Source organism: Panthera uncia (assembly GCF_023721935.1).
Source record: "Panthera uncia isolate 11264 chromosome D3 unlocalized genomic scaffold, Puncia_PCG_1.0 HiC_scaffold_8, whole genome shotgun sequence".
NCBI lineage: Eukaryota > Metazoa > Chordata > Mammalia > Carnivora > Felidae > Panthera > Panthera uncia.
The window spans coordinates 82,862,481-82,933,941 of NW_026057586.1; the positions used below are offsets into that span (position 1 = coordinate 82,862,481).

The following is a 71,461-nucleotide window of genomic DNA, read 5'->3' on the forward strand; positions in this document are numbered from 1 at the left end:
TACAGCGACAGATCACAAAGCCATTCATGGGGACTCACCTCATTGTCAAGTGTGGTCAGAGGAGACTTTGAAAAGTTTGCTGGCATCGGGTAAAGGGCAAAAGCCCCAGGAGAAATGCAAGCCCATCTCATAAACAGCCTTTTAAAGAGGGATTTTGTGTCATGAATTTGGGAGCCAGAGGAGAAACCAACCAGACCACACCCCTTTCTCTGCTCTACCCATTGCAAGGCCCAGCCCCAGCTTTAAATTAATCTGGGGCATATATTGGAAGAGTAGTGGTTTGATTTATTAACCAGTTTGGGGCACCTCACCAACAGACTTGGTGAGCCCCTCTTTAGAAAGTTTTCCCCAAGGGGCACTTGGGTGGCTCAGTCAATTAAGCATCTGACTCTTGATTTCCACTCAGGTCATGATCTCACAGCCCATGAGCTCGAGCCTCGCATTGGGCTCTGGACTGACAGTGTGGGGCCTGCTTGGGATTTTCTCTCTCTGTCTTTCCCCTGCTTGCGTGTGCTCTCTCTCTCTCTCTCTCTCTCTCTCTCTCTCTGTCTCTCAAAATAAATAAATAAACTTAAAAAAAAAAGTTTTCCCCAATGTTGTGCTCCCTTCTTCCTTTAGTAATAAAACCACACAAGGCCAACCAGAATAGAGATTACACTTCATCATAGCCTCATTGCAGCAAGATGTAACCATATGATTACCTGCCAGCCAATAGGATGCAAATAGAAGTTGTATGTATAAGTTCTAGGAAGTATGCTTAAAAGTATGAGACATTTCCCCTTTACAAGGTCTCCATGGTTAGAATGCAGATGTTATGGCAGGTGCTATAGCAGCCATACTGTATCACGAAAAGGGAGGTACGTGCTGGAAATAGAAGAAAAACAAGATGGAAGGAGCCTGGGTACCTAATGATTATAGAGCTGCCACTTAGCCCAAGGCTGCCTATTTGTACATTTATATAAAAGAGAAATACATTTCTATATTATTTCAGTAACTACTAGTTGGTATCTCGTTATGAAAGCAACTAAACTTGTAGACCAGTGGGACTGTTGGGAGAGCTTGGTGGGAGTGTTAGGCTGCCTCAGATGGCACTAAAGGCATCAGAAGTGAGATGGCACCTATAGAAATTGAAGGGTTAATATCTCAGGACCATAAACCACCATATAGAATAAGCAATGAGAGGAGTTATCTCAATGGTTAAGCAAGTGGTTCTATAAACTGGGGTCAAGCTCTCCAAGCCTTGGCCTTCTTATCTGTAAAATGAGTTGATAATGAGAATGAATGGGATCAAATCATAAAAAGGTATTGCTGTGGGGATATAATGAAACACCGTCCTTAACATGCTGCCCGGCCCATAGGAAGTGCACAATATATGTTTGTTGCTGTTGTTATTTCTTGCTATGACCGGCCTGGCTGGTCTTCTAGCTCTCCCGCTACTGAAATGCCTTTCCCCAGGTTGTCCGACAGGAGGCTGAAACAGTGACAGCCTATTCATCCCTCCCAGGTGGTACAAGGCCCTGCAGAAGAGGTTTTCAAAGAAAACATTCTCTTAACACATGAAGCAGAGACCATCACGTCCTATGCTCCAAGCCTTCCGTCATGGCTGTATGTGACTTTTTGAGGTGTCTTTCTTGAGGGGGTTGGATGGTATTTTAAGTGATGGGAGAGAAGTTAATATTGGTGACCAAAAAGGCAGGAGATTGTATTATTGTTCTCCACTTTTCACCGCTTCCCACTTTCCCTATAAAAGGATTGTCCGTCACTGCCCCCACTGACTTGGCCAATTGGATTTGAGGGGCACTGCTGCACATCACCTCCAAGAGAGAGTTTTAAAGGGCATTGCTAGAGTTTTCTCCTTCTTTTGTTGTACTTCCCTTCCGCCCCAGGAACGGACATGTCCTTTAGGGCACAGAACAAGAAGGCCCATGGGGCAGAGCCCAGCAGAAGCACAAACGTTAATGAGAACAAGAAATGTGTGTGTGTTGCAAGCCGCCGAAATCTTGGGGGCTATTTGTTATGCAGCAGTGCTGACTCACACATTCTCCCTCAGCTGCTAAGAAGCGTTGAGAGCTTGGGAGGAAGGTAGACCTTGCCTCAAATCCCAGCTCTGCCACATATCTAAGGCTGGACGTCGTTGAACAAATAAGTCACTTGGCTTCTTAGGGCCCCATTTTCCTCATCCGTAATAGGAAAATAATAAGAGTGCTTATACTTCATAGGGCTGTGGTGAGGATAAGATGACATGAGGTACACTAAGGACTTGGTGTTGAGAAAGGGCTCTGTTCAGAGGAGAGAGAAAGGTCTGAGGCGTGGTCTTTTATCTCAGGTGGAAGGACCAGTTCAGCTGACCTTTCACTTATTTATTTATTTTTAAGATAATAAATAAAAACACTGGGATCAAGACCTGAGCTGAGATCAAGAGTCTGATGCCTAACTGCCTGAGCTCAGCTGACATTTCAGATCCCAGGCCTGACCAATGCCTGATCCTGGACCTCAGACTGGGATAGTAACCTCTCTGAGTCAGGCTCTGGCAAAGTACCCCTAAAGAACTTGGCAAAAAAACTATGTAAAATTAAGGGCGCTTGGGTGGCTCAGTTGGTTAAGTATCCAACTTCTGCTCAGATCATGATCTCACGGTTCGTGAGTTCGAGCCCCACATCGCGCTCGCTGCTGTCAGCACAGAGCCTGCTTCAAACCCTCTGCCCGCCTCTCTCCTCCTCCCCAGCTCACACATGCCCTCCCTCTCTCTCTCTCAAAAATAAAAAAGAAACATTTTTTAAAAACATATGCAAAATTTTCGTTGACAAGAACCCCACAACCGTCTCTAGTTTAAGCTGCCTCCGTTTCCTTCCTCCACACACTCCTCTTCCAGCCTCCGGCCTTTTGAAAGAAACCCTCCCCCTCAAAACCCACGAAAACAGAAAACCCAGAGCCGGAGGTACTCTGGCTTGAACTCTGCAAATTCACATCAAATGGCAAATTCGTTTGTGCTGATCTTATCAATAGATGCCCTTCCTGTTAGGCTGTCTGGAAAGAGAAATTGGTCCACTAGTCAACGTTTGCCTGCTCTTGGCTGGACTGTATGACCTTGAAGTTTCAGGCGAGTTTTTATGGTGTGGCAGCGGCTCATCTAAGAGGTCTGTGCCCGTGTAACATCGCACTCAGACAGACATTCGCACATGCATACACGACGACATACACACTTGCACTTGAGAACTTCCCTTGGCAACTCCCAGTTAACACCATTCTCTCCCCACACCATGCCCAGAGCATCAAAAGTAATAAGATAAGGGGCTCCCGGGTGGCTCCGTCGGTTATGCGTCCAACTCTTGATTTCAGCTCCGGTTATGATCTCATGGTTTGTGAGATATCGAGCTCTGTGTGAGGCTACATGCTGACGGGGCAAAGCCTGCTTGGGGTTCTGCCTCTCCCTCTCTCTCTGCCCCTCCCCTGCTCTCTCAGTGTCTCAAAATAAATAACCGTTTAAAAAATAATAATAAAATAAAATACAAAGTGGGATAGGATTGATTTTGATTTAGCCAGTTCCCTGTTTAGGCGACTTCCGGGTTTTTTTTCTAAGTTGCTGGTTTTGTTTGCACTTACAAACAACATCGATATGTCCAGGCAGCGTGCAATGGTTAGGACTTTAGATACTACTTGGTTTGAGTTACCTGTAAAGAGACTCAGAGACAAGGGCTCTACTGCAAATTACTTATTTGAGAGGTGATTCCAGGACATATGAGGAAGGGAGTAGGAGAGGGAGACAGGGAGAGGAGGGAAGTTAATACAAAGGGACACTTTACCAAGCAAATTACCACCGTGGGCAGCTGGAGCTCACTCCTGCTGGGGAGGACTGGGAAGCATAGAACATACCTCAGAGTTGTCCTGGAGGCAAGGGAGCTGGGTACTTGTCTTCCAGAGCAAGAACTCCTGTCAGTCATCCGTTGAGGGATGCTCCCAGAAAACGTGAACTCCCTGGCACTTCTGGTTCGCCCCCACACTTGCCGAGCCAGCCCTGGCGGACAGAGCCAAGTCCAAGTATGGGCGGTTAGGAGGTCCGGGACTCCAGGGAGGCGGGTGAGGTGACAGGGTTGCAAAATGTCCTCACTCTTGGGGTTGTGCAAGTGTGGCACGGGAGGTTTGAAGAATCAGATGGGCTTGCACAGAAAGGTGGCTGCTGAAAGGACGTCGGGGAGGCACGGACAGCATGTCCTACAGGCTCAGCAGCCAGACTGCCTGGGTTTGAATCCCAGCTCAGCCACTCAAGGGCTACGTACTTAACTTCCCTGTGAGTCAGCTTCCACATCTGTAAACTGGGATAATTACAGTACTTACCTCGCAGGACTGTTTGGGAGGATTACACAGGATAATTCACATAAAACGCTTAGAACAGAGTTGGGCACAAAATAAGCCTCTCGTAAGTGTAATATCTGATAACGTTGCAATGAATATTCCAGCACACAGTTCCTGACATAGCTTCTTCAGAATCAAGGAAACAAGATCACCTAATAGTTAAGAAAAGGACCTTTTGAGTCAAGCAAACGAGGGTTCAAGTCCGTGATCCACCACTTACTGTGTGACTTCAGGCAAGTCACTTAACCTCTCTGGGCCTCAGAGCCCAGATGTTTAAAAGCATTACTAATGGGGCACCTGGGTGGCGCAGTTGGTTAAGCATCCGACTTTGGCCCAGGTCACGATCTTGCAATTCGTGGGTCCGATCCCCGTGTTGGGCTCTGTGCTGACAGCTCAGAGTCTGGAGCCTGCTTCCTATTCTGTGTCTCCCTCTCTCTCTGCCCCTCCCTGGCTCATGCTCTGTCTCCCTCTCTCTCCAAAATAAATAAACATTAAAATCATTACTAAAAAATAACACACCTTACCACAACTAAAAAACAATTCTAATAAATAAAAAGATGCATGCAAGGTGCTTCTGTAAGCATTGTGCCTGATTTGAAGTCAAGGGTGCGATAAATCTCAGGTGTGGTTGTTGCATGTTCAGTTTTCCATACAAGCAGGAAGTTGCTGCTGTGGAAGACACAATTCACTCAGCAATATTTACTGCACACCTGCCAGTTGCAAGACACTAAGATGGGAAGTGAGGGCTATTAGAAAGAAGTGTTAACACTCCATCTTGGCCCTTTTGGTGCACTGGAGTATCTGTGCTCCTACTTTAATAGAATCACACATTCATGCCCTTTGCTTTGTTCCTTCCTCGAACGGGCAGAGTAAACTTTCCAGCAGCCTTGAGATCTTAAGCCAATTCAGAAGAGGACAGAGGGAAAAGCCAGAAAAGCTTGGTCTCTGATGACTTTGCAGATCCCCCCCACAAGCCCTGAGCTGCCCACCCGTGAACCTGGTTTTATATGAGAGACAAAGTAGTATATGCTTGAGTTTCTGTTCTATGCAGCCACAATGAATTCTATGGTACCCATCTTTGTTTGTCTTTTATTTTTTATGCTCTGGGCACATGGCGGGGGGGAGGGGGGAGGAGAACTGTGTTACCTGGAGGTCACCGGAGAAAGTTCTCAAGCCTTGCAAGGAGGAGACAGTTACCAGGCTGACTCCTGATGAGTTTGGCTGTCCTGCCGGGCTCCTGGAGTCCAGCCCTCCTCTTATCTCTGTCACCTGTCAGAGGCCTCCACCCCTGTTCTGCTCTAACCCGGGTGCCTCCTGCCTTCTCTAAAAACAAGCAGCGGATACATCAGTCAATGTCAGATCACCCCTGAGGCTGCCGAAGATGAACAAGGGTTGGAACTGCCTCCCCGCCCCCCCCAACTCGGCCTTCTTCCCTCTCTTCTCTTCCCTGTGCTCACCAGCACAGACACCTGTCCATCTTCCTGCCAGGCCCATTAATTGAGCAGCTGGGCCTTTATATTCCGACTGTTGCATTTTTTTGGCAGAAGACGTCAGAAACTGCTGGACAATTTTCAGAAATAATTTTCTGACTCAGCCAAGGACAACCGGGTTAGAACTTGGGAGAAAGGAGGCCAATCACTATCTTCAAATTCGACCACCATTTACTGATCACCTCACCCACCCCCTCCCATCTTCTCACCCTTCTTTAGGGAAGGACACCTCGATTTTCTCCAGGACATCCCCCTCCTCCTACCAGCGGTTCACTTTTTCTGCGTGCTGGCAATCGCACTTCCAGTGCCCAGGATGGTCATGTGACCCAACCCTGGCCAATCAGAGCCTCACATGCCACTGGCCGCAGTGATTGCCAACCCAGTTTGGATCACTGAAAAGTCAGAGGAAGACTTTGGTTCCATCTGTTGACTGACAGTTGGCTCCCTTCTCAACTGGTCTTGAACTTGTGAGAGTGGGAGCTGGTAGCAGCCATCTTTCCACCCACTGGGCAGCATCTGATGAAGGGAGTGGAGTCAGCACAAAAGGAAGGTAAACTGAGTGCATAGATGAGAGTGCGTGGATGAGATGGAGACCAGCCCTGTTAGCATCATTTGAGCTCCCGAATCAAGCCACATATGAATGTTTTCTTTTTCTTTTTTTTTTTAACGTTTTATTTATTTTATCTTTTGAGACAGCGTGAGCAGGAAAGGGGCAGAGAGAGAGGGAGACACAGAATCCAAAGCAGGCTTCAGGCTCTGAGCTATCAGCACAGAGCCCGATGTGGGGCTTGAGCCCACTAATGTGAGATCATGACCTGATCTGAAGTCGGTCGCTCAACCGACTGAGCCACCCAGGCCTCTCCTGAATGTTTTTTAATTATGCGTGCACTCTTCATTCATGTAAGCATTTAACTTTTTTGCTTAAGCCACTTGACTTGGGTTTTTGGATTCTTCAAATAAAAGTCCCAATTGTCTATCCCCCTTCCCTCATTACATCACTCTATAACATTCTATATAGTTTACTTATCTTGTCTATTGTCCCCAACCTTCCCCCAAGTGCTGCATAAAGGTAATAATTTATATCTTTTTGGAATGGGGAAGGGGTTCTGTTTTGCTTACTGCCATAGCCCTAGAATCCAAAACAGTGCTTGGCACATAGCAGATGCCCAATAAATATTTTTTTGAAGTTTTATTATTTATTTATTTATTTATTTATTTATTTATTTATTTTGAGATTGAGAGAGAGAGAGAGAGAGGACGAGCAGGAGAGGCACAGAGAGAGAGAGAGAGAGAGAGTTCCAAGCAGTCTCCGCACTGTCAGTACAGAGCCCAATGTGGGCCCTGAACTCACAAACTGTGAGATCAAGACCTGAGCCAAAGTCAAGGGTCAGATGCTTAACCAACTCAGCCACCCAGGTGCCCCAATAAATATTTTCTAACTTTTTAAAAAATTTACTTATTTATTTTAAGAGAGAAAGGGAGCAGGGGAGAGGCAGAGAGAGAGGGAGGGAGAGAATCTCAAGCAGGCGCCAAGCTGTTAGCACAGAGCCTGATGTGGGGCTCAAACTGACCAACTATGAGATCATGACCTGAGCGAAACCAAGGGTTAGATGCTTAACCAACTCAGCCACCCAGGTGTCTCTAAAGAGGTTTTTTTCTAATGCGTTATTTCTTTTTTGAGGGGGGAAGGGGCAGAGAGAGAGGGGGACAGAGGATCTGAATCAGACTCTACCCTGACAGGCTAACAGCAGTGAGCCCGAGGTGGGGCTCAAACTTACAAACTGCAAAATCATGACCTTAGCTGAAGTCAGACACTCGACCGACTGGGCCACCCGGGTGCCCCTTAAATATTTATTTTTGAATAAAGAATGAAGAGTCCTGAATAGTCCTAAATAGGAGATGTCATATATATAACCTCATTTGGACCTTGTTCCCATTTTTCAGATAAGGAAAACTGAGGCTGAGAAGTTTAATGTGTCCAGAGTGACTGGCCTAATTAATGGACAATCTAATATTTACACCAAATCTTTCTGGCTCAAAGTCCACTACTCTTACATTATTGCACTGAACTTCCTTTTATCTTTCTGAAACAACATAGTTATCGTGACAGCCACCCTTTACTGAACTCTTGCTGCTTCCAGGCAAACTCTGAACCCTCTGCATGAATTGTCTTACTGAATCTAACTCTCCACTCTCCACCAAAGCATGTGCCAGTATTATCCCAGTTTACAGATAAAGAAACGGAGGTTCATAAATGAGATTAGAGCTCTAATAAGACATCCCACAGAGCTCCGTCAACCCTTATGCTATGTGAGGACACAGCAAGGAAACAGCCACCTGTGAACCAGGAAGCAGGCTCTCACCAGACACCCAACCTGCTGACACCTTGATCTTGAACTTCCTGGCCTCCAGATTGATGAGAAATATTTATTTGTTGTCTATACGTCAGTCAGTCCATGATATTTTTGTTCTAGTAGCCCAACTGGACTAAGATACTTGTTTACCTAGTCAGAATAGTAGATCAAAAGACCGAAATTTAGGCATAGCAAATACAATAAAAGTATCGGGTATGTCAAGGGCCAGTGTTTTCCGAATTTCTTCACAATGTTTGCCATATCTTTATGCCCTCTGGACTATTACATATCGAGCATATTTAATCAACTTGCAAGTTTTGTATTGAAAATCTATTTTAAAGCTGTTTGTTTGTTTGCGAGAGAGAGAAAGGGGAGGGGCGCCTGGGTGGCTCAACTGGTTAAGTGTCTGGCTCAGGTCATGATTTCGCAGTTTGTGAAATCAAGCCCCGTGTCAGTCTCTGGGCTGACAGCTCAGAGTCTGCTTGGGATTCTCTCCCCACTCCTCTCTCTTTCTGCCCCTCCAATGTTCATGCTTCTCCTCTCTCTCTCTCTCTCTCTCTCTCTCTCTCAATAAATAAATATTTTAAAAAAGAAAGATTTCATAAATGGAAATCCAGTGTCACTCATCATAAACAGAAGATAACTGTACATATAGTTAGAAGACAAAACAATTTCCTTAAGTTCTAATAGAATATTTTCACTCATAAGGACTGGACTTGAGGTCTAATTTGTCGTTATTAAAAAGAGATTATCGGGGCACCTGGGTGGCTTAATCGGTTAAGTGTCGGACTTCAGCTTAGGTCATGATCTCGCGGTCTGTGAGTTCCAGCCCCGCCTCGGGCTCTGTGCTGACAGCTCAGAGCCTGGAGCCTGCTTCAGATTCTGTCTCCCTCTCTCACTGCCTCTCCCCATCCTCTCTCTCTCTCTCTCTCTCTTTCAAAAATAAACATTAAAAAAAAAAGATTATCAGGGTTAGGACACTGTTAAAGACTTATAAGCACCAATGGAGACCTTCTCCTTAAGATAATTGTTTCTAATTAAAATTTGAAATTAAAACTCATTCCTCTAAACCAGGGGTTGTCAGCAAAGGCCATGGTTCTGGCACATGCTTTTGCAAATAAAGTTTTATTGGCAACACCCATTCATTTATATATTGTCTGTGACTGCTTTTGTTACCATGGCAGAGTTGCGTAGTTGTGACAGAGACTGGCCCAGAAAGTCAAAAATATGTACTATCTAGCCTTTTATAGAGAAAGTTTGCCAACCCTTACTCTAAATCAGGTCACATTCAAATTCTGCGGTGTGGAATTTTATCACCTTTTAGAAGAAGCATCTCCTTTTAACAAGAAGCCCAAAGCAATCTGAAAACATCAAATGCCAGCCGGTTTGCGTCAAATACAAAATCCCTCCCAGCTTTCTGAAGGCAACATGCCAGAAATGTCTCCCCCATCCTGAGTGAGGAGGTAGAAAGAGTGGTCAGTGCCCCTTGTTTCCTGGGGGCTCGCTGGGTGGCAGAATTATGTGTGATTTTATTCTTTCCACTTTTCTGTATTTTCCAAATATTTACCCTGTTGTGTTAGTTTCCTCAGGCTGCCATAGCAAAGTACCAGCGACTGCGTGGCTTAAACAACAGACGTTCATTTTCTCACAGTTCTGAGGCCCAGAAGATCAAGCTCAAGGTGTCTGTGGGGTTGGTTTCTTTGGCTTATAGATGGCCGTCTTCTCTCTGTGTCTTCTCCAAGTCTTCCCTCTGCACCCATCTGTGTCCAAATCTCCTCCTCCTCTTCTTTTTTTTTTTTTTAATGTTTGTTTATTTTTGAGAGAGAGAGGGAAAGAGTGCAGGCGGGGGAGGGGCAGAGAGAGAGGGAGACACAGAATCTGAAGCAGGCTCCGGGCTCCCAGCTGTCAGCAAAGAGCCCGTCGCGAGGCTCGAAACCACAAACCGAGAGATCATGACCAGAGCTGAAATCAAGAGTCGGACGCTTAGCCACCTGAGCCACCCAGGTGCTCCGATTTTGTTTTTGAACATCGCTACTAAACAAACAAAAGCCAGAGAAAGAATATGGGTGGTGGTTTTAATTTGTCATTTTGTTGCTGATATTGTAATGCTGATTTGGGGCTTTGGAAAATAAAATCAGTAAAGAGCCATTTGTCCCCTAGTCCCATTCCTACCATCAAAATAAACAAGGTTTACAAGCCCCCAAATAGCCCTTCGGTGCTCTCCTTTCCTTAGCCTGTAAAGCAGCGAGGCCAGAGTACCCCAGACCCCAGGGATCGCTTTCTTATCCTGCAGTGATGGACACTTCAGGGCGAGGCAGAGGCCTGCTTCACTCCATGGGATGCACCACAGATGGCCGCTGCTCCTCACTGTCCCCACATGCTGTCCCCTAGGCCTCACCCACACCTGTGACAAGTGGTAAATAGCAACCTTCCAATGCACACCCACTCAGAGCCAAGTGCAGTGTTAAGCACTCACCTATATCATTTCACTGATTCCTGCCCCCAACTATTATTATCCCCATTTTGCAACTATAATGTTAGTAGTTTCCATTCATTTGTGTATTCAACAGATTTTTAGTGAGCACCTGGTGTATGCCAGGCACTGGGAAATCAGCAGTGAACCAAGCAGACAAAAACCCCTGCAGACAGAAACAGCGACCAAAAATAAGCAGACAAAGACATAATACAATGACAGATGATGAAGAGTGACATGGAGAAAAATAGAGCTAGGTAAGGGGAGAAACAAGATGGAAGGGTTGGCGAAGGAGGGCAATTTGGGGCAGGGTGATTAGAAAAGGTCTCTCTGACAGGGTGACAGCTGAGCAGAGACTTGAATGGAGCGAGGGAACAATCATCTGGGGGGGGGGGGGGGAAGCATTTCTGTCTAAGGAACAGCTCTAAGACGGGAACATGCTTGAGATGTCTGAGGCATCGCAAGGAGGCCAGAAGGTCTGCCGATGGCAAGGGGGAAGGTGGCGGGGACCTAGGCTGGAGATGTGACGGAGAGCACCGAGGCAAGAGATGATAGTGGCTTGGGCTTGAATCTGGGATGTGTTTGCATTTGCTGATGGATGAGGAGTGGGAAGTGTGAGCAAAACAGAGACGTCAATCATGAGGTTTATCGTGGCTGTTGTGTTCTGGTTGTTTATTGCTGTATAACAAAACACCCTGAAACATAGTGGCTTAAAACAATCACGCGATCATTTATTCAGCTCACAAATCCTCAATTTGGGCAGCGTTCCATGAGGACAGCTCCTCTCTGCTCTACTTGGCATCAACCGGGGGGAGGGGGGAGCTCAGAGGGCCACTTGGATGCTGGAATCATCTGAAAACCCTTCACCCACATGCGTGATGGTTGGTGCTGGCCGTTCACTGGGACCTCACCTGGGGCTGTGGCCAGAACACCTACTCGGGCCCTCCGCATGTGGCCTGGCTTCCTCACAGCACAGTGGCAGTCTTCCCAAAACAGGTGTCCCAAGAGAAAGAGAGAGTCATGGGAAGCCCTACCACCTTTTTCTCCCCAGCTTGACTGAGATATTATTGAGATATAACATACAAAAGTTTAAGGTGGAGAAGTGATGATTAGATACGTGTATATATTGCAACATGATGACCACAATCAGGTTAGTTACCGCCTCTATCCCCTCACATAATTGTGTGTGTGTGTGTATAGTGATAATATTAAAGACCTACTCTCTTAGCAACTTTCAAGGATACAATACAGCATTGTTAACCGTACTCACCATGCCGTGAGTTCAATGCCCGGATCTGATTTATCTCAGAGCTGGGTGTTCGTGCTCTTTGACCAACATCTCCCACTTCCCCCACTCCCCCCAGCCCCAGGCAATCACCATTCTACTCTCTCTGTGTTCCACTTTTTTAGATTCAGCATGTAAATGAGAACATACAGTCTTTGTCCTTCTCTGTCTGACTTATTTCAGGCCAAGAGACAGCGAGATGGACTATCCTACCTTCTGAGACATTCTGAGACACGGCCTGGGGAGCCGCGTAGTGACTTCTGATGTGGTCATGGTCACACCCAGACTCAAGGGGCCGGAACCTGGATTCCATCTCTTGGTAGGGGAGTGGTAAGGTTCTAGAAGAGCAAGTGGGACTGAAAATATTGTCATGGCCAATTTTGGAAAATACAGCCCATCATGCTGTGTTTCAGGTGCCATGAGATGCAGCCCACATACATAATTTCATCCAATCTGGCACTATTCTCACTTAACAGATGACACAACTGAGGCTCAGAGATGTCACTTGCCCGAGGTCACCCAGCTACTAAGGGGACAGACTGGGGTTTGACTCTAGGTAATAGGCAAGCACCAGCTAGGCCGACTTTGGAGTGGCAGGGAAGAGCCTTTGGAGGGGAACTCAGGGACAGTGTGGCCAACGTTGGGGAACTGGCTGTGTTGCACCTCCTTACAGCCCTTCTGGCCTCCCCAAGGTTAGCCTTTGTTTCCCAAATGGCTCTGAGGCCACAGTGTTCCTCTAATTACAGGGCTGTGGTGTGGGAGGAGATAAGCTTGGAACACACAAAGGCAGAAAAGACAATTTGCTCTGGGGCAGGCCCTGGGAGCCTGCTCTGGCTTGGCTCTGGAGGGCCCCAAAATCTGGACAGAGCTTCCTGGCCAGGCTGGGTGGAGGCCAACGTGTGGGCAGATGGAAAGGCTAGCGGAAAGCACTTATTCCAGAAACCATCAATGTGTGGCTCAGCTTCTCAGCAAGGGAGCTAGAGGGCCAGGCACACCAGGCCACACAAATTCGAGATCCACAGAAGGCTCTCTAAGCTAAGCCAGCAGCCCCTTAACTGCAGTCGATATTTTTTAGGAGAAGAAGCCAGGTTGGTGCTGAAACCAACACGGTCTCTCGGGAGCACTGGTTTCTTTGCCCAGGGCCCCATCATCAACTCCCACAATGGGCTGCGTCCAGTGGTTTTCCAGCATGCTGGCAAGGAAGCATTGGCTTGCTGCTGGACCTGGGGTTGGACACCAGAAAAATTACCAGAATAATATGAGGGGGAGGGGATGTCACAGAGTTTATTATGATTTTTGTTCTTTGCATTTCCTTTTTCCTTAAAAAAAAAATTTTTTTTTTTAGTGTTTATTTTCTAGACAGAGACAGACAGAACATGAGCGAGGGAGGGGCCGAGAGAGAGGGAGACACAGACTCCGAAGCAGGCTCCAGGCTCCGAGCTGTCAGCACAGAGCCTGATGTGGGGCTCGAGTCCATGAACTGCAAGATTATGACCCGAGCTGAAGTCGGACGCATCTGAGCCACCCAGATGCCCCTCTTTTTCTTTCTTAAAAGCTTTCTCAGGAGCCAAAGTCAGACATCCAACCGACTGAGCCACGCAGGCAGGCAACCCTGTTTGTTTTAGTTTGTTTGTTTGTTTTAAAAAAGATTTAGTGATCAGGGAATTATGAAGTAACTGCAGTTCAGTCGGTTGGGTGTCTGACTTCGGCTCAGGTCATGATCTCACGGATTGTGGGTTCAAGGCCCGCGACAGGCTCTGTGCTGACGGCTAGAGCCTGGAGCCTGCTTCGGATTCTGTGTCTCCCTCCCTCTCTGCCCCTCCCCCACTTGTGCTCTATCTCTCTCTGTCTCTCAAAAATAAGTAAATGTTACCAAAAAAAAAAAAATTTTTTTTAACTATCTCAAATTGTATATTTATTTTTGGGGTGCCTGAGTGAGTTAGTTGGTGAAGCGTCCGACTCTTGATCTCAGCTCAGGTCTTAATCTCAGGGTCGTGAATCCAAGTCTAATGGGGGGCTCCGTGCTGGGCATGAAGCCTACTTATAAATAAATAAATAAATAAATAAATAAATAAATAAATTTTTTAATGAACCATCTCAGGCATTTAAAAAATGATATTGGGGAGGGGAGGGAAAAAAAATAAAAAATAAAAAATGATATTAAGTCCCCAGACTGGAAACAACCCAGATGCCTCCCAACAGGTGAATGGATAAACATATTCTTATCTATTCATACTAGGGATACTACTCAGAACTAAAAAGAAATGGACTATTGACACACACAACATGTATGAATCTTAAAACCATTATGCCGAGTGAAAGAAACCAGCCACAAAAAGAGCTCACTCTGTGTGATCCCGTTCAGCTGAAATGCTAGAAAAGATAAATCTAATCTATATGGTAGAAAGCAAATCAGTCCTTGCCAGGAACCGGAGTTCGGGGGTGGAGGCAGATTGACTACAAAAGGACATGGAGAAAATTTCAGGGGCAATGGAAATATTTTATATCTTACTGGGTGGTGGTTACATGGGTGTATTCACCGGTCAAAATTCATGGAACTATACACTTAAAAATGGGTGCATTTTACTGTACATAAGTTGTCCCTAAATGAAGTTGATTTTAAACAGTAATATATAAAAAAATAAAATAAACACAGTAATATAACAAGCCCCCATGTACCATCTTCCCATTTAGGAAAGAAAACATTAGAGAGAAAATTGCACCCAACGTGGGCCCATCCCCAATTCCTTCCTTTCTCCTTTCCTCCTAAATATGACGCGTTTCATGAGTGGGTCTTTATGGTTTTACTACATGGTAACACTTTCCTGAATATATGTATCTTTATCATGTATCTTTACCACATCGTGTTGTAAATTCCTAAACCACTGTTTTCAAACTGCAGGTTGCAACCCTTTAGTAGATTGTAAAATCAATTCAGCATTTTAAAAATTAGGATAGGCTAGGATAAGACAGGATTAAAAATAATAAGAGTGTATCATATGTACTAAGGCAAGTATTATTGTCTTGTGAAACTTTTCTTCCAGTTTTACATCTGTGTGTATGTGTACTGGATTGGGTCATAAAATACCTTTCTTATAGCACAATGTGCCCCCCCCCCCAAAAGTTTGAAAAACACTGTCCTAAATGTACAATATCGTTTTGTCATTTTATTTTTTTTTTATTGTTTATTTTTGAGCAGAGAAGGGGGTGGGGGTGGGGGAGAGACAGAGAGACAGAGTGCGAGCCGGGGAGGGGCAGAGAGAAGGGGAGACACAGAATCAGAAGCAGACTCCAGGCTGTGAGCTGTCAGCACAGAGCCCGACGCGGGGCTTGAACTCACGAACCGTCTGATCATGACCTGAGCTGAAGTAGGACGCTCAACCGACTGGGCCACCCAAGCGCCCCAGTTTTGTCATTTTAAACTTTTGTGTAAATAGTAGCCTAATCCTACCCCAACTGGCTTTCGCTCACTTGACATTACTTTCCAAATAGATCCATGTTGATCCATGTAGCTTGCTTTCATTCATTTCCACCACTGCATAAACATGCCCAAGTTATTTCTCCCCCCTCCCAGTATTGGATTTTCTCTCTTTTGCCAAATGGGACATTTAAAAAATAGCTATCTGTCACTGTCACCATTTCATACTGGGAAGGACATTTCATACTGGGAAGGACATTCTAATATAAATAAAGTTGGAAAGCCCTATACTCCGAATCAAAGGCAATCTTTTAAATGGAAGAAATCTGGCTTTATGAAAATACATTCCATTTGCCCTGGAGTCAAGATTATTGTTTTTCTTCCTTGTTGACTGTTAGTTTGCACATTGTAAACTGGTAAAAACATAGTCACCTACATACACAACCATCTTGGGCTAGCTACTTCTGGGGAGAGGAAGAAGGATTGAGAAGAATGGAGAAGGGGTTCCAAAGGAGTCTCAACTGTAATGTTTCATTTCTTTTGTTACCTAAAAACAAGTCCAAATCAAAAATGGCCAAATGTTAACATTCATGAACTACAGAGTGTGAACAGAGTCACCCAACCTTTGCTCTAGGCTTTAAATAGTTCACTAAAACAAAAACAAAAAAAACCACCAAAAAAACAAAACAAAAAAAGTTTATCACCAAATTGTACTTTCTCTAAGCTTTAAATAGTTCTTTAAAAATATTTCATCATCAACCAGAGTTAGAAAATGTACAATACAGGTAAAACAGGTAAAAGACAGTTTGGTCTCCATGGTTTAAAATCCAGACCTGTCAGGGGCACCTGGGTGGCTCAGTCGGTTAGGTCATGTTCTCGTGGTTCGTGAGTTCGAACCCTGCATCTGGCTCTGGGCTGACAGCTCAGAGCCTGGAGCCTGCTTCAGATTCTGTGTCTCCATCTCTCACTGCCCCTCCCCTTCTCGTGCTCTCTCTCTCTCTCTCTCTCTGTCTCTCTCTCTGTCTCTCTCTCTTTCTCAGAAATAAACATTAAAAACTTTAAAAATATAAAATAAAATCCAGACCTGCCAGCTTCTCTGTTTACTCTGTGATCTTGGTGAAGCCATTTAACTTTCCTGGGCCTCATGTCCCTCATCTGAAAAAAGAGGGCTGTGACAACCGAAAAGTCTGTCAATGGAGGAGTGGATAAACAAAAGTTGGCATATCCGTACAAGGGAACATTATTCAGTACTGACATCTGCTACAATGTCAATGAGCCTCAATAACACGATGCTCAGTGAAAGAAGCCAGACACAAAAGGTCACATAGCACTGGATTCCACTTAGATGCATTGTCCATGATGGGCAAAAACAGAGAGACAGGAAGCAGACTCATGGTGGCCAGGAGTTGGGAGGAAGGAGAAATGGGGAATGACTGCGAACAGGTACAGGCTTTCTCTTTGGAGTGATGGAAACGTTTTGGAACCAGAGAGAGGTGATGTGATGTTTGTACAACACAATGAATGTACAAAAGGCCACTGAATTGTACACTTTAAGATGGTTCATTTTATGTGAACTTCATCTCAATTTAAAAAGGAGGGAGGGCTGTGGCTCCCAGCATTATCGAGGCTGGAAGTAAACATGACCACGTATGCAAGGGCCCGGCACTGCCTGGTCCTCAAAGGGCCATCTCGCCAGTGGGGGAAGGTGGGACTGGGCTGGCGGAGCATGTCTCCCCAAGGAAGTCAAGCTAGTGACCTGCCCAAAGCCGCACACATGTGCACTTTGCACTAGAACTTGGCTTTTCCAATCCCTGAGTCCAACAAGTTCTCTCCATTCTGCTTCTCCGACTTGATACTAGCATGACATTTTATTGTTTAAAAAATATTTTTCTCCACGTGATTTTCGAACACCCTGTCTTCAGAGGCCCAGCATGACAGAGTGGTTAGAGATCGTGGCCCTTCAAGTTGGACAGGTCTGGGTTCAGATCCAGGCTCTGTCATTTCTTAGCTGCATGTCTTTGGGTGAGCCATCTAACCTCTCTGATCCTTGATTTCTCCATGTATCAAATGGAAATAATGACTTATTCTATGGATTAAGTGGGAATGAAACCAGAAGATACGTATAACGCAAAAGTTAGGTCAATGCCTAATACGTAGTAAATTCTGAATAGCTGATGGCCGTTAGTAGTCAAAGAAGCTCGTCTGGCAAGGCACGTGACACATAGGGTTAAAAGTTACAGAATAACAAAACAATTTCAAAGCCACTTTGTCACAGGCCTCGAAATGCTTGAAAGCAGTGGTCCCCTATGATGGGAGAGGGAGTGATTTTGACTTTGCAGGGGACACATAGTGGTACCTGGAGACATTCTCGAATGTCACTATTGGGGAGGGGGGTATGTTTCTGGCATCTAATAGGTAGAGGTCAGGGATGCTGCACAGGGCAGCCCCCGCAGCAGAGAATGATCTGGCCCAAAATGTCAATAGTGCCCAGGTTGCAAGACCCTACTCTCAAGTGAGCCTTCTTTTGCCAGTCTTATTTCCAGATGACGGTGCAGTCCACTCTCCAGATACTGGGATAGCTTGCTATTTTGTGAAGCTAAGGAATGTTTAACCAGGTGATGATCATCCTCATTTCCCTGTGGAGTAAGTCCAGATGGAAGTACATCGCCCAACATCCGCATAAACTCCATGAGGGCCAAGGATGGTTCGAGAGATTTTGCAAGACCCATGTAAATCCCCCTCACCGGAGGCTTGTGGGAATATCCCAAAGAATCTGCTCTCCCTAATCATGCGTGAAAGGCCCCGAGCACAGGGACTAGCACAAAGTACTCAAAAAATATGCTATTATTATCAGCATCTTCATTGCCATCTTGTAACTATTGTCTCCCCAAGTACATTTGAAGGTACGTTCTCACAACAGCCTTCTGAGACGTGTGATACTGTCCCCATCTCGCAGATGAGGAAAAGGAGGCTCAGAGCAGTGATTCCATATTTTTCATCAGCCCCCTCCCTGATTTGCAGCGTCTGACCCCACTCGTCCATCATCCTCACAGACACCAAAGGGGTCTTTTTCAAACGAAGTCAGATCATATTTTTTTTTTTTTTAAATTTTTTTTTTTCAACGTTTTTTATTTATTTTTGAGACAGAGAGAGACAGAGCATGAACGGGGGAGGGGCAGAGAGAGAGGGAGACACAGAATCGGAAACAGGCTCCAGGCTCCGAGCCATCAGCCCAGAGCCTGACGCGGGGCTCGAACTCACGGACCGTGAGATCGTGACCTGGCTGAAGTCGGACGCTTAACCGACTGCGCCACCCAGGCGCCCCCGAAGTCAGATCATATTTAGGAGAAAATGCTCTCTGGGTAATAATGTATGCAATATTTTTTTTTACGGATTTTATTTTTAAGTAATCTCTACATCCCAACGTGGGGCTCGAACTTACAACCCCAAGATCAAGAGTCACATGCTCTACCGACTGAGCCATCCAGGCACCCCTGTTATATATTTTCTGATCCAACATTTCTTTATGATATAGGGGTCTTAAAAAATTAAGAGCAATGCCATGGTTGGGTTAGATGTTAACATTAAGGGGAAACTGAGTGAAAGGTATACACGAACTCTGTACTATCTTTGCAACTCTCAGTAAATTCCCAATTATTTCAAAATAAAAAGCTTATTTTTAAAAATGAATTAGATCATGTTACTGCTCTCACTAAAACTCTACAGTGATTTCTCACTAGGCTTAGAATAAAATCTGAGTTTCTTTCCATGGCTTTCTAAGCCCTGAGTGGTCTGGCCTTTGCCCATTTCTTCAACCTCCCTCCCAACATTCGCCCCTCACACTATCCTCCAGACCCTTTGACCATCTTTGAGTCTTCCAAAGCTGGAAGATTGTTCCTGCCTCAGGACCTTTGTACTTGCTGTTCCCTCTGTTGAGAAAGCTCTCTTTCCCTGTGTAGTTCTTCCCATGACTCTCTCTCTTATCCTTCAGATCTTGATTCAAATGTCAAATCCTAAGAGTCCCTCTCTTATGTAGTCACATGACTTCTTCTAATTATCTCACAAAATTCACCACTCTCTGAAATTACCTTCTTTGATTGGTTTCTCTGTTCCCATCTATCTTCTCCATTAGACTGAGAATTCCATGAGGGCAGAGACTATGTTGGATTGCTTACTGCTGTGTCCCCCTGCTTCTCACACGGTGCCTGACACAGAGTAAGGCCCCAGTGAACATTTGCCAAAAAGAATACCAGTGTCTATTGGTAATACCACAGGATATTGAAACAAAACTGTGGACTTTGTCAAAGGTTTTCACCCATATTTTTTCCTACGGTTCTTGACTTTGCACAAAACCTCCAGAATATCCAGGCGGGGGGTTCAGATGTACTGGCAAACCTCATCAACACTATTTCTTTGTATCACTTAACAAGAATCCTAATGCTCATTAAATTGGGATAAGGGAGGGAAAAGAGTTCACCCCCAACATTCTAGAACAGAGTTCCAAATTATTGGCCAAGGGCCAAATGTAGTCCAGATAGGTTTTGTCAGCCTCATATAGTGTTTTAGGATTTGAGTTTATGACCAACCAATTTAAAAATTGGAACATTTCACATAAAAACCCATATGCCTAAATTCTCCTGAGAACTCAGAGGATCTGGCCACACTGGGCATGCTTCCCACATGGCCTCAACAGACTGAAAGTGAAAGTGGCTGCTCCTTAGGTGGATGGGGTATGGGCTCTCCAGTTCACCATGGTCCCCATCCACTTGGCTTAATTATTTCATGGTGCCTGAATTCTCCTCAAAGCTAAAGTATCCCTAGAAATACTATGGAGTTTTCAAACATTTTGGCCACAGCCCCTCTTACATGGAAACTCAATGTATAAAAGATAAAAGTAGTGATAGTTAACATTGAGTGTTTAGTGTGTAGTGTGGTTCTGCTTTGGCTGATGCAAAGGATGAGGGACCAGAACCCCATCAGTTCCCCATCATTTCCAGCAGCTCCATAAAAAAGCTCTGTGGACCCAAGAAAGAACACACAAAAAGCACATTTTAATCCACTATCTTCATTTTCTAGATAGGCAAAATGAGGCATAGAGAGGAGACTCCACCTATTAGATGGTAGCCTTTCAGGCAAATACTTGTCTACTAGTCCTTTGGGAGACCATTAGTATCGATAATGGCAGAAAAAGGCCAATCAGCTCTTTCCTCCAAGAGCTGGTTTCTGGGAGTCATTCAGACCTATTTTGTGAGCTGATGCCACCCTTGGGCTCTAAGCCAGCTAATTTGCATAGACACATGCTAGCAAAACTGGACTCCAGGGGGGTTGCCCAGTGAAGAATGGCACGTGGATAGAGGCCCTCCCTCCCTACGACCCAGTCCAGTCTGAAGTCCTCCTCCTGCAGCCCTGATGATGTCAACAGATATTAACATACCTGCCATTTTGTGAGTGGAAAATCATGGCACTCTTGTTGTGGTAGAGACATGTTTAGATCATTTCACTGAGTTCCCCATTTACGTGTCAGGATTGTGCTTGGTGTGGTGCATTCACAATGGTGATTTGTTTCATATGAACAAGGGCTTTGGTTTTTAGCTGTCCTGAGTCCCAGCCCTGGCTCTGTAACTTACTAGCTGTGTGACCTTCAGAAGACAACCTAGCCTCTCTGTGTCTCACTTTCTTCATCTGTAAAATGGGGATGATTGTCCTGGGGATTTGATGAGATCATTTTTGGCACATACTAAGAAAATGAGTGCAGTGTTTGGTTTTTTTTTTCTCTACTGCACTTACCAGAAGCTGACATTTTTATTTGCATCTTTGTTTATTGTCTGTCTGGTTTACTAGATGACTCTCCATGAGAAGGGCCTTGTCTATCTTACTCACCCCTGCTTCCCAGCCTAGAACAATGCCTGGCACAGAGTAGGTGCTCCATAAATATTTGTCTGCTGAACGAATCGCTGTCTTTCATATTCTTGTGCTAATTGCCATTGCCACGATGCACCCTGCCCCGGAGGAGCCCAAAGTCTCCTAGAATCCAGCAAGAGCCACCCTGACCTCAACAGCCAGCTGTTCACAACAGTGCTGGGCATCAACTCTGAATGTCACCAACTGGGCCCTGTGCCCTAGGCTGAAAAATGACACTTGTGTATCTTCTGGTGGGCAGAGCTACAGCACGAGGGAATGAGCTTAAGACTGGGGAAAGTGGAGTTGGTAGCTGAGTCAAGCAGGGGGAACCCTGAACTTCAACACTCCACCCCCACACCCCCACCCCGCCAGCAGCAATGGGACCACAAGTCCACGTGCAAGAAGCCGGCCCAGGGAGTACACCCATACCCGCAAGGATTGATGCCCAGGTGGTGCAATAACCTCAGTGGCATTTGGGGATGGGACGTGCATCCCGAATGCCTTGGGAAACAAAATTAATTTCTCAGGGGTTGGGAAAGAGCTTTGCAAACTGTAAAATGCTGCGGGAGGAAACAGGCAAATGTAAAAGGTCAGGAAAGAGCGTATGTTTTGCTAAGTGTGGGCTGCACTTCCAAAGCTAGCTAAAGGCGACACGGAGCCCTCGGAGGAGGCGTATTTTGGGGGCTTCCTGGAGAGGGGTGCAGTTGGAAAGACTGGGAAGCCGAGGGGAACGGGCCAAAGTTTCCTAGGATGTCTGCAGAGGACAGGACTGACTGCACCGCCAGCCTCTGCAAACTCGCTCCTCTCTTCCGGCCTCGAGCTCCGACGCGGGAATTCTGCAACTTCTCCCGTTATCTGCTTGCACACGCTTGTTCACCTTCATTCTGGTTTACATCAGGGTAATCGTTCCGGTGATTATATAAATTCCCGAGATCAAGACAGATAATCCAAAGATAGGAAAGATGAAAAATTTGTGAGTGGATTAAAAACATTTTCTCCCAAACGTAAAAGTTACAGAGCGCACACGTACACAAAAATATACAAATACCCATAATCCCACCGCTCAGAATGAAAAACTGTTCACCTCTTGATTTATCTCGGAGACGACTTTTTAAATTAGTGGCCAAATGAACCTGTCCTTGCCCCCAAATCCCATCAAATTTGAACCCAAAATAAATCAACCTACTTCTCTTTAATACGGTCTTCACCTCCACCCCAGATTTATCTTAGGAGGTAAATCCCAGGACCCCCGATTTCTCCCGGTGGGCTTCCACATGGCCAAGTCTGCAAACATCTAGCTTAATGAACAGTATCTGGCGGAGACTGCAAACCTAGGAGCGCACACCTGCGTCTACCGTCTCATCTCCAACTCCCGCGTGCAACTTTGCAGCTCCCGCTCCCGCCAGGGGGCCTATTTGTTCGGCCCGTTTGGCGGAGGGATCCCGCGCGGGAGCGCGGCGACGCTCAACCGTCCTCTCCGATTCCCGCGTTCTGGCCCCGCCCCCTTCCCGCGCTCTGGTCCCGCCCCCTCCCGCGCGCCCTATGGCCCATAAAGAAGTCCCGGCCGGGCCGCTGCACTCCGCCGCGCGCATCCGTGCGCCGACAGAGACTGGCTAAGGAGTCGGCGGCCATCTTGTTCTTCTCGTGGTTCCAGTGGGGAGAGAAGGAGGAAGCAGGGAGCGGGGCGGTTGGGGGGGGGACCCGCCGCGGCTGCTGCCACCGCCGCCACCGCCGCCTCTGCGCTCGTGGCGTGGGAAAGGAGGTGTGAGTCCCGGGCGCGAGCCGGCGGCGGCGCCGCTGCGGGAGGGTCGGCGGTGGGAAGGCGATGGCGGATATAGATAAACTCAACATCGACAGCATCATCCAACGGCTGCTGGAAGGTGAAGGGGTCGGCAGACGGGCTGAGGGGAGGCGGGCGCCCCGGGGGCTCGCGGGGGAGGGGGAGTTGGGAGGCCGGTTGGGCTTGCAGCGCCGAGGGGAGTGAGCCCCGCGAGTTGGCTCGTGGCGCCAAGGGTTTGCAGCCGGAGGGAGGCCGGCCGGGGTCCGGCACTCGGCCCACCCCGCAGACCCTCCCGGCCCCGTTCATTCATTGCTCAGAGGTGCAGCCTTCTTCCCAGAGATTTGAAAACTCCGCTCCCCACCCCCACGTTTCCGGTCCGTACCCCCTTGCGCCCCGCAAACGGGACCAGTCTTTGGAGGCGAGAGGGCTGGGGGACCCGGTCCGACCTGCAGGACGGCGTGTTCCTTACTTTCTGGTACTCGTCCTCTCGGAAGGGAATTTGATGGGGCTGTGGGTTCCACCGGCTATGGGGGCTTCTTTCCTGTCTTGCTTATTTTTGTGTGGGGCTGGTGTCGGGCGCCCCATTTCTTATTACTTGGTGACGAATGTTCATATCTCCGGAGGATCTTGGAACCCATCCCCTGCTGCCCTCCCAAATACTCTTCTTAAGTTATCCTTATCTTGAAGAGGTCTCCGCGCTCTTTTCTGAACGTGCCACTGAACCTGAAACCAGCGATGGTGACAGTTTCGTTATCTTTCCGGTTGTGCCAGGCTCTGTATTAATGAGGCTTTGCATTCATCTCATAATTACGTTCATAGCAATAGTCAGCGTTTCTAAAGCGCTTACTATGTGTCAGACATAGAGCAGTTTCATTCTCCCAACAACCTTGAGAGGTGGGTGCTGGTCTTTTTTCCCGTTTTTCAGAAGAAACTAAAACACAAGAGACATTAAGTCACTTGACCAAGGTCACACATTAGTGACAGTCGGGTTTCAAACCCAGGCAGCCAGGAGTTAGAACTTGCTACATTCAACCCACCTTGTGTCTGAAGGAAGGAGCTGCTCAGCGGTTAGGCAGAGGTTAAAAGAAAGCTTGGATTTTGGTTGACCTGAGACTCCTGAGGTGCCTGACAGTCGATTGATACTGACCTGAGAGACGGATGAAGTTTGGATTTCAAAGAGGGTCGCGGAAGTGAATCCCCCCACCCCACCCCCTCCAGGTCTAACGCTAATGTCTTTTTCTGAGGCTTTGGGAGAATTCAAATCTCTTTCTTGATTTGGGCGCTGGATAATGTAGGTTTGGCTGAGTTTTCACTGCTTTTTTGCCTTTATACTGTCCTCTTAAAATAGTGCACTGTAAATGCTTGAGGGATGGAGTCCAGACTAAGAACAATTGGGGTAACTCTGGTTCTAGAATTTGCAGGTCTTTTAAATCAGTCATTTAAAATGAAACCCCTGGGAATATCTTAATCCGTGCTGGGGTTTTTTGGTTTTTTTGGTTTTGTTTTGTTTTGTTTTTTTACTTTTATACCTTCTTAAAGGAAAACCTCACTGAATGTGTATAAGGATCCCTGAAATGTCAGTGCATTGTGTGAAAAACTTGTCACTCGTTAAGTACTTGACATTTATTATAAGAACTGTATTTTCATGCTAGTTAATATAGTCCTTTGGTTTATGTAAGGCCACAGAAACCAATTAAAACTGTTTGCAGTAAGAAAGGAACTTTTTATTAAATATTTTCCTTTTAAATCTAACTTCTGTCTGTGCAGGGTTATGTGTCTCTAGATTAGATGGGCTTTATTTCACTGAGGAAACAAAAATTGGAATCTGTGTTGATTAGAATCATCAGAACTTTAAAACCATTTAAGTCTTGTTAACTTAAGATCTATGTTGCCTGTAATTCTATTCACATAAGAGATTTGTTCATTTCAATCTTATTTTTAAAATCATGCTAAGAAATTTACCTTGATGAACTTAGATCATCTAAAATGAGATCAATCATTTCTTAATAGTTCCTCTTTACATGTTATGTTGCACTTGAAAACTGGATTTTTTTTACTATTTCATTTTTCATTGAAATTAATATAAAAAAGCATTGTATCTTAATGCCTTCGGAATGGGCTACCTGCACAGTCCTATATGCTTAAATTCCCTTTTTTCTCATCAGTGTTAATTTGGCAGAGAAATGGTTGAAGATGATCCATTGAGGGAGGAGATTATATGTGTGTGAAAAAAAAAAAATATATATATATATATGTTAGAAGTTGATAATAAATTTTGTGATTTTGGGGAGTAATGCCCCCAACACATTTTCCTCTAAGAATTTTAATTAAGGTGTAAGTATATCTGACAATGGAATAGGAGTTTTGTGATCTCTTTTTGTATGTTCATATAAGGTGGAGGATTGGGGGCGCTTGGGTGGCTCAGTTAAGCCTCCGACTCTAGACTCTAGCATTCGTGTCACTGTTCCTGAGATGGAGCCACACGTCGGGTTCTGCACTGGCAGTGTGGAGTCTGTGTGAGATTCTCTCTTTCTCTCTCTGCCCCTCCCCTGCGTGTTCTCTCTCTTTTCTCAAAATAAATAAACTTAAAAAATAAAAGGTCAAAGACTGTGCAAGCTTAGTGGAGAAGTGGCTCAGTAGTAGTACTGACAAGGCAACTCAAAGTGAGGTCTTATTTAAGAAAAACAGCGTGTTGATTTAGAGTACAGCTTGGCAGTTTTCTACTCTAAACTCTTAAGTTGTTTTTACTTAGCTGAGGCATCATCTATGTGATCCATCTCGGAAGCTTTATCCAGGCTGTATGCCTTGCTGGTGATAAAACTTGAAACTCGTGGTTTAACTAATGTTCAATTATTTAATTGCCTGTACCTTAAAACTTGGGAGATTTAGAGAGAAAATAAGCCAGGTGTTGATTTGGTCTGATATTCCTACCATGTTAGAGAAAAGTGAGAGGGCAGAGTTTTAACTTTGTAAGTGAGCTGGTTCAGGGAGCAGTGATGGCTAGTACTTTTCTTACATAGCAGGCAGTGTGACATTTCACATCCTGATTTGCAAAAAGCATCTTGGCTCTGAAGATGGCCATTGTCAGACTGCAAGACTTTGTCAGGCTTTGCATAATTGTCCTACTTACTTTAGCGTTTAAATAATGACTTCTGCCCCAGCCCTCAGAAAGCACCTACTGCTTTAATCCTCTGATGTGTAAGAGCTCATCTGAAAATAGTGAGTGTTCAGATACTCTCTAAAATTCAGTGACCCATGTGTTTAGCTCTTTGGTGTAATATGAAACATGTTTATACAGTTAGTAAAATTCTGATCAAAGAAAACAAAAGTAATCTTTTCTAATGAGACCTCTGCATTTATTATTTTTTAATAGGTCATGCTTTTTAACGATACAGGTTTTTCTTGGAAGCAGTTACCATAGGGCATTTTGTTGATAAAGACAGTGATACCCAAGTTTGTGTCACTAACTCCCTAATTTACAAGAAGTCTGTTTAGTGAGGCCTCTGCTCTTCCCTGCTGTCCCCGCTACTGCGTGTCTGCGGTAAGCCTCACCCTACTCTCCTGTGAGGCAGGAGAGGAGAGATCTCTTGGAGACACGAACTGAAGCTTGCACCAGTCCTAACCCACAGCATGGAAAGGATTGCTCTCCTTATGCCTGAAGCGTCCCCTTGTTTGTCAGTAGCAGGAGGCATCAGTGAAATCTTAACAGGATGGTGTGCGTCATGATGTTGTGTTTGAGGGAATGTTAGCCACGGGAGCAAAGGCCAGGCTTTCCTTCTCCCAAGCTGGTGAGGTGGAAACAGTGCTGGGCCACGCATTAGTAATCTGTTGCCGAAGTAGAGTTTAGTTGGTGAGATTGTTTTATGTCTTTGACGCTGCAGTCCTATAACAATCTTTGACCTGTTCTGCAAAAATGTGTGCCAATGCCAGCTTACTTGAGGTAGGTGAGGATTACTGATCCTGAAGCAAGGCAGTGGTTGGTACTGATTTTATACCAACTTGACTATTTCATTCACTTCATTTACAAATCAGGGCTATTAGGAGACCTTAAAGGTTGATATGTGAAGGAGACCATATTCTGATGTGAATTGCTTCAAAACTGGAAAAGTCTTATTCGTGATGAATAAGGAAAGATTTCATAATTTTGGACTTTATGGAACTCTGGGATGAATTATTAAGTTTTAGGATCAGACCCCTGTATCCAAAGCATGTAGGAACAGATGATGTACTTAGTGGTCTTGATTTACCTGAAATCTCCCAAATTCTCCACTGCTCTAAGATTTGCAGGCATCCCTTGTGTAGAGTGGAATGGGTGTCACTGATATTAAGGCTTATGAAAATGAAAACCACTCATAAAATGTAGGGTCAGACCTCGAGTCCAATTAGTAGTGTTTTATCAAGATGGGTTGTTGGACTGAAAAGATAAATGCTTTTCAATAAACTGGGTTCACTCTAGGTGTAGAAAACTCAAAATATTTTGAGAGCAAGTAGGTAAGTGTTTTGCAACTATACCCTGATTATTTTGAGAAAATTGGTATCACCTCTAAATGCCCAAAGTATATACTAATGTAACATTGTGTGTCACCTATACTTCAATAAAATAATTTTTTTTTTTTAAATGGCCAAAGAATAAGGGCAGCAGTTAGGAAAGTCAATGAGGGGAGGGTATAGTGAGGAAACCGTTTTAAGATGGCCGGAAAGTGGGAAGTCTTCCTCCTGGTGACTTTGCAATGAAACCAAAGCATTCTTGATAACATTTTTGTCTTTTCTATTTTTTTGCAGAAAAGAATTCAGTCCTTTGTGGGAAAGTTTCAATGTTGCAAATATTCCCTGTTTGTCTTGGTTTGAAGTCTTCCTTTCCTAAATCTGTCTTCCATTTAGTGAAGTTATTGATTCTGTCACTGCAGTGAATATGATGTGCAGTAGTTTTAAGATTACCACCTGCTTTAATAAGATTATCTTAAAACAGCAAAATCTGTGTTGACTTATTTTTATGCTGGTTGTGTCATTCATAGATTCTAAAACTTATTGTAATTCATCTGGGGCTTTTTTTGTGTATGCTGTTCCTTCAGTAAGACTTTGAACAATTAAGGGACTTCTTTTTTTTAATGTTTTTATTTATTTTTGAGGCAGAGAGAGACAGAGCATGAGCAGGGGAGGGGCAGAAAGAGACAGCGAGACACAGAATCTGAAGCAGGCTCCAGGCTCTGAGCTGTCAGCACAGAGCCCAATGCAGGGTTCTAACTCACGGACTGTGAGATCATGACCTGAGCTAAGTCGGATGCTTAACCAACTGAGCCACCCAGGCGCCCCTCAACAATTAAGGGACTTCTAATTAAAGAGCAAGAAGAATACTTTTTATTATTCATAAATAATCCCAAAGTAGTCTTAAATTTCCTTGCATAGTTTTCATCTCTACTTTGCTTGTTGGCAAGCTGTGAGAAAAGTTAGTGTTACTTGTAAGAAAAAGCTGGTGTTGCAAATAATCACCGAAAACATTCTTTTTATTATTTCAAGTTTTTGTCAGTTTGATAAAATTGCATGGAAGTTTTTATCGTATGCTCATGTTAGTGATTTGTCAGATAAATAGATAAGTTTTTACAGAACAGCCTTTGCTGTTAACAGCCATGATGCATTTTTCAGAATTCTTTTTTTCTAGCCAGGTAAAGGGAAAAGTGTTTACAAAGTTGTATGTTTAAGGTCTAAATTAATGTATTTGGTCACTAACCTATACATGTTCACAATACCTACTGATTTCCGTGCAATACCTAGCATCTGTCTTTATGAGAAACACTCCATCTGGGAAGTGGAATTCTTATTTGTTGGAATATTTTGGATTCCTTTGGCAATTGTTGAAATAATTTGATATTTACTACTTGAGCTTACTCGGCTACTACTTAAGAAGGTGACATGGGGTGACAAGTCTTGAATTTTCCACCTAGGGTCTCTTTTTTTATGAACCTTTCTCCCACTATGCACAGAGTACAGTGAGGGCTTTAAACCTCAGGGTAAGTGTCGACTGCTGTTTATTGAGTAGAGCTGCACTGTAATTCTGTTTGTAGCTACTAGTGATAAAATAGAGATATTTTTATTTAAAAAGCCTTTGTGTTTTTAATGATATTGAAGATACCCTTAAGGTAAACCTTTTAGTTTTATAATCTTTATGGGGGGGGGGGAGTTGTCATTGTAGCATTTATAACAAGATGCAGTTACCTAGTTGGTCTTACTTTTCATGTCCTCCACAAGAGAAAGGATAAGGTTCCTGTCCATCCTGTTGCCAGGGTATCCCCAGCATCCGCCAGAGGGTCTGGCACATAGTAGATACTCTACACCTATTCTCTTGAATGTTTGAAGCATAGTTAATAAGTATTGACAGTTTTAACAGATTGCCTAATTTAGTTCTGATTTAATGCTTCTCATCTGTAAGGATGCCTTATGATTTTATATCCAATCTTGGAACTTTCTTAGGGAGCAGTGACCATATATTAGGGTTTTGATAGTTTGTCCTATAAAAGCTCCTTTGGTTTGGAAGTTAAAGAAGAACAAATCCTCAGCTGGGAGGAAAGTAGTATGGTAGAAGCACCACTAGACCTAGAGTTCTTTGGGGCCCAGTGTGCTTAAAAGCTCTTGTGACCTTGGACCAAGTCACTAAACCTCTCCCAGGCTGTAACAGAAGTGAGACCCTAACTTCATAGGATTGCTGTGAGGATTAAATGGCAGCGTAAAGCCCTTTAGTGCAGTGCCCCGCACATGGTGAGTGCTTAGTAAATGTTATCTACAACTAGTAAGTAATTCTGTTTGATGGACGTCGAAAATAATGAAGTAGATCACGATCTCACAGCCCGTGAGTTCAAACCCCGTGTCGGGCTCTGGGCTAATGGCTTGGAGCCTGCTTCCGATTCTGTGTCTCCCTCTCTCTCTCTGCCCCTCCCCCGTTCATTCTCTGTCTCAAAAATAAAATAAATGTTAAAAAAAAAAAAATGGAAAATGGAAAATAATGAAGTAGATTTATGTGCTATTGGTCGATATGGCCATCTTTTTTTTTATTTTTTAAAAAAATCTTTTATTTTTGAGAGAGCGAGAGAGAGCAGGGGACAGAGAGAGAGGGAAACTCCAAAGTGGGCTCTGCGCTTACAGCAGCAAGCCTGACACGGGGCTCAAACTCAAAAACCAGTCCTCAAAAACTGCGAGACCATGACCTGAGTCAAAGTCGAAGCTCAACTGACTAAGCCCCCTGGGCGCCCCCCACCCCCTGCCATATGGCCATTTTTAAGAAATATCCAGTGTGCGTTTGGTTTGCTAAAACACATTTTGAAATCTTTATCTTCTAATTGTTATCATTTTCAACTTGAAATTTAAGAGTAATCCTAGATTTTTACAACTAGAAAAATGCTCTATTAAAGGCTGATAGGAAAATGACTCTATTGATTTTTAACTTAAAGAACAGACACGGGTTGTTGTTTTTTTTTAACTAATCAAAAGTATGTAGTCTGGTACGCGTGTTTAATTCTGATACCACAAGTCATCAGCGCTTAGAGATTTATCCAGGTTTCATTCACACAACAGATTTTGAGCACCTGCCACATACTGGCCGTGGCACGTACACTGCTGAGCAAGTGGTGTGGTCTTGGGGCTTATAGTCTGCTGAGAGGCTCAGATGAATAGGTGGAAGCGAAATGGCAATCACAGTACAAAGTACTAAGTATGACGTGTGCTGAGTGGTGTCCAGGTGTCGTGAGAGCATTTCAGAAAGCAAGTGGGCTTATGAAGGGAGAGGAGGTAGACAGAAGAGGCTCTCCAGGGCGGTCCTTGAAGGATGAACAGGTATTTGCCAATTGGTAGATGGTGGTTTTGGCAGAGTTTCCGTTTTTATAATTTTATTCCTTGAGCTAATTGTAGGGAATTCAAGAAGCCTTGGGACCAGGTTATTTTTTTTTAATGTTTATTTATTTTTGAGGGAGACAGAGTGTGTTGGGGGCGGCGGGGCAGAGAGAGAGGGAGACACCATCTGAAGCAGGCTCCAGGCTCTGAGCTGTCAGCACAGAGCCTGATGCGGGGCTCAAACTCACCAACCGTGAGTTCAGTTGGCTTAGCCAGCTGAGCCACCCAGGCACCACAGGGCCATGTTATTTTTAATGAGCACTGTTCTTCAGATATAAATTCTTGATCTGTTCTGGAAAAACTGCACTTAATCCTTATTCACGTAGAGGATAATTTTTAAATGTTGGCAGTATTGCTTTTTACTTATCTATACACTCCACTCATAGGACAAACAGGAAAACAGAACAAGAAAACTTAACATAAACTATGTCTGAAGGTTGTAGTGGGAAGCCTTCAAAACCAGTAAAATTTACGGGCGCCTGGGTGGTTCAGTCGGTTAAGCGGCCGACTTCGGCTCAGGTCATGATCTCGCGGTCCGTGAGTTTGAGCCCCGCGTCAGGCTCTGTGCTGACAGCTCAGAGCCTGGAGCCTGTTTCAGATTCTGTGTCTCCCTCTCTCTGACCCCCCCCCCCGCCCCGTTCATGCTCTGTCTCTCTCTGTCTCAAAAATAAATAAACGTTAAAAAAAAAATTAAAAAAAAAAAACCAGTAAAATTTATATTAACAAGATTGATTTAATCTGATGGCACTGATTTACTATGATAGAATTCTCCTATAAAAAGTATAGCTTTTGTTCCATATAGGTGTAAGTTATTATTGCATAGTCTTCTGGAGGACTTAAAGGGCTCTGCTGAAAAGATTGAGGTTGAAAACCAGAAGCTTCTAGGAGTCCCCTCCCAGCCAAAAATAAAGTTTCCTGCTGGGCTGTCTGCCCAAACTTCTGGCTGACTTGTGGTATAATTGCTAATGATTGGGGCTTTCTGGCCAGTGAAACAGGAATCCCACCGTCTTTCCATCAGGAGCATTTCTTGAGTTCTTCACTGTGTGTATCTAGAGAGAAAATTACTGTGGATCTGGAAAAACCATTTTTTGTTGCTCAGTTGCTGTAGTATTCTATGTGTGTCTATTCCATATCTTCCCTCAAACGTTATCATTACTGAGCTTTCCTCTTCGTTGCTTCTCATTTCGTAATATTTTTATCAGAAGGAGACTGGCAGTTGTTTACTTCAGTTACATATTTTGGGGTTCAAAGTAGTGATTTGCTCAAGCTCTAGAACTAATACAGAAACTTGGGGCCAGCTCCCAGTCCATTGCTCACCCTTAACGTTTTCTCCTCATTGTGTGCTTCAAGAGTTTGGCCCTTCCCTCTTGTCATCTTTTCTTGTTTACTGTTGTTCATTGAAAAAAATAAAAGCCCCTCCACACAGTGTTCCATTTCTGCTCAAACTTGTTTCTTCAGAGAACTCAGGGTTTCAGTGGCTATTCAGGTTGAAGAATGGCTTTGCCTAGGACAGTATTTCTCAAACTTGGACATAGTCATTTTTTTAAGTGTATTTATTTATTTTTGATAGAGGGAGAGAGAGAATCCCCAGTGGGCTTTGCACTGGCAGTGCAGAGCCCATTGCGGGGCTCAGACTCCCCAACCGTGAGATCATGACCTGAGCCAAAGTTGGACGTGACCGACTGAGCACCCAATTAACACAGACATTTTTAATGGAAAAGAGTTCTCAACAGACAATCGGGTTTTTTACTTGTAATTTTTATCACTCTGTAACATCAGATATTTACAGAACAAAGCAGTTAAACTTACTGTTTTTATTCAGCTATTAGACTGAATGATTTTGTAATTGGAATATAAAGCCTCCAAAACTGATGAAATTTAAACTAGCAACCTTTATTTATTTATTTATAATTGTTTATTTTAAGAGAGAAAGCGGGGTGGGGGGGTGGGGGGGTGTCAGTGGCAGAGAGAGACGGAAATAGGGGCTCCGAAGCAGGCTCCAGCCAACAGTGGAAAGCCCGACATGGGGCTTGATCTCTCACATAAACTGTGAGATCGTGACCTGATCTGAAGTCAGACACTTAACTGACTGAGCCACCCAGGCACCCCTAAATTAGCAACAATAATGTAATCTGATCGGTTTTGTGGTTTTGTTAAAACTAAATCATTTTATACTGAGTTTAATGGTGGAGGGATGTGACGTAACATTCTATATTTAGTCTGGTTCTTTGTTTTTGCTTCGCTTGTAGTTCATAGAATGCCTGCTTTCATTAGTCTTTTATGCAAAACGAGTATTAGGACTGATTGCAAGTTGAGGATAATCAATCCCTGTATTTAACCAGGCCACTGGATAACTGTAAAGTTAAGGTAAAATTAGCAATTCTTTAATCTGTAGTTAGCGACTGTCTAACCTGTTACAACTGAAATCAAAACAAAATTTCATTTCCTGCCCACTTGCTGATAAATTAACTGTTACGGAGCTGGAGTGCTCAACTTTGACAGTGAACAGAACTCCAACAAGAATGCCTGGATGTGGGCAACACCTAGTACTATACCATGTTTTCTTTTCTCTCTTTTCTTTTTATTTGTTCAGATTACTAGGAAACCTTCCTTACATCATTCATGGACATCCTTTGCCCTGTAAGGTCATGATTGTATTCACAGATGCAGGCTCCGAGCTTGCACGGCAAAATAGGTACAATGAACATTAAAGTGTGTTTCAGTGAAATGCAAACAACACCTAAATTTTTTCATAGAACTCTTAATAGGTTACCTATCACCCTTTGAAAAGCACTGATGGGGGCAGGCTTCTGAGCATTACCAATCTCATATTTTAAAACAAGAAATTCTTAGAACCAACTCAGTAACATGACAATCTCTGAAACCCCCTGCTGTACACATACTGATTCATTTATAAGGCTGGAGAAGAGAAGACAAGATCGGAGGCAAAAAGCAATGGCCTGGTGGGCAGGCTGCAGGTGAACAAGCCAATTGTGTGGCTTGGATGCAAACGGAGGCCTCAAGCTGTGCCACAGGGAGTCTGATTTCTGCAAGGAAGACCTTTTCTAACAGTATTCATACAGAGTGTGGCTCCTTGTTCAGGACAGCATAAGAAGTCTTAACTTGGTATAGAAGATGTAACTAAATGATGAAATCCTGTCTAAGATTTTATAGTTCTAATTAGTCTTTAAAACCATGTTCTTTATAAGTGTTGAGAAAATAGAGTCAAGTCAGAAAGCCAGTTAAACTGTGTTTTTGACTCCTCATTAAAACTTGTGCCTTTTCAGATCATTGTAATTTTTCTGGTAAATTGGATTTTGACTTCATTTGACTAACCGGAGTTTTTCTTCTCTGCAGTGAGAGGGTCCAAGCCTGGTAAGAATGTCCAGCTACAGGAGAACGAAATCCGAGGACTGTGCTTAAAGTCCCGAGAGATCTTTCTCAGTCAGCCTATCCTACTAGAACTTGAAGCACCACTCAAAATATGTGGTAGGTTTTGGCGCATGAACAGCTTTTGGTTATATGATTGATTGACCCAAGGATATAGAGATGAGCTTGTATTACCCAGCAGAATCATTTGCTGTTTATGAATAACCTGGAACTACTTAAAATTAAATAATTTTAGCTTTTGAATAAATACCATTAATGGATTTAGTTTACTTAGATGTGCTTCAGATTTTCTAAAAATTATTTCACTAAAGGAATATAAACAGAAAAGAGATGAAACTGAATAGAGAGCTAAGAAAAGGTCTGAACTATATGAATATATAGGAATTCTATTTAAGCTTAAAGTAAGACTGGTTATGCTTAAAAATAGACCTTCCTTGATGCCATTTGTCATCTGTTTCTACATGATAGATGCAGATAATCTGTATAAAAACTGAAGTTCATCTGAGTAATGTTCTATATTCTAGCATATTTGACTACATTGATAAAGCTTGTATGGATGTTTTTAAAGTAAAACGCTCTTTGGCGCTATCTAGCAGGGAGAAATTGAGAGCCGAATGAACTGGTGGGTGTTGTGTATGTGCCTTTGTTCACACCGGTCCAGGGCTCAGCAGCAGTGCAGCAGTTCTGCTGACACAGTCCCTGCGGACCGAGTTGCCAGAGGTCTGATATCGATCAGCCGACCTGAAAGGAAAGCGATGTTACTTGGCAGAAAGGCCTGCCTGGGCATTAATAATTCTTTCCACAAAATTAATTCTTAATTAGTTGAGTTTTGTGTGAGACTCTGGACATATACATATGCTTAAAATTTTCAGAAGCTCACTTGAACTGAAATATAATACAAGATTGGGAATTAGTGTTAGCCATCAAATTTAACTCTCATTATCACAGATCGATCCCATTATGCAGTGAGTGTTTAAAGATGGTCTCTCCAGAGCTTGTTAGTGGATTGAACAAGAAGTATGAAGTTACTGTGTAACACAATTCTTGTTTCTAGGTGATATCCATGGGCAATACTATGATTTGCTTCGACTTTTTGAGTACGGTGGTTTCCCGCCAGAAAGCAACTACCTGTTTCTTGGGGACTATGTGGACAGGGGGAAGCAGTCATTGGAAACTATCTGCCTCTTACTGGCTTACAAAATCAAATATCCCGAGAATTTTTTTCTTCTCAGAGGAAACCATGAATGTGCCAGCATCAATAGAATTTATGGATTTTATGATGAATGTAAGTACTTTCTACCTCTAAGGAAGAGTTACTTAAACCAAGGTACTTGGTCATAAATTGAACTATCACATACTTCTGTTAGGATTTATGACTGTTTAGATGAAATGTTACAGTCTCTCGTGTTTTCTATTAATTGTTTTTATCGTAGTTTTTTCTTTCTTGGAGTAGAAAAATAACTGCTGCTGCAGTATAATAATGCCCTAGATTCTTTTATGATGTGATTATTAGATCAAGAAGTAATGGTCTCAGTGATGACTTCCTTAAGATCATTTTTTGTGAAAATTCACAGATAACTTAATTCTTAGTACAACTCTGAGAACCTGTCCAAATAGATAGTTTTGTTTTTAACAACTTTATTGAGATATGATTTCATTCCATAAAATCTGTCCTAGTGATTTGTAGTAAATTTATAAGGTTGTGCAACTATCACCACAGCCTCAGGCAAGCACTGACCTGCTTTCTGTCTATAGATTTGCCTTTTCTGGATATTTCTTATAAATGGTATCTTGAAATACACAAATAGTTGCTTCTTATTTTTAATTTTTTTAAGTTTATTTATTTATTTTTGAGAGTGGGGGAAGAAGGGCAGAGAGAGAATCCCAAGAAGGCTCTGTACCACCCGCGTGAAGCCCAATGTGGGGCTCAGACTCACAAACCATGAAATCATGACCCAAGCCAAAACCAAGAGTTGGACACTTAACCAATGGAGCCACCTAGGCGCCCCCAAATAATTGCTTTTTAAATTTTGTGATACTGTATTTTTTTTCCTTCTGGCACATGCGCACCCAGGAGAAATGCCAGTTACTATCCTAAAATGTGCTGAAAGGAGAAAGAAAAATTAGAAAACAAACAAAAATTTATTTGTGTAATATTTTACACATATTATCCATTTTGGATTGTTTAATTGAAGGTGCACTTTGAGTTGTAATTGACAAAAACCAAGATTCTTAAAGCCTTAAAAATTGCCAGTTTTGGTGGAAGTTTTTGTTGTTGTAGTGTTAAGTATAAAATGTTTTTTTAAAAAATGTGTTGACTCCTTACCCCATCCTCCTTTTGTGCTTATTTGTGCTAGGAGAGGCTTCAGGCTTGGACGAGAGAGGTGGGTGAGGAATTTGAGTTACTAGCATTTGCCAGTGATGATAACAAGATCAGTAAAGAATTGTCCCTGTGGCCCTCCCCTAGACTGTAGTCATAACCTGTAATGTGTTTTTCTATCTCAGTTCCACATAGCTCATTTGTTAGAAGTGCACTGCTGGAAAGATTATGTTTCTAGACTTAGCTCTCCTACTCCTGCCTACCCTCTCCCACAATTGTATACTTGCCTGGTGGTCTAAGGCCCTGAGACCCATCTGGTAAGATGAGGTGGGGAGGGATCACCAAAGAAAAATCTTGTGGGTTCTGAACTGACCAGGGCAACTGAGTCTGTGGCAAGGTTTATTGTTGTTATTTTAAGTAATCTCTACACACAACATGGGGCTTGAACTCGCCACCCTAAGATCAAGAGTCAGATGCTCTCCTGGGGCGCCTGGGTGGCGCAGTCGGTTAAGCGTCCGACTTCAGCCAGGTCACGATCTCGCGGTCCGTGAGTTCGAGCCCCGCGTCAGGCTCTGGGCTGATGGCTCGGAGCCTGGAGCCTGTTTCCGATTCTGTGTCTCCCTCTCTCTCTGCCCCTCCCCCGTTCATGCTCTGTCTCTCTCTGTCCCAAAAATAAATAAAAAACGTTGGAAAAAAAAAAAAAATTTAAAAAAAAAGAGTCAGATGCTCTCCTGACTAAGCAGCCAGGTACCCAAGAAAGGTGTTTAATTTTGACAGTGAGTCTATCAGAGAAGTACTAGTAAAGCAGTTATTACTCCTAAGGTAGTGAGATGAAAGGCAGAGAGTTTTATAAATTGTGTTTTGGATATTTGCTATAGTTGCTACTTTTTAGAAAAGGTTCCTTTTAGGGGCACCTGAGTGGCTCAGTCAGTTAAGCGTCCCACTCTTGGTTTCAGCTCAGGTCATGATCTCACAAGCTCTGCCCTGGGCATAGAGCCTGCTTAAGATGCTCTCTCCCTCTGCCCTTCCCCTGCTCATGCGCGCTCGCTCACTCGCTCTCTAAAAAAAAAAAAAAAAAAAAAAAAAAAGGCTCCTTTTATACACTATTCAGCAAGTACTTTGATGTTTTCACTGATGAAGTTCAAATCCAGATGATCTCTTTGTTGTGACATATATCCAAATGTGAGGATACTAGCTATGTCCTTTTCGGTTTCTATTTAATGCAGAGGACTTTAACAGTTACTTTAGATGGCTGGAATCAGTTTTGATTCTTGTTTGGTCAAGACTCATTGACTCTGTGCTCATGCTCCCCCCAGTCCCCCATCAGGCAGGTATAACTTGCCATCTAGTCTACTGGCAGGCATAAAAGTGTCCTTGGCATAGGTGGCCTTCAACTCATGGTTTGCAGACTTTTAAAAAACTCGATAATTTCATTAAAATTTTATTTTAAATTATAATGAAAAATTTTATTCAAATGTAGACTTTTATGGAACAATTTAAAACCACTGCTTTAAGTGCTAGGCTTATTTCACAAGTATAATAAGCGTTCTTCTATACTACGGTTTCTCCCCCTGACCCCCACCCCAGTTTTATGACTGCAGTCCTGGTATCTGTTGTTAGATAAGATGTGAATGTGTGTTGCCCTTTTCTGATACCAGAATGGTCTGATCTGTAGTAATTGGAAACTGCATTAGGGGTTCTGGCTCAGAATCCCCAGATTTGGAAGCTTGAAGAGACGTTGGCATTTATCCAGGCTAAGCCTTTCTGGAGCCAGATGTTCCTAGTGGTGTGAAGTAGCTTGAGAGAGGAAATGTAGAGAGAAGAGAAAACAGGGCCCCAGGACTTAGTTAAGATGCTCAGAGGCAATAGAAGGAAGAATCCTCGTTTTTGTTGAAGAAACCAACAAAGATAGCAAAGGACTCTGCAAGACAATCTGGAGTGTGTTGCATGAATAAAAAATCAGGGAGCAGAGCAGACTTTAAGAAGGGAGAGGGTTCGTCAGCACTGGCAGATGCGGCATATGGGCAAAGGAAAAATCCAAGTGAGCCATTGGATGGTCCTTCAGAGATACAGTGGAAAATGGGAGATAGAACCAAATCACTTTTATGAATGGAGGTCAGGACCAGCCCAGCCTTGTTCTTCCATTATTATCATTATTGGAAATTGGAGGTGGTGATTGTGAACAGGTTCCCTTTCAGCCTTTTGTAGAGAGGAATTCTGTTCAGCTTTTGGAAACCTCCAATGAAGGAGGATAAGGCATAGGGAATTAGTGACCTCCCAAGAAATACAAACAGGGTAAACCATAGTGAGAGTTATACCCAGGTGCAGAGAAATAGACTATTATGAGAAAAAAGGACAGTCCTCCTCTGTAGAGGGAGAAGTCAAGTATTTGTTGAATTTACATTATATTCCAAACTCTGCTAAATTCCATACCCGACTTGATTTGCACTAGAGTGGAAGGTGTGGTTCAGGAACCTGCTGCTTGGGCCAGTCTCTAATTTTCAAAGAACATTCAGCTTTAAACCTGTAGATGTCCCTAGAATAAGAAAGGAAAAAAGAGACGAAGGACAAACTTGGCTTTAGGAATGAACATTGTGCTTTGATCTTTGGTTTTTCTGGTATGGAGAGTACAGGAGACAAAGGCACCCAACAATTGGGCCATTCTCAACCCAGTTCTGACAGATTTGTGCTTCCAAGGTTTATGAGTAGGTCTTTAACTCAGAATATGATTTTCTTGTGGGAACAGTGCCTTAAAAGGCATGCTCTGTCCAGATCACCCTGTGACTCCAGTATGTATGGAATACAGGGCTGGTAGAGGGAATATAACCATCCTATAACATCGTGTCTATGGGGAACATGAGCTTTTGTGGCAGTTGTAGGAACGGTTATCCTGGGGTGCCTGCAGTAAATCTGTATTCCCCTATAAGTCATTTGTGCCTGCTACTAGAGTATGTAGGACTAGGAATTATCTGGTACCAATAGGCTATTGATGATAGTGGGAGATAGGATGGGTGTTAATTCTCAGAAGCTTCCACAGAAGGAAGATGGTAATGACACATGTGTAATCTGTTCATAATTACGTTTAGACACAGGAGCTACTTATGGGTTGAGATTGGACAAAACAGACTAGATTTCAAACAGAGTAGGTGCTACCAAATAATTATTGGGGGTTAATGATCTTTAATCGTTGCATCTGGGATTCTGATCTCAAACTTCTATGGAATTTTAAAGTATATCTAGTTCTGCTAAAAACCTCCAATGGGGTTTTATTTATTAAACTAGTAGCATAGTTTTTGTTTACTTAAAAGGTAATTAGCACCTTGCTTTGGGAGAAATGGTCCTGAGAAAATGGACCTATAGAACACCAATCTCTTTTTAACCATCCTAAAATTTTCACAGGTAAAAGAAGATATAACATTAAACTATGGAAAACTTTCACAGACTGCTTTAACTGTTTACCGATAGCAGCCATCGTGGATGAGAAGATATTCTGCTGTCATGGAGGTTCGTGGGCCGATTTTAGTTCCAGATAGATTATGTCCCTTCTAAAGGGTGTGTGTACCACTTTGACATTTATGAGTTGTCATTGGGACGACTTCCTCTGAACTCTCCTTTACTGATGTGTTGTATCATGGGTCCAGTCTGGCACATCCAGGATCATTTGGCTAGAAATCTAAAGTAAGAAATTGATTTGTTACAGGGAATTCTAGGCTCTGTAACAGTTTGACTTGAAAATAGAGCAGAAAGTGTTTTTAAATATAAAATGAAGTACGATTAATAGGCTGTACTATAGATCCTCTAGAATACTGAAAATGTGAGTAGACTTTCCTTGGTCTGTTTTTGATCCTCCAGAAATTTTTATGACTTGGATTTTTATTTTATTATTATTATTATTATTATTATTATTTTAGTGTTTATTTATTTTTGAGAGAGAGTGCAAGCTGAGGGAGGGGCAGAGAGAGAGAATCCCAAGCAGGCTCTGTGCTGAGAGCTCAGAGCCTGATATAAGGCTGTCTCACAGATCATGAGATCATGACCTGAGCCAAAATCAAGATTCGGATGCTTAGCCAACTGAGCCACCCATGTGCCCTGATTTGGATTTTAAAAGGATTTTGCTCAGTGGTTGTGCTCTGTGACGTAGTAATTGCAAGAAGAATTTCTTTTCATCTATAGTCAGAAATTAGATAATCATCAGAGAGCCTAAACAATATATTTTAATAAAGCCATTATTCCTGCCCTCCTATACTTGAACTGGTTTTGGTAGAGCTGGACATACGGTTTTTAAATTTTTTAATTTTATTTTTTAAAGTAAACTCTATCCTCATGATGGGGCTCAAACTCACGACCCTAGATCAAGAGTCTCATGCTCCACCCACTGAGCTAGCTAGGAGCCCCTGGGCATGTGATTTTAGACTCAGATGAAAGTCAGCTACATCTGAACTGGTCTGATAGATTCAATGGTCCTTGGACAGCACAGGTTCCCTGGAAAGCTTATCACACCTGAGTATCTGCACCTTCTGCACCCAGTCCTTACTAATGGTCAGTAGTAAAATCTAGAATGTACACTGTTGACTACCATCATCAAAGGAGTTGAAGAGTAGTTGTTTTTAAATCACTGGATCTTAATTTTATACCATTTAAACATAATGTGCCCCACAGATTGGTGCATATAATAAATTCTAGTGCCTTTTCAGTTGAGTTTTTTTTTTTTTTTTTCTTAAACCAAAGCTAAATAAGAAAGCATAGCCATGAAAAAAATCCTAACCATAGATTTAATTTAAGCCTTCCAGGTTAGAGTTATTGCATCTCTATGTAAGTAAATGGAACCGTTAAAGTGCAAACATCCTTTTTAAAGTTCTGTTTCCTTCAATTTTCATCTCATTGAATAGGTTTATCACCAGATCTTCAATCTATGGAGCAGATTCGGCGAATTATGCGACCAACTGATGTACCAGATCAAGGTCTTCTTTGTGATCTTTTGTGGTCTGACCCCGATAAAGATGTCTTAGGCTGGGGTGAAAATGACAGAGGAGTGTCCTTCACATTTGGTGCTGAAGTGGTTGCAAAATTTCTCCATAAGCATGATTTGGATCTTATATGTAGAGCCCATCAGGTATTGATTTTGAATTTTACATGTACACTTAACAGCATGTGTGTGAGCACAGATTCTCCTTGTTGATTTTAGTGGGTAGGTATTGCTTATTCATACAAAATGTCTCTGCAAGTGACCTAGAGGATATCAGACTCAATGGGAAACTGAAAAATGGTTTTACTCACCTACAATTTACACCTACTTATACTGAAAACATTTTCTCTCCAAGGTGGTTGAAGATGGATACGAATTTTTTGCAAAGAGGCAGTTGGTCACTCTGTTTTCTGCACCCAATTATTGTGGAGAATTTGACAATGCAGGTGCCATGATGAGTGTGGACGAAACTCTAATGTGTTCTTTTCAGGTAGAGGATGTTTTCAACATTGCTTCTTATTATGATGTCTGAATTTTACTGATTTAAAAAGACTACTTTCTGCCTACTGTTCATCTATGTTGAATAGACTCAATTTTTACTTTCCTATAACCAGTGTTTGTCCTCAGTAATGAGTGGACCCCTTTTAAGGGAAAAAAATTATCAGAGAACCTTTCCTGCAGTGTTGAATTTAACTGTTTTTGCATATTTAAGTGGGGTAAAAAGAATTTCCTGTCTTCTTTACTATAAATCTGAAACTATAACATCAGTGTGTTCAGCTAAAATTAATCACCACTTGTGTGTGAGAATAGAACTAACCGCCAGGTGCCAAATGTGCTGTGTGATTACTCCCTTCTCCCACCACTCTGCTCTCATTTCTACAAAACCTGTTGATTGTCCATGACATCATTTGGCCTTCACTTGGCGCAAAAGCATCGTTTACATGTAAAGTCTGCCTGAATCTTTTTCTCATTCACTTATTACGATTAAACTTATACAGCTTCAAGCTAGCCTAGCCCAATCATTAACACAAATAAAGCCGTTGAAGTCAAGTGGCAGTAAAATGTTGTTTTACCAATTAACTGGGAGAACTTGCAGCTCCCAGAGATTGAGAGACTCAAACATTGCTCTCTCTAAAGAACTTTCCTCCTTTGTGTGAGAAGGGATAGCCTGAAGGTACTTACAAGGTCTGACTTCAGAAAATTGTTATTTTATCCAGAGACAAAATAATTTGTCCATGCATTTAATGTGTTCATCATAACATTTTTAACCAAAATGTTCATGTCAGCTTGGCTTATATTAATATGTTAGGGGGGCCTTCAAAGTTTTGGGGGCGGTTTTAAATGGCCAAAAACGTTTCTGAACAAAGATTTGAGTGAGATTTAAGAAATCTTAAGATTGGCGGTTGAGAATATTTCCTAAAATGCACCATATTTTGAATCTTTGCAGATTTTAAAGCCTGCAGAGAAAAAGAAGCCGAATGCCACGAGACCTGTAACACCTCCAAGGGGTATGATCACAAAGCAAGCAAAGAAATAGATGTCATTTTGACATTGCCTAGTTGGGACTTGTAACATATAGTATATAACCTTCATTTTTAAAACTGTAATGTGTATTGGTCAGCTTGCTCAAATAGTGTGTTTGTGGGCTCCCCCTTCCATTTTTTGAGTTAATGAATGGCATTTGCTGGTTATAACAGCAAATGAAAGACTCTCCACTCCCAAGAAAAAATGTTTTGTTTTTTAATTGTCTATTCCTTTTGCAAACAACTTTAATGATGGTGTTAAAGCTGTACACCCCAGGACAGTTTATCCTGTCTAAGGGGTAAGTGTATAATTGATCTTTTTAAAATTTAGTTCAATCCATGAATTATGTAAATGCTTGTTTTCTTTAGAATATAAAGAGAGCCCTAGGGTGCTCAGTCTGTACATGTTATTGTCATAAAATACATACTGTTGATACAAACCACTGTGAACATATTTTTTTTTTAATTTTGTTTCAAAGGGATTGCTTTTTTCTCTCATTGTCTTGTCGTGTACAAACTAGTTTTTATAGCTGCCATTAGGATTAACTCAACCTTGCCAGCATCACTGGTATGATGTATATTTAATTAAAGCACACTTTCCCCTACCGTATACTCAAAATGACAATTAAAGCCATTATTTTAAATGTTTGTGACTCTTTCCTAAAGCCAAAGTTTCTGTTGAAATGTGTACTGACACACCCCCCAAGTCCAAGGTGGCGTGGCTATGTACACACACCACACTTGGGATTCAAAAACAGGTTTTTGGTTTTGAATAGCAATTAGTGACATAGTGCTGTTTAAGCTATTAATGATTAAAGTTAATAACATTTTGTACAATTTCCATATAGTCTATTCATTAAGTAATCTTTTTACAGTTACATCAGGCCTGAACCCGTCCATTCAGAAAGCTTCAAATTATAGAAACAATACTGTTCTATACGAGTGACCGATTATGCTTTCTTTGGCCTGCATTCTTTATTCTGCGGTGAAGTTGAGGCTTATAAGTCAAAACAAAGGAACTAACTTACTATCCACCAATTTATACAGAACTCACAGTATCTATGACTTTTTTAAACTTAATCTGTTAAAAAGAAATCTGTTTCAACAGATGACCGTGTACAATACCATGTGGTGAAAATGAATTCAGACTTATTAAACGACGAACTTGTTAAATTCTCTCAGTGTCTATTTATCTGCACAATACACCCAGGAGAACTGTTGATGGCATATTGAATAGATTTTAATGAATAAATTGCTCTGGAAACCACACAGTTTCAATTTGGATTTGTTTTCCTTCAAATAGTCTGTTTTTCAAAGAGGGATTATAATACGGATGCTCATGTTTGTGGTGGTCTAACCTGGATGGAGCTACGTTTCTGAAGTGGGGTGAGGAGATTGAGCCGTCCTTCCGTGTTGTTCGGGAGGGGTGGGGCTTGGCGAGCTGCAGTGTCCCCTGCATCCGTGGTTTTCCCTCGGCGTGGGCTCAGTTGAACAACTGTTTGCTTTCTCGGGCTCAACCACCAGTGTTAGCATGCACGGTAATTTGCTCTCTTCTCCTTTCCCTAATTCGTATGGAACACGGTGTTGTGTCATGTTACATGTGTCACACGTGTGTCAAGTGGATATTAATTTCTTCAAGTACATTAAAAGTGGGTGAAGAGCACGTCATTTGCAGAGTGCTTTCTCCTATTAAAAACTGGTTCACCTCAGAATTGAAGGAAGAAGCTGTTTAAGCCAGTGCTGGCATGTGGAGGGAAAAGCACAGGGCTGCTGGGGGCCAGTCTCCTCTCTACCCTAACAAGCTTTGGTCCTGAGGCATTGGCCACATCTCATCTTCCCTCTCCTCCCACCCATGCTCCTCAGTCGGTGAGGGGGGTCAGACCCCCTGACCTCTTGTACTTTTCTATTCCACATTCTGTGACAGATCCAAATTTGTACTATTTTTAACTTTCTTGTCCTATTCTTCCAGGTCTCTTTAAAAAAATTTTTTTTAACGTTTATTTATTTTTGAGACAGAGAGAGACAGAGCATGAACGGGGGAGGGTCAGAGAGAGGGAGACACGGAATCTGAAACAGGCTCCAGGCTCTGAGCTGTCAGCACAGAGCCCGACGCGGGGCTTGAACTCACGGACCACGAGATCATCACCTGAGCCGAAGTCGGCCGCTTAACCGACTGAGCCACCCAGGCGCCCCTCTTCCAGGTCTCTTTAATTGTAGGAAGAAAGATGAGCAGTAACTGATTATGTCAAAGGCAGATTTCATGTGTCCTTAATCTGTGCCCTGGACAGATTGTTGATTGTGTCCCTTCTAGGATTTCAGAATTCTACAGTTGTAAAATTGGGCTACTCTACTCAGGTTATAGAATGTGGAGTGTGGTAGGTAGCCTCCTTAAAATTCTTTCAGAAAGAAAACCTAGCACCAGGTAAATAGGTAAGAAAGTCAATCTTTGTTTTAGGACATGAAATCTTAGGAGAGGCTCATAATTTGAAACTAGCATGTGCTAATAAAACTTGAGACCTTGCCTTATAAATCCCAGTCTGCTCTAACCTTACTTTCTCTTTTCTTACTTATCTTTATTTGCGCCTGAAGTCACATCTGCCTTTATAAACCATTGGTTACACTGCAAGTCTGGCTCTCCTTCTCACTTTGAGTAAATGACTTAAATGCTGAGCAACAGTGTCTTATAAAACAGGGACAGTACCTGCCTCATGGTGAATCTTGAATGCAGTGATACGATACAGTAAGAATAATGCTTGACTCCTAATAGTATTCCTCACTCTCTCTTGCTTTATAATTAATCCCAGTTGTGTCATGGTTGAGTGTCTCATCTGGCCAGCTGGGTTCTAAGTAGCAACCTGTATGGAATGACCTGATACTAAGCCATGGACAGCCAAGCAATTGAGCACTGACTGCACATAAAACACCTATAGATATTTTCAGCAAATACAAAGGAAACAACCAGGAAACATGAAGTTGCAATTAGTGTAATATTTTAAATTCTAGTTTGCTTCTGTGATTTTTAAGCATCCCTGTTCTTAAGATGACTGCACCATTACAGTACCATTCAGAAAGGTAATAGCTATCCTTATGGAGCTAAATAGTCTATATAATATAATTGAAACCATCTTTTGAAATCACTGGTTTGTGCCTACTTGACTAGACCTGCCCATGTCTAGCTACAACGAACAGCACAGATGCTGATGTGGCATACTTTTCAAGTAACAGGCACATAAATGGGACACGGGACATGGGAACTAGGAACAAATGATTGAGTCCTGAGCCAGGAAGAAGACACAGGATTTGGACTGAGGAAAGGGAAGGGAAATCACATAAGTTTCCCACTGTGGGACCATGGTGGGAGGTTTTGAAAGGAAACTGCTGGGAAGTGCAGATAAAAGGATAGCTGCGAAACTAAGGCAGGTGGGCTGGAGCCTTTAGAAAAAGGTTCAAAGGTTCCAAGTTCTCTACGCCTGTTTCTCCCACCTCTTAGAAAAAGACCCAAAGCCCATTGAGCCTTGCAAACCAGCTAGCTGGAATCTGCAAGGATCATGGTCCGCTTTTTTGAGTTCTGCAAGTCAGATGTAGACATCAGCCCAGATGAGAAGGCTCAGACACCCCAGGCTTTGGTTTCCTAACCTGTAAGATCGAGAACTAGAATACTTGATGGGATTGTGAAGATTGAAAACCCACAAATGGTGTCTACAACTTGGCTTACATATAACGAGCACTCACTAGGCAGCTCTAAGATACCAAGGAATATAAGATTTACATCAATGGCAACAAAAAGGAACTTAATTAGGAAAACTCAGCCCAGGCATAGGCAAAAAAGTCGATTTTCATTCATCCTTGCTGGATTATGTATGCGAGCTTCAGATGAAGAGTGAAAATGAAAACCTATCCATGCTTTCAACCTCATCCCAAAACCAGTGGAATGAATACTTAGAATTCCTGGTGTCCCTGAACTGGCGTGTGATTAACGATTGGGTGGTCACAGAGATGACAGCTGTTGATCTTATCAGCCAATCCCTGCAGTAGCTTGAAAAGACATGGCGTTTGGATTTATTCCATTTATCTGAATAATTTCAAATACAGGTAAGCTTTTCAGTTGTGCAGATAGTCTTTTTTTTTTTTTTTTGACAGTTATTTGAAGTATAAATGTATGTTATAGGATGAACACTTCAGTTAATTTTGAACACTTTTACAATCAAAAAGTTGGGGCGCCTGGGTGGCTCAGTCGGTTGAGCGTCCGACTTCAGCTCAGGTCACGATCTCACGGTCCGTGAGTTCGAGCCCCGCGTCTGGCTCTGGGCTGATGGCTCAGAGCCTGGAGCCTGCTTCCTATTCTGTGTCTCCCTCTCTCTCTCTGCCCCTCCCCCATTCATGCTCTGTCTCTCTCTGTCTCAAAAATAAATAAACGTTAAAAAAATTTAAAAAAAAAACCAAAAAGTTAAAGAATGCAATAAATAGGAAAATAAATAAGTTCAGGAAGAACTTTATATTCTTTAAGGTAACAAAAGGCTTTAAGAATTTTTAAATAGGCATGCAAAATATTGGAAATTAATCAACATGGCAAAAATCTTAAGTGCTTCTGAAAATATTAAGAAAGCATCTTACAACAAAGCTTGAGATGGAGGGATTGTGTACAGTTAAATCATTGTCATCAGCCAGAATTTTTAAAGTCTAGGAGCCGCGGAAGACCCAAGTCGTTATTTTAGGATTAGGACACAACACTCAATTTGGTAGTAGGACCACTGGTGCTAAGAAAGTTTCATTCCTGCCCAACGTCAAACTTTGGAAAATACTGACAGTTTAAATAAAATATTTTTTTTTAGCTGGAGGTCACATTCTTGTGTTACAACAGCCAGTTTCTTTAAAAGTGATATTTAATAGTGTATTTGGCTGTGACCAAATACAGAATTTTAATAATCATTCAGCCTAGATGTGGATTTGGTACAACTGTAGAAGAAATTCGAAGGAGCCATTTTAAAATGTATTCCCTTTTTCTTCTAGCCACCCAATTAGCACAGTATCAAATACCGTGTCTCCCAGAGAGGACCAGCCCACACACCAGTTGTTCAGGGCTGGTGTACAAGAGAACAGTAACCAGTCATTATGTTCTTGGACAGACTGGCTGCTTGACCTTTCCAGAAAAAGCCTGGCAAGTTAGGGAGGTGTGGCAGGAGAGCGGGTGGGATAAAGAGGTTTTCGCTGTGGTTGGCAGAAGTTCGTTTGCCATCTGCTGGAGATTTGCTCCATTCACCAACTCACGAGCCTTTAGAGGAGTCAAATTCTATACCTGTTAGTTACCAAAATGAAATCCTGTCTTTCCAATTTTGGTAGTCCACCCACAAACACCAGTATCTTCCTTCGCATGTTTAGTGCTAACCCTCATGATAAAGGGGTAGCTGGAGTTGACTCAAATAATCGCCTAATTGGGAATCTGTGCCATCTAAGTGATAAGCTGTGTGGATCGGGGCATTTTGCCCACCAGCTTGGCTTAGATTGGTTTCAAGTCTGCCTCCTGTTCCTATCGCTCTTCTAGGGCCATTGGGTATTTCTCAAGGCAATGGGATAAGGACAAAAGGGGAGAGAGAGCCAGCTATCTCAAGATCTGCTGCAGCGCAAATTGCTTATTGGGTGTACGTTTTGGTCCCCTCTGCTTTTACATTTATAGAGAGTTGAGAAAGGTGATTTGCACTGTTTTCCCAACTCCAGAATGCTAGCATTCCTCTAAAACAATGCTGTTCAAACTCTTTTGACAGGTGGAACCCTTCAAACAAAATCCTATCAAAGGCATACATAAAGTGAGTAAAATCAGAATGGCTCTGTAAAAGCAGAGGCTGGGGGCTCCTTGTCCCCCACCAGCTTCAGTCCCCAACGATTGAAACCACTGCTTTAAGAGAACTGCTTACAGGCCTGGGTTTGTAGACCAGCATCGGTAAGATACCAATACAACCTTACAGTCTTAGAACTTTCTCAGCTTTGTGATGCCTTGTCTAGTATCTAAGAAATTTAATCCAGGTACTGTCCTGATAGAAAGTCAAACAGATTATTACTTTGGGGTTATTTAGCTTGCTTTCCCTTCTTAGCACTGCATTATACAGGACACAGATCAGGAAAGCATTCTGCAGATTTGAACACAACATCCTTTAGGAGGCCAGGGTGTTTCATTGAGGGGGTTCCAGGGCCATTTTCTTTGTTTCTTGATGTGTGTGTCTGTAATTTTAATTAAGTGTATTTTACTGTGTGTGTATATATTACCATTTTATGTGTTACATATTTTATATGCTGTAGGTTTTTTAGTGTATTTTTTGTGAAATACCTGAATACAAATATGTGTGTGTGTGTGTGTGTGTGTGTGTGTGTGTGTAAAACACCCACATACCCACCACCTGGGTTAAGAAACAGAATATTACCAATATCTTAGGAGCCCCCTGGATGTACCTGCCCAATTACAATTACATATACTCCCTCCAGAGTTAAGCTCTGTCTTGAATTTGAGATTAATCATTTCCTTGCTTTTTATTGTGTATGTCCCTAAACAATATATTGTTAAATTTTGCCAATTTTTGAACTTTATATATGCTGGGTGTATTCTTTTGTGAATGGCTTCTTTCAGCATTTTTTAATTAAAAAAATTTTTTTTAAGTTTTATTTATTTAAGTAAATCTCTACACCCAATGTGGGGCTCGAACTCACCGCCCCAAGATCAAGAGTTGCATGCTCTTCCACCTGAGCCAACCAGATGCCCCTCAACATATTTTTTTAGAGATTTTTATCCATGTTGACATGCTCAATTCCCATTTTAAGGTTTTTTGGGGTCCGGGGGGGTTCCCCTCCTTTCTTTTTTTTCCCCCTCTACTTTTTTTCTATTTGTTTGAAGTTATATTTTTTATGACTGCTCTTTTAGTAGTTACTCTAGTAATTCTAAAATGCATTAATCGTGTCAAGAGTTACTATCTTTGCTCTTCTCATTTTCTCTCTTTTGGGATTGAAGATAAGACAGGTGTTCGACCCCATTCTTCCATTTCCCGGCAACCTCTCTTTTCCATCTCTGTCCCTGTGATCTACATTCTCTATCTTCAGCTCTAGCTTCTAGTTTACTAATTTTCTCCTCACTCATGCCTAATCTAATCCAGCCACTGCATTTTTAAATTTTAATTGCTATACTTTTATTTCAAGTTCTGTTTTTGTTTTATTTTCTAAAACCTGCTCGGTCATTCTTTGTTGTTATTTTTCCCCTGCTAATCTTTTAAAACTTTGGTTCTATTTCTCTAAGTATAATAACCATGGTTATTTTATATTCCATCTGATTATTCCAATATCTGAAGTCTCTGGGAATCTGTTTCTATCATGTGTTACTCCTCCTACTGGTTTTTCATTGTTGTTTGGTCTGTGTGTTTTGTGAGTTTTGAGTGGGAGTTGCCCATTTTCCTTGCATCTTTACCCATGGAGAGTCCCTGTGGCCTGGATTGAAGTTGAGTTCTGTCAGTCAAGATTGAGTTTGCCTCTGCAGGTAGAGTGGGACAGGGATGGTGAAGAAATTTTAAATTCCTCACTTGACACTTTTCAGATCATGCAGGTATCACAAAATTAGGTCTCAAACCTAGAGGTCCTGGTTGTGAATTCTCAGGAGAGCTTTTCATTTCCCCCTACCCAGTGCCCGGGTCAAGACAGGCAGGTTTCTTTGCTGTCCCCTTACGTATGGCAGGGTTATTTCTTCTTTTTCTTTATGCCATATACGCAGCTGTATTCACGGTCCACTGTAATTCAGTTGAACCACGTGAGGATGCCTACAGAATTCAGCAGTGTCATAGAAAATGGCAGCTTTCTAACAGACTCCCTTTCCCCCACCCTTTAGCAGGTTCTGGACTTTATCCCCTTCCCCACTAGCCCTAGAGAGTTGTAAGAACTGAAGCAGAAGGTCTCCAGGGTTTTGTAGAAGCCTTGAAGACAGAAACCATTTTGATGCTCACCTGCCTCCCCAAGCTCAAGTTTCTTATTTCTGCTTTGTTTAGGGATCAGTCTGTCAATCCCTTTAATGCCAACCCTGTAGTTTATTTTTTAAAAACCTAATTTTTATATTTAACATTTTAGTTGTTGTAATCAGGAGGGTCTCTCAGGGTCTTTCTCCATACTTTGGTCTCCCCAAGTTTCTCTCAGCTCATTTCTAGTTCAGTAGTTGATATAATTAAGTTGAACCCTTGGCATTGTTTTTACCCCTGCCATTGTTGTTTCAGGAATTCAAACACCCCACCACTTAAACCCAGAGACTTTAGGGTCTTGGGTGCCTGTCAGATTTCTCTTTAATAGTTTCATCCTTTGATCCTGGATCCCACTTCAAATGGAAATTATTTTTTACTTCATATTTAAATTGTTTGAAGTTACCACCTGCAGATCCGCTTAAGGTCAGAGTTTGGTGTAGAAAATAGTTTACTGGGTGGGTGTATTGCTACTGTTATTTCAAAAGCTCCTGTTGATTTACTGTGCAGTTTTCCTCTGGTAAGAATTTTATACCACTTGACTTGCACGCCCAGAAGTGAAGCTGCTGTCGTGGAGAGCTGAATTATCAGGACTGACAGAGGCCAGACAGTGGATGTGGGTCCGTGAGCTCCCTGAAATTATATGCATCGTATTATCTGTGAGTGCCTGTGTGACTATTTCTAAGGAAAGGATTTATAGTTTTGTCAAGTTTGCATAATTAGAGGGCATAAGTGGTGGTTTAAAATGAGTGAGTGGGCTTGGGTAGTACCTCAAACTTCATTTGACTTGAAGGTGGCCATTCTCATAATTACTACTTTAATTCTAGAGTGTTTCTAAAATACAAAGATAAATTCTGAGGCCTAGAATTGTAATTCTCTCTCTCTCCCCTCCCCCTCTTTGGTCTCATGTTTTAAAATGGTATTTATGCACTCTTGTTAGTAATTATCTCACTCATGGTTTCTTTGCCAAGTAACAGAGATCCCATTGGTAATAACTAGTATTTATGTTATAGTGCACATTTGTGTTCATTTTGATGAATAAATAGTAGAATCATACATCTTCCAGCCATAAGGGGACTTTCTGAATTATTAATAGTTTCTCAACAATATAGATGAGTGAGATTCAGTTTAAGCTTTCTATTCCTTTAGGAATCATTTGTTAGGGGGCGCTTGATGGCTGGCTTAGTCGGTTAAGTGTCAGACTTCGGCTCAGGTCATGATCTTGTGGTTTGTGAGTTTGAGCCCCGCATCAGGTTCTGTGCTGGCAGCTTGGAGCCTAGAGGCTGCTTCCGATTCTGTCTCCTTTTCTCTCTACCCCTCCCCCATTCATTCTCTCTCTCTCTCTCTCTCTCTCTCTCTCCCCTCCCCCCACTCTCTCGAAAATAAACAAACATTAAAAACCATTTTTAAGGAATCATTTCTTAGAAAGAAGTAGGAATGCAAACCCAGTATTATAAGGTTTTCTACAAAGTATGCTGCTCAAGCTACTTCCTACATAAACCGAGAGAGGTGCCCATTTTTGTAATGAGTTTGAATATATGTGGCCTTGGGCTGGTTACACTAGCTTCCCAGTCAGGAAGCCCCCATGGGCAGCAGCCTGCAGCGTTTCCTCCTCCTGTGTTGGGCAGTGGTTAGAGCACGGGCTTTACAGCCAAGGGCCTGAGTGGGGATCCTTACTGCCACTTCTGGTCATGTGGCCCTGGGTGAGTCATTTAATCTCTCAGTGCCTCAGTGCTTCCCTTAGATAAAACAGGGATGATGACATCTACATCAGTGAATGCTGGGAGATTAAAATTAAAAGCTAATATATGGAAAGAACTGAGACCTAGACCCATAATAGCTGTGCAATAAATATGATGCATTATTACTATTTTGAGCCTATTTCCTGCCACCGAATCCAGGTAGCACTAAATGAATGGTATGAAACAGTTAAAGGAAAAACAAAAAACAAAAACACCTTCATGCCCCTCCTCCCCTGACCTGCCCCCGTCACCATCATGTACTTGATAACCAGACGTAGAATTCGTTTGTGAAAAGCACTGTTAAAAATTCCACTCCGTGAATATCCACAGGCTTCCTGTAAGTAACACCAAGCTAACCAGGAAACTGTGATTTTAATACAGTCTCAGCAAATCAGTTATAAATTAATCTTTTTAGCATTTTTAATCTTTTAAATTATTTTTGAGGCATAATATATGTAAATCATTTTCTAAAACTACAGACACCAGAAGGGTTAAAGTAAATCTTCCCTTCACCCCAACCCCCCAGATGCAGCTGTTCCTGGTTTTGGTGTACCGTTCAGGGATATGCCATATACATACACCAGCGTGTATGAGTATACATCTCCTTTTTTTTTTTTTTTTAACACAAATGGCACTGAAACATTGTTTTCATTACTTAACCGTATACTGTACACACCCCATATTAGCATGTTATAGAACTAACTCATTCTTTCATCTCAACCGTTGATCCTAATTTTTCAAAAAGCTTATTAGAAGAACATTCTTCCTTTTTTGGAAATAGGGAATTGTGAAGTCAGGAGTAACAATAGAAAAATGTGGGGGGTGGGGAGCCTTATCACGACCCAATAAGAGGACCTATTTTATGCCAGCAGAACTGACAGTATTTACCTAGAAACATTTGTTCTTGTAACAAGCCACGTTTGTTCCCAACCCTGGTTCCTCAAGTACGTTTGAGGAATGTCTACTGAATTGTTGCCAGAAGAGGGAAGTGAGCTCAATGGGCCTCACACAGCCCTGTGATTGTGCCAGAAGGAAGAGGCAGGGGCCACACTCTTGAAATCAAGCCAGGGCTGGACCTTGAAGGCTGGTAGGCCTGCCACGAGCGGCGGCTCGCTCAGTGCTGGTTCCTTAGCTACCCAGTGTTCATGTAGCCTGGGGGGCGAGTGTGGGTGTTTTCCACTCCACGGTAGCTAATGGTCATGCGTGGGACTGAAAGGTTGTTTTCAAGGATAGAAAAGGATAGACAGTGTAAGGTCCCCTAAGCTACCATTTTCTTCCCCAGAGACAAGGAATCCCTCATTCTGCACGTTTATAAGGATAAGTTGATCTTTCTTTCCGTACACACTAATTTTTTGTACACTTCTACGTCTTGCTTTACGTGAGTCTGCTAATAATAGGTCTTGGGGATCCTCCTATATTATGTGTACATGTTGCTGCCTTATGCATTTTAAGAACTGCACAGTATTCCTTTACATAGCTTTCCTTTTCTGAACCAGCTGCCCATGAATGGACTTGTAGGTTGTTTCCTACTATAAATAATGCTAGAATAAATATCGTTGCCAGTACGGAGGTGTGCATGTGTTCAAATCAGGTGCTGTGTGTTGAATACATTCCATGAAATCAAATTGTGAATCAAAAGGGAAGTCGATTTTTTTTTAATTCTTTTTAACTCTTCACTCCGGAAAGATGTCAAATGTGTACACAAGTAGACAGAAGAGCACTGAAGTCCTCGGTCATCACCACCTCGCCCCATCGGTCACCAACTGAGAGCTGAGCTTACATCATCTTCCCTCCCCAACACGATCGTTGTGAAAGATGCCCTACATATCACTGTACCTGTAGGTATTTCAGTTTGTACCTCTGAAAGATGGTTTTCAAAACCATAACTATAACACCATTATCCTACCTATTGGTAGATATCCTACCAATATCTAGTCAGCATTCAAATACTGAAATCCATGAGTTCATAATGATGTGAAAATCTCAAGGATTGCACAATGTTCATACTCTGATTCTGTCCTGCCTTCTTTATTTGTCACCTAGAATGTGTCTCTGCCGGGGACGCCTGGGTGGCTCGGTTGGTCTTGATTTCAGCTCAGGTCGTGATCTCATCATGGTTTCTGGGTTTGAGTCCCACATCAGGCTCTGTGCTGACAGAATAGAGTCTGCCTGGGATTCAGTCTCCCTCTCTCTCTGCCTCTACCCTGCTCTCTGTCTCTCAATTTCTCTCTCCAAAATAAAAAAATAAACATTAAAAAAAAAAAGTCTCTGCCAAGAAACTTCCCTTCACCTGCTACTCGATTACCCTGAATTATAATATGTACAGGAAAGCCGGGACATATGCTCGGCTCTTCCCTTTTACTAACTTTGAAAACAAATGCATCCCCCAACATCCTCTCACAGGTGACCGGTGAGTTGGGATTTTGCTTTGTTTTGCTCTGCTTCCGTATCATGATGAACCCTTGGAATTCAGAGTATTTGAAATGTTTCAATCTGTTGTAATTAATAATTTTGCTCATGTTCACAGTCACCATCCTTAGCCAATCAGAACCTCTTCATGTTCCCTGCGTCCTTTTTTTTTACCCCGTGTCCTTTTGACATCACTCTCCTAGTCGGTGTCTTTGCCTTCCACTCTGATAAGAGGTTCTAGGTGCATCTTGAGCTTGTCTCCATCTCTCCAGAGAACTATGACCCCCTTCAGAGGGAAGTGGCATTTAGTCTGGGTAACAAGGTCGATGTTCACTGCCACCGACCTGTCAGTGTCTAGGGCTTTTCAGTGAATGAAGCCAAGATATACATATTTTTAAAGAGAAAAATAAGTCATTAGTTTTTGCTGATATTTCCCGTCGGTATTTAGGATTACACAACTTTTACTTTGATTTTACGTTGTTCTATCTCTTAAATAAGGAAAATCTTCGTTCCTAGCAATAGTAACATAATTATTTGCTTCATCCTATAGTACATATAATGGCTTCAGAATAATACTATATGAATATTATTAACATTATGACTCCTCTCATTTTTTTCCTACAGTTCTTTTTGTCCTTAGTGTCATTTCTAGTCCCTCCAGGTGCACCAATGGCCGTGTTAAAGTCACCTGAGATGATTCTTTTTAAGTTCTATTTATTTAATTTTGCTTTTGTACTTAAGGATAAAATATTTACATGGGCCCAAAGTCAAATACACGGAGCAAGGTATATTCAAAGAAGTCTAGCTTCTCTCCCTGCCCTCTCCATCCTGTCCTTACCTCACTCTGTTTATCCTAAGTGCGTGTGCGTGTGTGTGCACGTGTGTGCATGTTTAATATAAGGAACACATCTGTATATTCCTAGGCCCCCTTTTTCTCACAGAATGGAGGAATGTCACACACTTGATTACATCTTGCATTTTTCCTTAACAGTTTCTCGTGGAGACCATTCCATGGCAGTATTTGAGTTCTTCTTGCCCTTTTCCAGCTTCGCGATGCTCCAGGGTGGGGCGTGCCATAGCTTATTCGACCAGGTCTCCACCAGCGGCCACTGGGGCAGTCCCTGCCCCGTGCTCTCACGGCTGTGGTAAGCAACTGGCATATACACCGTTCCATGTCGCTGGCCCGGTGTCGTCGGGATGGTCCAGAGGAGAGGTATTGCTGGGTCAAAGGGCAAATCTACATGCTTTTTGTTAAGTTTGCTATATTCACTTGCCCGCCTGCCTTCCAGCAGCAGTATGCACGTTTGCAAGACAGTGGCACCCAGTTTGGTAGCCCTGTGTGTTACAGATGTCCTTGCTTGACCCTTGAGCCCCTGGCTAGTAACTGGCCACAGGAGTTAGACGCGGGGCCTCACCGAAAGGATGGGACTATGCCGAGTTAGAACCAGGAACCAGGGCCATTTTGATGCCAAGTCTTCCCTTGGTCTTTTCATTTCTTCTGTGTTCTTGTAAGTCATTTCTTTAAATTTATGAGCACCTGGCTGTTGTGTCAGACATCGAATCTCAATAACCTGTCAGTAAGTGTCTTCTGATTACCTGTCAACACACCCTCAGCTCCCCCCTTCAAAGACAAATATTTATTAAATGCTGATATGTCCTGAGTGGACATTAGAGGTGCCAGAACAAGCTCTTCGCCCTTCCTGGGCTCCAGGGTTATTTCTACAAGGGTGAAGCTGGAAATGATTAGGAAAATACAGGGCCTCCCACAGGTGATGTGGATGGCAATTTCAGGCTGAGGAAGGGATGCATCCCTGGGCTCAGGTGTCCTTTTTCCTCTCAGATCTACTTGGGGAGGCTCTGTTGCTCACAGTTAAATATTCCCCCAACTTTTTAGACGTAGATAATCCAAGCCGGTTGTTGTGGACACTTGAGACAGAACAGTTGCCTCTCTAACTTGCTCCCTGCCCTCTCCTGGTATATAGAGCCCAAGTTGAATGGAATTAACCCATTCCTTGGCAGAGACATCGGTTTAACAATGGTCAGCCCCCGGGCACCTGGGTGACTCAGTTGGTTAAGCTTCTGACTTCAGGTCATGATCTCATGGCTCGTGGGTTCGAGCCTCGCGTCGGGCTCTGTGCTGACAGCTCTGAGCCTGGAGCCTGCTTCGGATTTTGTGTTTCCCTCTCTCTCTCTGTGCCTCCCCACTCGCACTCTGTCTCTCTTTCTCTCAAAAATAAACATTAAAAAAAAAAAAAGAAAGAAAGAAAGAAAGAAAGAAAGAAAGAAAGAAAGAAAACAATGGTCAGTCTAGCCCACGCCCCCTAGCATACAGTATTCCCCTGGCTAGAGTGTATTTTGAGGTGGAAAGATAATCCAGATTGATCTAATCAAAACAAAGGGAAGCCCAGGACCATCCTTTGGTTGGGGGTTGGGGGCAGCACCAAGAAGGCCCCTCTCCTCTAGAAGTTATGGTATGCCAGTGTGAAGCCTAGAACTGCTACGTTTTACAACAAGGGAGGAAACTAGTCTGAGGACAAAACCAATCCCAGGGAAATAGCAGGGCCAAGAGAACAGCAGAGACACTGCCAAAGCCTTGATCAGACCATACCTGAAACCTATCCTACCATTGGACTTTCAGTAAAGAAACAAATTTCCTTTATTATATAGGTTAGTTTTCTGTTACTTATAGCCAAAATGGACTTCTTACTGAGTGAGTGATAGGAAGAAAAGCAGCTTCTCAGCAAAATGGTTTAAGATTACTACCAAATATCAACAGTTCTATCATTCAAGTACCTATATCCTTGTGTTTCCCGGGAGAAGTCTTCACAGATCGCCTTTGTGCTCCAGCCTAGCCCACACCATCTGGCTGCAGATGGGGTGGAATTGTAGGAGAGGTAGCTTTCGTGTGCTCATTTCCCCCCTGCTTCCTTCCCTAACTGCTAGAAGTAACAACCAGCAGAGGAGTGAATTCCCCCACACTTATAGGAAGCCACATTCAAGTGCTCTTGTAATCCCTGTAGATGAGCATTCACAGCCTAAAGTTGGAGGGGCGGGGGGAGGATGTGGAGAAGGAATGGTGTTGCCGGCACAAGTGGGGTGATGCCCATGTTCTGTTTGGTGTAAAACCCGGTGCCTGTCCTGACGTTGGCCCTATACCTCCCACCTTACAGTGACGCCAGGCCCCACGCTGAGCCCTGTCCCTGTGTCGGCTCATTGAGTCTTCCCAAGCACAAGGTAGGTACTCTGATCCCCATTTTACTGAACAATGAGGAAGCGAAGGCAGATGGCTATTCCTAAGGCAAACAAGGCGTTTTTAAAATTAAATGTTAGCCCAGCACACAGTAGGCACTCCAGAAATATTTGTCAAGTGAATGAATGTTGCGTATTTTACTGAGATTGCAAAAGCTGAGACCTCGTTAGTACCTTTATTTATGGCAGCTACTCCGCTCTAAGCCCCGGGGAGACAGGGGTCCTGCCCTCATGGGACTCAGTCTAGTGGGAGAGACAGGCAGTAAGCCAAGAATTAAACATTGTGGGTAGGTGTGCATGAGGCAATCACCTGGGGCGACCTGGTCTGGGGGTGTTGGAGGACCCGCCGAAGGAAATGCCATTACAGTGGAGACGGGAGCGGCCGGACCCAGCCGGTGGGCCCAGCGTTTCAGAAAGAACATCAGGTGTGCCAGCCCTGAGGGAGGAGGCTGAGAGACAGTCAAGGCCAGCACAGCAGGAGCAAAGGCGTGTGGGCGGGGTGGAGAGGAGCAGGGTCCAGATAGACAGGGTCTCCTTGGCCACAGGTGGCATTTCAATCCCAAGAGCAAGGGGAAGCCAAGGAAGGTTCCTGAGCTTTGTGATTCAAGAAAACAAGTACTTTATTCCTTAACCTGGTGGTAAAGACATGGGTATTCCGCATAATTATTTGAGTGTCTGTGATATTTCTTAACAAAGCGGTGAGATTATGTAAAAATGCTCTCGGTACTGCGGGGAACAGGTCTGAGGAAGACAAGAGTGGAAGCGGAGAGACTATTACAGCAAGAGACAGTGGTGACAAGGCCCAGGGTAGTTGCAGTAAAGACCAGAGAGGATGTACCCCGGCGACATCAGGAGGCGGAATCATGGGGCTTCGAGTCGGTCACCAGGTGGGGGGTAGGGAAGAATCAAGATCCTTTTCTTTTTTTTTTAATTTTTTTTTTTCAACGTTTTTTATTTATTTTTGGGACAGAGAGAGACAGAGCATGAACGGGGGAGGGGCAGAGAGAGAGGGAGACACAGAATCGGAAACAGGCTCCAGGCTCCGAGCCGTCAGCCCAGAGCCCGACGCGGGGCTCGAACTCACGGACCGCGAGATCGTGACCTGAGCTGAAGTCGGACGCTTAACCGACTGCGCCACCCAGGCGCCCCTCAAGATCCTTTTCTAACATGAAAAGTCCACATGCCTAAGTAAGAAGTTCTGTTTTCATTCTAAAGACAACAGGCAGTGAAGCGTGGTGCTGGCTAGTGGGAATCTGGGGACAGACAGAAGTGGTTTCAAATCCACCAGCAGTGACATTAGGCAAGTCAGTCAGCCTCTCTGAACCTCTGTTTCTTTCCTTAAAAGAGATATTCGGCAGATGTGAGGATTAAGTAAGGCCAGGCACATTAAGCATTTCCTCACACGGGGCCAGGCGTGTGTGAAACAGCCAGTCAGTGGAAGGGCTCTGTTCGGTTGTTGGGAAAACCTAGAGAGACCTCGAACACCCAAGCTGGCAGCGGGATCTGGGTTGGATCCCGGGTCACCCAGTTCAGCCGCCAGTTCTCATACTGGGTGCCAGTGGAATCCCCTACAGTGCTTGACAGGAATGCAGAGTTCCAGCCTCACCTCCTCAGATTCTGATTTGGAAGTTGGGGCCCAGTAATGTGTGGTTTTACGGAGTTCGGTATCACGGCGGTGCAGACACCGGGTTCGTGGCTCACACTTGGCATTCACATTGCACCAGGCCCCACTGTGATGAAACACACAGATGCTCCCCAACCCCCCTGCCCGGGTGGCGATAAAAAGAGGCCTGGGGCGTCTGGGTGGCTTAGTCGGTTAAGTGTCTCACTCTTGATTTCGGCTCAGGGCATGACCTCATGGTTCATGAGATCGAGACCCCCACCTTGGGCTTTGCACCGGCAGCGCGGAGCCTGCTTGGGATATTCTCTCTCTCTCTCTCTCTCTCTCTCTCTCTCTCTCTCTCTCCCTCCCTCCCTCCCTCTCTCTCTCTTTCTCTCAAAACAAATAAGCGAACAAAACAAAAAAGGCCTGACATCTCTACCTCTGTTAGTTGGCATTCTTCAGTGACAGTGACAGGAACACCAATCAAGCTGGCTGCGGCAAAAAGGGAATTTATTGGCTTGTGGAAACTCACAGGCGCAGGGTAGCTTCGAGCACAGCAGGATGCAGCCCCCCGTTTAGCCATCAGATGCCTCTGCTCTTGTCTGTGTCGGCCTAACACCCAAGCAGGCCTTCTCCACATGACGCCCCCCAGGTCCAGGCTCACCCGTCCTTGCGAATGGCAGTCCCAACAGCAGAACTGTCGGCAAAGAGTCCCCGCCGGAGGCTCCTGTGGAGCCCCACTGGCCTGGTTGGGTCAGCCACTCCGGAGCCACTTGGACCGGAATTAGGGGACAGCTGGCATTCCCAGGAGAAGGGACACGATGCCGAGCAGGGAAAAACTAGAGACGGCCACCACACTCCAAAGGAGAGCTCTGAGGAGAAATATCCATAAACACAGTGAGCTCTCACAGGCGTGAGCCCCCTCTTGCTGGAGATGATCCGGGCTATGGCCAGAGAGCATTTGTAAGGGGCTACCCCAAGAAGAGAAATTTTCTTCCAAATAGTTATGCCTCTAGACCTCAGCTCCCACAGTGTCCTTCTTCCACCTTTTCCTAACCCAGGAGACCCAGCTGAAATCTCACTTTGCCCAAGAAGCCTCCTCCCCCAGCTGCCCTGTGGCCTTGAGGTCTTCCTCGTCTCCTGTGGACAGGGGGCTCGAGTCCTGCCCTGCCACTTCATAGCTGGGTGACCTTGAACAAGTGACTTCATTCTCTGAGCCTTGTCGGTCTCATCTGTATAGTACCTGGCATTTTCTCAGAGTTCTCTCTGCACTTCCTCAACCATCAAACACTTTCTAGCTGGGCACACGGTGCCCTGAATAACAGCCACATTTCCCGTGTTCCCTTGCAGCTAAGTGTCCTGGGGGTAAGGGCTCCCCATGGGGTGGGGACAGCAGTTTCAGAGGCTGCTCTGAAGAGACAGCCTGGCGAGCATCAATTGTCTCTTCCTGGTCTACACCCTCCTCAGGCCTGCGGCTGGAAACACGGATGCTGCCATCTTTGACCAGGAGGAAGGCCCTGGGAGTGCTCTGTGGAACGGAGGCACCCTACCTGCCCTGGAACTCATGCCTCCGGCCTTTGGCATGAAGACGACTTGTGGTTTGTTTAAACCACTCGTGATTCGGGGACTTCTGCTACAGCAGAACCTCGCCTGAACCCATCAGGGTCCCTGCCTCCCAGGGGCTGACGTGGAGACTAAATGAGAGAGGATGTGCTCGGCGTGCCCGGCCCAGGGCCTGATGTGCGGTAGGCGCTCCCTTGATGCGCGTGGCTGCTCTTTTCTCCCAGTGTGGTTACTCCTGTCCACTCCCTTCTGCCTCACATTTGAATGGCTTGTTCACAGTCTGCCTCCTGCACTAAGGCCATGCACCTTCACGGCAGGGACTTTATCTTCCGTCTGTCTCCCTCTGGCCTGGGTTCCTTGGATGCAAACGATGGAAACCAGCTGAGGCTCACTGCGGCAGCTTGCTGGGAGACCGCCAGGCACCCACAGGACGGCAGGGGCGGCCGACACCGAGGCAGGGCACTGACGGGCGCCAGCAGCCGCACGTCCCTGATGTGAGCAGATGCCAACTGGCCGCCGTCTCCCTGTGCGTCTCCCACTGGCTCATCTGGGTCACATGCCCACCTCTCAGCTAGAAGGTAGGGACGCCTTGGTGAACACTCCCACTGGACTGGACCCAATGGGGGGTAAATGCGTTCCCCAAACGGAAAGAGGACGCTGTTACCAAGAGAAAGTGAAATGGCCCCTGAGCAGCAAATGCCCAAGTATGAATGGGGTCTGTATGCTCCTGGAAGTGAGAAACAAAGATCCTGCCCCAAACAAGAGTCACCTCTCAAAAATGGGCATCTGTACATGGCTGCCCCTGGTGAGGGGGTCGGGGACTTGGCTGCAGCCGCATCAGAGCCCGGGTGCTTTCCACCCCTGGCCCTGCCCTCAGCCTTCGAGCAGGGCTGCAGACCTGATGAGGAAGGCGAGAGGAAGGCCACTCCTGGGAGGAGGACACTTCCGCAGACAATCCCCCGGGGTCTCGGTGGCCAGGGCACGGCATCACACGCCCTTTCCGGAAACATACGGGCAAGGAGGGATGGGTTTAGACTAATCTCCCGGGTGCAGAGAAGGTGGGGGGAGTCTATCCCAGTTCTGCTCTGGGCCGATGTGGGACCCATCTGGTCGAACCTTCTCCAGCTGGCCAGGAAGGCTGAACCACATTGTCGAGTAGTTGCCGTGAGTAACCAGCAGGTGGAACAAGGCTGTGCTGCCGGATCCTTTCGTTTGAGGTTCTGCTCGTCAACGTGAGAGCGAGAGTCGGAAAATACTTCCAGGGTCCTCTGCCCGCCTCTCCCCAACGTTAAGCCTCACCGACATCACTAGGCGGGAAAGACTCCAGAGAACTGTTGAACTCGCCCCACAAACATCAGCACCCACTGCTCCTGCCGCAGGCAGGGAAGGAGTCCACGGAGAAGCCTGCACGGAGCAGCTTCCTGTCCCAGCTCTGCCGCTTACCCGCTGTGTGGCCTTGTAGTTAACTGTCAGGGTCTGGCCTCTCCATGAAGTGGGGACTGGACGCTCAGCACGCCTCGGTCTGAGGTTCTTACATTCCAGGTACCATCTAGGCTGGGGGCTGTGTGTGGGCCCTGCCAGCCCTCCCCCTGTTGTCCCACCTCTTGGCTCCCTTTCATGAGCAGCCATTGTTCCGTGAGCGGTTCCTGTGTCTGCTCTCCACGTCCCTCCTCCGCACCGTCCCTTCCTGTCCAGCCCATTCCCATCAGCTTCTGACCCGCTCACACTTCTGTCTTCCTGGACCACTGGCTCCCTGGCCTCCAGGACCCACATGCCGTTGTCTTTCCCTTTGACCTCTGCTTACTCTTTGTGGTCCCTCTATAGGCTCTTCCTCCCCTGCTTGACCTCTAGCTCAGCCCTGGACCCTTTGTCTACACCCCACGAAGGAGGAGGATCTCAGCCTGGTCCAGGCTTTTCAAGACCAGCTGTGTGCCGATGATCTTCTCAAAAACTCCGTGTGTTTCTCTACATTCCATACTTTTGTTTCAACGAATGTGTGGGTTTTCCACACCCAGGAGTTGGACGCTAACCGCCTGGAGTTAGCGCAGACCTCACGGCTTAAGCGCTCAGTCCCACAAGACCCCACCCCCACCCCCAAACCCCCGCCACTTCAGACACCAATCGCATAGGCTGTCACCTATGTCCCTCTTATAAATCAGAGGTTCCCGTGACCCCTCCTCAGTTTTGATAATTTGCTAGGATGGTTCACAGAGCTCAGGAAAATAGTTTACTTATAATTTAGGATTTATTCTAGAAGGACCCAACTTACAAACAGCCAGGCGGAAGCGATGCGTAGGGCAAGGTATTGGGGGGTGGCATAGAGAACTTCATGCCCCCTCCAGGACGCCACCTTCCCAGCACCTCCACGTGGTCACCAACCAGGAAGCTCTCTGACCTGTCTTCCACTCAGAGTTTTTCACAGAGATTCCATTATGCAGGCACCATTGATTCCGTCACCGGCTACTGGTGACTAAGGCAGCCCCCACCTCCTCTCCCCTCCCCTGGGGCTGGGTGGGGTGGGAGGATGGGGGCGGGGGGGGGGTGGTAGAGGTGGGACTGAAAGTTCTAACCCCTGGCAACCGGCCCCCATCCTTAGGAGCTCGCAAATATTCTAAGGCGCTCCCTGTGCTCTTACCACTTAGGATATTACAAGGGTTTTAGGAGCTCTGGCCCGGAGCCGTGGATGAAGACCAAAATGTCTGTTTCTTCTATCACAACATCACACCCCAAAACTCTCTGCCGAGTTCCAGACTCAAATCCTACTGCCCACATGACGCCTCCACTTTGACAATTCAAACCAAACATTATCACAAACAGCTGGGATCTCCCTTCTCAGGGTTTTCCATCTCGGGGATGGCACCACAGGGTACTCTGACGCGTCTTCCTCCCCCTCCACGTCCAGTCCACACACTTCTCGTATCTGCTCTACCTCCCGAGTCCACACCCGCTTTTCCTTTCCCACTCCCAGCATACTAGTCCAAACCATTCTCTGGCCTGCACTCCCACTCCTGCCTCCCCTAAGATCTACTCCGTACCCGGCAACCAGAGTTAACCGCGGTGAAAGCAAACTCTATCAATGGGTGAAAGAATAAAAATATATATGGCTGCAGCCACACAATGGATGTTCAGCCACAACGGGAACGAGATACTGATACATACTTGAACGTGAAGGAGCCTCAAACACATGCTGAGTGAAATAAGCCAGTCACGAAAGCCTACATAGTGTACGATTCCATGTATAAAAATGTCCAGAATAGGCAAATCTATAGGGATGGAAAGCAAGTCAGTGGGTGCTTTGGGCTGGAGAGGAGTTGCGAATGGAGACCAACCACTTAATGGGTACAGGGTTCCCCTTTAAGATAATGGAGGGGCGCCTGGGTGGCTCAGTCAGTTGGGCGTCCGACTTCGGCTCGGGTCACGATCTCGCGGTCCGTGAGTTCGAGCCCCACGTCGGGCTCTGTGCTGACAGCTCAGAGCCTGGAGCCTGTTTCAGATTCTGTGTCTCCCTCTCTGTCTGACCTTCCCCCATTCATGCTGTGTCTCTCTCTGTCTCAAAAATGAATAAACGTTAAAAAAAGATTTTAAAAAAAGATAATGGAAAAGTTCTGGAACTGAGCAGTGCTAAAGGTTGAACAACATTGTGAATGGAGCAAATGCCACTCTGTAATGGTTAAAGTGGTAAAGTTTTTTTATGTGTATTTTACAATAATTAAAAAAAAAATCAAACTACGTCCCTCCCCTGCTTAAAATTCCCATGGCGTCTTGCACTTTACATGAATCCAGCACTTCCTATTGGCCTCTGCTCCCCTCTCTGACCTACTCTCTTTCCCTCCTACCATGTTTGGATAATTCTGGCCTCCTTTTGGCTTCTCGCCAGGCCAAGCTCTTTCCCACCTCAGGCCCTTTGCACATACTGTTCCTACTGCTAGGAAGGCTTTCCCCTCCCTTCACGATTGGCTCCACCTCAGTTTCCAGTATTAATTTCAATGCCACAGAGAGGCCTTCCCCAGCCACCCTACCTTGGTGGGACCTCATCTCTATCCCCACCACTCTAATTCTCTGCCATAACCGCCTGGCCATTTCTTTCATAACCATCATTGGGCCTTTGTGTGCATCCCTACGGAGAGTAAGTTCCATGAGAGGAGGTGGGACCTGTCCGTCTTGTTCATCTCTGTGTTCTCAGCGCCTGGCACGTGGTTGGCCCTCAGAAGCTTATTTCCTTAATTAATGAAAGATCACCCGGCTATCAAGGGAAAGGATGGAGGCAGGACTTAAACCCAGGTCTCTTTGACGCCAACTTCTAGGCTCTTTCTACTCCTCCGCATGATTCTCAACTATGTATGATGCAGAAGCTTGAACCAAGTATCAGAGAAGGGGATCAGAGTTAGCTATGACCTTTTAAAACCACATTTTTTTGAGAGAGAGAGAGAGAGAGAGAGAGCACAAGCAGGGGAGAAGGGGAGAGAGAGAGAGACAGAGAGAAAATCCCAAGCAGGCTCCATGCTGTTAGCCCAGAGCCCAACACAGGGCTGTTTCATGAACCCCGAGATCATGACCTGAGCCAAAATCAGGAGTCGGACACTCACCTGACTGAGGCACCCAGGGGTCCCTAGCCCTGACCTTGTAATGTAGCTACATTATCGTGTCTAGGAATGCAAGACTTGTGTGGCTGTCACTGCTATAGATGAATCCTATCTGCTGGCAAGACAGCCTCTGGACCCAGACGCAGACGTAGCTCTGGGAGATCCAAACAGGGCCCCTGCCGAGGTCTCACGGACCTTTCTCTCCTCCTTTCTGTTTTCTCACGTTCTCCTGGAGTCGGGACCTGGGTTTTGCCCTAGGAAGGGAAGTGGGCAACTGAAGCATCTGAAGACACTGGCCTGGAGGAACCAAAACCGGCCGAGCCAGCCCTCTCTCTTCCCACTGGGTAAAGCCGGAACTGGCCAATGCCTCGGCCCAGTGCCAGCCAGCCCAGGGCACAAGCAGACCCAGACCCAGGGGCCATGTTTTGACCTTGCTCAGAATGCCCCATGAACATCAAAAGGCAGACACCCAGAAAGCTCCTGAGACAGTGACAGACACGTACTTGAGCAAGCTGGGCTTACTGCTTGGTATGAAATGTGAAGGTGGGGCAGGGACTCCCTTGTGCAAGAGAACTGTGTTAGCGTTGCCCAAGCCAAGTCCTTCCTCTAAAGCTGGAGATCCTGGTCCTTTTTTGTGCCATGAGTCCTCCCCTCAGGGTAATGTCTTTAAATGCATAGTATAGAATACATTCCATTACAAAAGACCCATTGTCTTGAAATGCAGCTATTGAATTATTTTTTTAAATGTGATAAATATATGAAGTTATTTGCTAACATAATAAACTATGAGAACTAACAGCTGGTTTAGTTACTTCAGTAATTTTGCAGTAGTGGTGAAGGCTAAGTTATATTTTAAGGTGTCTAACTATCTTGTGATTTGGAGACATCTGTGATCTCGATGGAGGACAAAATCGTGGGTACTGCTCATACAAGTGTGATCTGTTACCTATATTCATAATGGAAGGAAATTGCTCAATTTCAGTTAGAGGTTATTGAAAATAAAGTAATTTTTTCCCATCCTAGAATACTAGCCTCTTAGACCCTTTGGAGCATAGAGGAATGTGCCCCACTCTTGCCTCCCCAACTCAAATGGGAGCTCTCCGAGGACAAAGCTGTTCCTTCATCTTATATTAAGTGTCTAGAAAGGGCCTGCCTGCCACACGGTGGGCATCCAACACTACTCTGTTGAGTCCCTTGGATTTTCTAGGTAGACAATCACATAGATTGCAGACCAGAGGTTTTCAATCTTTGTCCTTCTCGTCTCCTCTCTTGTCTCGCTGCATTAGCTGGGGTCCCGGTACAATGTTGAAGAGAAGCACTGATGGTGGGCACCCTTATCTTACTATGCTCAGTATTCACTTATTAATTTATGCAGCAGAAATGTACAGCACCAGCTATGTGCCAAACTCTGAGCTGGGGATAAAGATGTAACAAAACTGACATCTTTTCCTGTCCAACTGAGAAGACTGAGTAATAGAGGCATTTCTGTGGACAGAAATCTTGAGAACATTACTAAATTCTCCAGACTTGCCGACCTGCTGTCTCAGGATCCTGATTCCTAAAAGGTATGGAAATAAGTCCCTGCTGGTGGTCCCAGTCTCCAGAGCCTAGGTAAGGCTGGCAACTGCGGGCTTCCCCAGGCCCCCTGCAGAGCTGGGCCGGGAGGCAGCACACGGGAGGGATGGAGGGATAATGAGAGATGTCTCCAGCAGGGGTCAGCCAGAAGATCAAGCCTGGGGCGAGGTTTGAGCCTTGGCTTCCTAGGGCCTGTTGAGGCCACCACCTGTCTGCACTTTGCTTGTAACTATAGGCAGGACCAATTGTTAAAGCCTATGGAAAGAGGACTGCTCCCAGGTGGGCAGTAAGGTGGGGAGATACCTGATACCTGTTCTCTCCACCTCTTCCCTTCCCAGACCCTGAGGGAGTGAATGCACAGACCAGTTTAGTGCACACATCCTTTCCATTCTGTCCAGCTGGCACTGGTAGGGGAGGGGCATTTTTAATAGAATAGAAGGTTGAGGGGCGCTTGGGTGGCTCAGTCGGTTAAGTGTCCGACTTCGGTTCAGGTCATGATCTCACTGTGAGTTTGAGCCCCGTGTTGGGCTCTGTGCTGACAGGAGCCTGGAGCCTACTTTGGATTCTGGGTCTCCCTCTCTCTCTGCTCCTTTTCCACTCATTCTCTCTCTCTCTCGCTCTCTTTCTATCTCTGTGTCTCTCAAAAAATAAAGAAAAATTTTAAAAACTTTAAAAAAAAAAAAAGAAAGAAGGTTGAAGTTTAAAATGGACCAGACTATGGCTTAGGGACCAGAATAGGAATGTTGAAACAACAAAAATGTGACTGAGAAGTCAGATCAGACTGAGATGTTTTTAAGAAAGCCTACTTACTACCCAGCAAGAGGTTGGGGGCAGGATTGGGAAGAGCAGACTCAGTGGAAGCCAATGGAAACAATACCCCTGGGGATTACAGCCCCCCCCCCCCCCCCCCCGCCCAGAGATGTCCCCATTTTAAGCCCCAAGATCAAGATCTGTGAATACAGTACCTGTTGAAAGGGTGTGATTAAGTCAAGGGTGTTGAGGATGGGCCCCATGTAATCAAGAGGGTCTTTTTAGGAGGGAAGGAGAAAGGTCAGATCTAGAGGAGATGGGATGATGAAAACACAGGTCAAAGTGAAGCCACCACCTGGAAAAGGCAAGGAATGAGTTCCCCACTAGAGCCTCCAAAAGAAACACAGCCCTCCCAACACCTTGCTTGTAGCCCTATTAAGACCATTTGGACCACTGACCTCCACAGCTGTTAAGATAACAAATTCGTGTTGTTTTAAGCCACTGGGTCTGTGGTAACCTGTTACAGCTGCAATGGGAAACTCCCAGAACTCCCAGGATGGAGACTCCTCCCACCCCCATTTAAACCAGAAGCAGGGAGGTGCGTGGGAGAGAGCCTCTGCCCAGAGGCGTTTGGGGCAAGTGGTCTTTTTTGGAAGACGGAAACTAACAGAAACCCATTCCAGAGCAGTGCCAGAATGAAGTGCGTGCAGAGTGCTGGGGAAGCCCTGGGCGGGGAGGGACTTCGGAGCTGCGCGGGAAGGTGAGTAGGAGTCAGCCTGACCAGGGGGCTCAGCCTCCTGGCAGGAAGGCGCCCTCCTCCTTGCCAATACCAGCCCCCAGCAAGGACCCCTCGCCACTGCCAGACACAGCACCCCCCCCCCAGGGGTGTCCCGACCGCCTCAAGGTTGGCCATCCCCTGAGGGCATTCTGCCCACTCTCCAACCCCTACGTGGCAGATGCAATGCGGGGGACCCGCAGAGCCGCTCGGAGCCACCCCCAAGTAATGAGGGCAGGGGTGCTGCCAGAAGTCAGGCCCAGCTTCCCCGAGTGTGTGCGGTGGGGAGGGGAGCGTTTCCGCCCCCACTCCATCCCGCAGGAGGAAGGAAGTGGTTCCCTCCTCCCACCCCTTCCCTCAGGCTCGCCTGGGACAGGATTCTCGTGATTCGCGATTGGCTCCCACGGGCGGACCTTTGTCCATCCGCGGGACCGCGAGAGGCCCAGGCCAGGCTCGGAGCTGCGGGGCGGGAGGCGGCCGGGTGGGGGACAAGCCGGAGACCACAGGGGAGACAGGCAGGCCAGGGCAAGGGGACTGAGACACAGGCGGGAGCCAGGGACCGAGACGCGAACGGGGTGAGAGGGCGGGCGGGTCGCGAGGAGGGGCGGGTCGGAAGGGGCGGGCGGGGCGGCCCGGCGGGCGCAGAGCTCGCAGTCGCTGCGGTGGCCGCGGGCGGGAGGGGCGCAGGGTAAGTGCTCCGGCGCTGGGACGGGGGGGTGGGGCGCGCGGCCCCCATTCCGACCCCTCCCAGCCGGCCCACTCCGAGGAGCGGACCCTCATCCCCGTCGCCGCTCCCCCGCCAGCCTGCCTGGGACCCCGCCCCCAGTTGCCCTCTGTTCTAGCGTTTACCAGGGCGGACGGTCATTCCCCGGGGGACCCCTCCCCCAGCCCTTGTCCAGAGGGTACTAGAGTCAGGTGGGGGGCGGGGGGGGCAGGAGACAGTATGCCACGCGACATGGGAGGGAAGTCCCTCTTGGCCTCAGTTACCTCCCCTTGAAAAACGGGAGCCTTGATAAGAACTGCCCTTTTGCACGGGCGTGCTTAACGTGGGGACAGGTGCCTTCATTCATCACACGCTGAGCGCAGCAACAGGTGAGGTAAGTACCCTTCTTGTCTCCCTCTCACAGGTGAAGAAACCGACACTGGGGCCAAGCCACCCTGCCAAAGGAGGCAGAGCCAGAACTCACACCCAGGTCCGTGTGAACCCCTAAATCCTTTTATTCCTCGTCCTTGCCTCTCGCTGCCCCGCCAGGGAGACTGCAGAGAGAGAAGTGGTGGTAAACGTAGTACTGGGGACCCCGGGGAGAGGCTGAAATGAGGGAACCTCCAGGGCAGCAAATCCTTCACCTGGAAATACTGGAAACACCCACCTCTTGGGGCAGGGTGTGCTGAGGAACAAGAAGGGTAGGCTGGGGACAGGTTAAACTCCAGGACAGGGAGGTACAGCCAGCCCCCTGCAGGAACTCAGAGACCTTTACCCCCCACCCCCCCAGCCCCGCGCCTCTGCTGAGTGCAGGGGCTCCTGCAGGCTTAGCCATGGGACTCCACCTCTCCATGCCTCAGTTCCCTCCACCGTTCCGTGGGGTTGAGCATGGTACTTCCCTCACAGGAGTGCTGAGAGTTAAGTGAGATGGTTGGTATACAAGCTTAGCCCAGCATCTGGCCCAAGGTTGCTACCGAGCTGTGTCCCCCTCCAGCCTCACCCGCCCCTCTGAAAGCACTCTTCTGTCCTGGACACCTTTCACCTAAGGTCAGTCAGGGCCACCTGAGACCTGCAGTGTTTCTGGAAAGGCCCAACATCGGCTGGAAGCTTCTGATAAGACAAAAGCTGGCAGTGGTAACTTCTCACCCTCCGAGTACCTGGGGGAAAGTAGGGGCAGGGTTTTGAAAATCTTTGGGCTGAGGCTTGCACAATTCCAGAGTTGTTCTGCAGCCCCCAAGCCCTCCCCATCCCATCCCTGGTTTAGAGTGAAGGAGGAAGTCCAGAGTGTTCTTCCCCCAAAACCTGGTCTTCATCTCCTCTCCAGCATGTAAGTCGGCAGCAGGTTCTACTTCTCGGCATGTTCTGAATCCGGCCATTGCTCTGCATCCCCGTA

At 44.9% G+C, this 71,461-nt stretch overlaps 2 protein-coding genes across 5 annotated transcripts in view; both read left to right on the forward strand.

The window, feature by feature from the left end:
• The first annotated feature begins 22,891 nt into the window (after positions 1-22,891).
• Positions 22,892-44,401, forward strand: PPP1CC (protein phosphatase 1 catalytic subunit gamma). The gene is made up of 8 exons (XM_049619330.1): positions 22,892-23,154; positions 34,293-34,424; positions 35,380-35,610; positions 40,045-40,149; positions 41,535-41,758; positions 41,967-42,101; positions 43,059-43,119; positions 44,010-44,401. The coding sequence occupies exons 1-8, from the start codon at positions 23,100-23,102 to the stop codon at positions 44,078-44,080; spliced, it is 1,014 nt and encodes a 337-aa protein (XP_049475287.1). The 5' UTR covers positions 22,892-23,099; the 3' UTR covers positions 44,081-44,401.
• Positions 44,402-69,683: 25,282 nt separating this feature from the next.
• The window catches only part of HVCN1 (hydrogen voltage gated channel 1), a 37,039-nt gene continuing 35,261 nt past the window's right edge, over positions 69,684-71,461 (forward strand). Inside the window, exons 1-2 of one of the 4 annotated variants that reach the window (XM_049619331.1) lie at positions 69,684-69,940; positions 70,493-70,558. The gene's annotated coding sequence lies outside the window, so the exon portion shown is untranslated. Of the gene's footprint in view, positions 69,941-70,001; positions 70,054-70,289; positions 70,463-70,492; positions 70,559-71,461 lie in introns of those variants that run through there. The other 3 variants (XM_049619333.1, XM_049619332.1, XM_049619334.1) reach the window with 3 other exon arrangements.

Bases quoted from the DNA above. Each gene is read 5' to 3' on its own strand.
- PPP1CC (XM_049619330.1), top strand. From the start codon at position 23,100: ATGGCGGATATAGATAAACTCAACATCGACAGCATCATCCAACGGCTG. The intron at 34,425-35,379 runs GTAGGTTTTGGC...TCTTGTTTCTAG, and splicing joins AGCACCACTCAAAATATGTG to GTGATATCCATGGGCAATAC. The intron at 41,759-41,966 runs GTATTGATTTTG...TTTCTCTCCAAG, and splicing joins TTATATGTAGAGCCCATCAG to GTGGTTGAAGATGGATACGA.